The sequence below is a fragment of the Mobula birostris genome, chromosome 8 (assembly GCF_030028105.1).
Source record: "Mobula birostris isolate sMobBir1 chromosome 8, sMobBir1.hap1, whole genome shotgun sequence".
Taxonomy (NCBI): Eukaryota; Metazoa; Chordata; class Chondrichthyes; order Myliobatiformes; family Myliobatidae; genus Mobula; species Mobula birostris.
The window spans coordinates 153533152-153605240 of NC_092377.1; the positions used below are offsets into that span (position 1 = coordinate 153533152).

Here is a 72089-nt window from a genome sequence, read left to right on the forward strand (position 1 = left end):
CGCCCCCACCCCCAGGGTCAGACAGCATCTATGAAAAGGAGTGAAGACCCTTCATCGGGACCGGAAAGGAAGGGGGAAGAAGCCAGAATAAGAAGGTGTGGGGGATGGGAAGGAGGACAAGCTGGAAGGTGACAGGTGAGCATGCACAGGGTAAACAGCTGACGCTTCAGGCCGAAGGTCTTTGGCCTGAAACGTCGACTTAACTCTTTGCTTAGATGCTGCCTGGCCTGCTGAGTTCCTCCAGCATTTTCTGTGCGTGCTGCTCGGATTTCCAGCAGATTTTCTCCCGTAGGTGACAGATGAGGCCAGGTGAGGGTGGGGGCAGGCGAGGATGAAGTGAGAAGCTGGGAGGCGATAGGTGGAAAGGGTGAAGGGCTGAAGAAGAAGGAATCTGATAGGAGAGGAGAGTGGAGCAGAAGATGCTGGATGTGCTCAGCGAATCAGGCAGTATGCGTGCACAGAAGGAAACTTTCAGTAGATGACCTCTCATCGGATATATCTCATCAGTGAGTTAGAATAAACTGCTATTCTGTGCACTAAGACATGTGGTTATTTGGCAGGCTGAAGTTTTGACGGATCAGTTTCAAAATGATTAAAGCTATTTCTTGCTGTTAGTTTTTATGAATTGTTTGTACAATAGACAGGCATGATTTGAACAGTAAATGATGCACAGGGTGCCTTATCCTTTGGGATGTGGTGTCACAGCCATTATTAGTTATGAAACAGCGGAGAGCCATGACAAGTGACTTTGTTCTCCCTCACTATTCACTGTGGGGGAGTTAGCAAGCAGAGCAGAAGCAGAGGCACGAGGTCCATTTCCACTGTCTTTAATTAGCCTCCAGGATGCCTGAGACAGAGCGCTCATTAGGGGAATAGAGGCTGCTGCATTCCTACGCTCGCTTTTTAAGTAAAATCCAGCATCAGCTTTACAATGAGCACAATTTTCTTGTCACTGCGACTTCTGTCACGGTGCCTATTAAGGATGCTGGAGTCACTCCTAATATCCGGGAAATATTTACAGGGTAATGCATAAACAGAGAGGCAGAGTACTTTTCAATAATAATTGCAATGATTAAATGTGCGCTTTTGACAGAGTGGCAAAGTTTTACTGTGAGATTTGGAGAAACATTCTTGTGAAAATAGCAATGCAGCTGACCACATTTTCAAACTTTTCTTTTTCTTGGCTTATTTGCACTTTCAATTCAAAGGTTTAGAGTTGAGTCTTTGTTTTTAAATATCAAGTTCTCCCTGCAGCCATCCACCACTGAATATTTCCCTTCTTTTGAAATATGCTGAGTTTTAGCTCAGTTTCAGCCAGCACTAAGTCGAGGGTCATTGTGTCCTTCCTTTGTGTGAGGCAAAATAGATCATTTGACCTTGTCTGACCACATGTTGGATTATTTGCATCACATCCCACACCTGTGCTGTATTGCACTTGTTCAAGGTTCGAAGTAAATTTATTATCGAAGTATCTATACTTTACACATTGAGATTCGTCTCCTTATGGACAGCCACAAGACAAAGAAACCCAAATGAACCCAAAAGGAAAAGACCATCAAACACCGCAATGTGCACAGAAGAAGAACACATCATCCAACAGCACAGAAACAGGCTATTTGGCCCATCATATCTATACCAGCCTTTGTACCCATCTACACTAATCCCACTTACTTGAAGATAAGGTTGAGTTTATTCTCATATTCTTATATTCTCTTACTCTCATTTGTTGGGCACATGGCCAAGTGGTTAAGGCGTTCGTCTAGTGATCTGAAGGTCGTTAGTTCGAGCCTCAGCGGTGGCAGCGTGTTTGTGTCCTTGAGCAAGGCACTTAACCACACATTGCTCTAGTGTCTGTGTGAGGAGTGGCGCCCACACAGACTTCCAATCTGCGCCTTGTAAGGCATGAAAATGCCCGATGCAGGCCTCTCATGGTCTGAGTCGATGTTCCCTCCCTCCTTATTCTCATATGCTTCAGTACAAGTGCACATTAGGTGGCGGGGTGATGGTACATCTCTACCAAAGGAGGTATATGGTGTTCCTTCCTTTTGTGAGCCTGCAGGTCACTCTTGGGCAAGATGTAATACCTGCTTAGCTCCCCCACACCAATCAGGGTCGCGTGAAGCCATGGGGGCAGGTGGTGATGGTTGTATGAGCAGCTGGTACATATTACAAGTCCTGGTTATGTGGCCACTGTCACCAGGCAGACAATCTCTGAAGAGTATTGATAATGGCTGGGGTCACCCATTTTGTAAAGACACTGCCCAGAAGAACATAATGGCAAACCACTTCTGTAAATTTGTCGAGAACATTCACAGTCATGGGACCATGATTGCCCACGTCATACGACACGGCACACAATGAGAATGATGATAATAAATGTTTTGGAGTTACAAAACATAACAGAAAGCTTATCCAAGCTTAGGGAATGGAAGCAATGGAATGAGGACAAAAGTGTAGGGAGTAGGACAGAGAAACTAGTCAACCATGGTGGATGCACAGGTGCTTGAGGGGAAGCCCTTTTGTGTAAGGTGGCATTGTCAGAATGGGTGTGTCACCTATGGGAGAATGGAAACAGAGTGGGAGGAGATGTGTGTCGGAGTCTGTGCACATGGATTGGACACCTTCGTGTCTGTGCTGGCCTTTGACCCCAAGGACAAAGTGTGGACATAAGCCACTACTACATCTTGTGCAAGGGTGACCTGCAGGCTAGCAGAGGGAAGGATTGTCTTACACCTCCTTTGGTAGAGACGCAACTGCAACCCGCCGCCCAGTGCGTACGAAAATAAACTGAACTTCAACTTCATCTTAATGCAGGTAAATGGGATGAGTGTAGATGGGGGGAAAAGGCTGGCATGGACATCATCTGAAAAGGAGGCAGAGAAAGGGAAGGAGTCAGGATTAATGTCTCCCTCTGTTGCAGCTTCCAATCACCTTCCCAGTAACTTCAGTGTCAGACTCCAGCTTCCTGGCAGAGAATGAAAGAAGTTCCAATCAAAGTGTAAAAACTCCAACGTGTTGAGGCATTTTATTCAATCTAAGTAACAGCTGAAAGGATTCTTTTATATCAAAATAAAATACAGAATACACCTCCAATTCTCTTCATGTGGCTCTCGTAGGTTCTTAATTGTACTTCCGCCTCTTCTAAATGTACTGGCTAAAAAATAGTTGGAGTGTGAGTCACATCTTATACCACACAAGAATAAAGCCTTTCAGCCCATCTTCTATGTTCTAGCTCTGAGATAAAATGGTTCCAAACAAATCTTTGCATGATGGACCTGGCATTTCCCCCTTCTCACCAGCCTCCCCCAACACGCTTGACTGATACCATGAACTATCCTGCCATCATTCTAGGCCATGCCAGAAAAAAAGTGACTTGGACTTCTATAGCACCTTTCACATCCTTTTTGAAGCATCTCAAAGGGCCTTATAGACAAACCATGACTTTTATTTATTGTGGTATAGTATGGAATAGGCCCTTCTGGCCCTTTGAACCACGCTGCCCAGCAGTCCCTCTGATTTAAACCTAGCCTAATCACGGGACAATTTACAATGACCAATTAATCTGACAACCAGTATTTCTTTGGACTATGGGAAGAAAGCAGAGCACCCGAAGAAAACCCACGCGGTGACAGCCAGAACGTACAAAATCTTTACAGACAGTGGCGGGAATTGAGTCCCAGTCGCTGATACTGTGAAGTTCCCTGGGGTGCTCGGGATTCATCTGACACGTTGCAGGTTAATTTCACCTAGTTGGGTGATTGGTAAGAGAATGAGGCATGGCGGATGGGTTTAGGTGCGCAGTGTGAGATAGAACAGGTTGTGTGGAGGTAGTGGAAGAGAGGAGCTGATGACATTTCTCTGTTAGCCAGCATAGATCTTTGGCCGGATATCCTCCTAATTTACTCATGGAGCCATGCAGCTCAGAAAAAGGCCCTTCAGCCCACTGAGTATAGGCCAACCAATCATCAACAGCGATGACCCTACAAATATTAAGCTCTTGAACCGGTGTGGATAACTTCAGTCCCCCTGCCTCAGCACCGATTCTATGACCTACAGACTCACTTACCAGGACTCCTTACAACTCACGTTCTCTGTATTATTTTTTATTAGCACAGTTTGTCTTCTCTTGCACTCTGCTTGACAGTTTTTGTAAATTGTAGTTTTTCAGTAGATGGCTTCAAGAAAATGAATCCCAAGGGAGTATAAAGTAACGTGTATGTACTTCGATAATAAATTTACTTTGAACTTTAAACTTAAGCCCCCTTTCACGCTAATCCTATTCTCCCCCACAGATCCATCAACTCCGATTCAATCACTCACCTTCTCTCCAGGGACAACTTCCAGTGGCCAGCGAACCCCCAAGCTCTCATGAATCAGACCTCCCAGAGAAAACCCAGCGATGTTAAGGAGAACCAGTGAACTCCACGTTGACAGCAGCGGAGGTCGCAATTGAACCCAGGTCACAGGACCAGGGAGGAAGTGAAACCGCTGACCGTAAACACAAGAGATTCTGCAGGTGCTGGAAATCTTGAGAAGCACACACAAAATGCTCGAGGAACTCAGCAAGTCGGGCAGCAGCTACAGAGGGAAATACACAGTTGATGTTTCAGGCCGAGCCCCTTCATCAGGATTGGAAAGGAAGGGGTCAAAAGCCAGACTAAGAAGAGGAAGGAGTACAAACAGGCAGGTAATAGGTAAACCCAGGTGTGGGGGGAAGTGGACGGGTGGAAATGAGGTAAGAAGCTGGGAGTGACTAGGTGGAAGAGGTAAAGAACTGAAAGAGAAACACAAGAAAGTCTGTAAAATGTTAGAACTGCAAAGCAACACGCAAAGAACACTGGAGGAAATCAGCAGGCCAGGCGGGATCAATGGAAACGAGTAAACAGTCCATGCTTGGGGCCCAGACCCTTCCTCAGGACTGGCCTGCTGAGTTCCTCCAGCATTTTGTGCGTGTTAGCTGACGAAGAAGGAATCTGATCGGAGAGGACAGTGGACCATGGAAGAAAGTGCATAACTATGCTACCAGATTGTACAAGAAAAATTCTGTGGTTTAAGAAAACACAAAATCTGAAGATGTCATATGCCTCCTTCATCACCGTTGTAGCATTAATTCAGATTTCTCTACGCTGGGGAAAGCATTCATCTCCAAATCCACGACACTAGAGAGGGTTTTTTTTAATATACTTTTGGAATGCTGATGACTTGCTGCTGCATTATGAAGTGGAGAAGATCAGGCTGGCTTCCTGTGTTCCAACAGTATCCAGTGACTCATGCCAGGAAGCACATATGTGTGACTGTCAGATGAATGTTCCGCCATCAAGCAACCTGCTCACATTGACTGCTGACAGTCAGACAGGAAACACTGCCATTTTAACAGATGGCTATCCATGAAACCCGTAACCCTGGCAACAGACTAAAAGAATAATCGTGCCTTCAGGGGCAGAAGATGTAAGTGCACTGAGCAAAGTTTGGGGAAAGAAAAACAAAGATGTATTGGTAAAAGTACAAAATATAGCAGGGAGTTTTCTTTATAAGAAACAGAAAATCCCACATACATGCTACAAGAATCAGTAAGAAACATGGCTGATCTTTCACTTCACTGACACTAACTGCTTATCCCTGATTCCCTTAATAATCTAAAATCTATTGCTCTTTGCCTCAAATGTACTCAGTTTAGAGAATTCTAAAGATTCAGCATTCTCTGAGTGAAAACACTTCTTCTCATTTGTGCCCTGAATGTCTGACCTTTGTTCTTGAGATTATGACTCCAGGTCAAGGGAAACATCATCCCTGGATCTAACGTGACAGGCCCCTGTAAGAATCTTATATGTTTCAATAAACTCAAGAGTATAGGCAAAAATTCTTTAACTTATCCTCATATGTACTCTGGAGAGCATTCTGACTGGCTGCATCATCGTCTGGTATGGGGAGTTGGTGGGGGGTGATCTACTGCTGTAATTAAGCTGTAAAGGGTTGTAAAGTTGGTCAGCTCCATCATTGGCACTAACCTCCGTAGTATCAAAGACATCTTCAAGGAGGGTGCCTTAAAAAAGCAGCATCCATCATTAAGGACCCACTACTACCCAGGTCATGCCTCCTTCCCATTGTTGCCATTGGGAAGGAGGTACAGGAGCCTGAAGGCACACACTCAGTGATTCAGGAACAGCTTCTTCCCCTCTGCCACCCAATTTCTGAATGGACATTGAACCCTTGGACACTGCCTTACTACCTTTTTATATTTCTGTTTTTTGCATTACTTATTTAATTTAACTATTATATATGCACACATACTGTATCCACAGGATTTTTTCGATATTATCATGTATTGCATCGTACTGCTGGTGAAAAGCTAACAAATTTCACAACATATGCTGATGATATTAAACTTGATTCTGGTTCTGATAACAAGCCAACTGTTCCAGCATTCAGTCTGGTAAATGTTTGTTACACTGCCACTTAGGTAGGGGGAACCAGATCTGTGCATGATATTCCAGATGTGCTCTCACCAGGGCTCTGTACAATTGAAACAAGATGTCTCTAGTCTGGTGCTCAAATCTTCTTGTGATAAAGACCAGCATACTTCTGTATGCTGTACCCTTGTGTTAGCGCTCAGTGATACTCGTACAAAGACATTCCGGTCTCTCTGAACCCCCTTCTACCCCTCGCTATTTAAAAGTTACTCTGCCGTTTAATATTTTTTCTAACGAAGTGCATGACCTCACATTTTCCACATTTAGACTCCATCTACTCTGTCCATTCACTTAACCTGAAAGTTTCTCTACACCCTTCTTGCCCGTGAGTGTTTATCAGACTCACTTCAGGGATTCAGTGAGAAATATTGACCAAGGACCAGTGCTGTTCTTCAAAATAATGCTTTTGAATTTTTTGTGCCTGCCTTATCTATAAAAATACATTAGTTCATTGCTTTATCCATCTGAAGCAGTACTTTATTCCTTAGTTATTTGTGCTCTCATTCTTTATTAAGTCAAGTGAAGTTTATTGTCATTTAACTACATACATTTATATAACGTATATAACATAACATATATAGAAATGAGACAACATTTCTCTGAACCAGGGTGAAAAGCGCAATAACACACATTACTCATGATAAATTATGAAGGTACGGATAAAATCTACAGATGAATCACACATAAATAATGAACTAAAGTGCATTAATATTAAATATTGTAAGATGCAGAACAGAGTAACCAGTGACTCTTCAAATACGATGCGGATCGGAGTTCAGAAGCCAAATGGCCTGGGGGAAGAAACTGTTTCTCATTGACTATTCTTGTTTTTATGCATCGCAGTCTCCTGCCTGATGGTAGGAAGTCAAGAGGGTGCTGGATGGATGGGTGAGATCCTTAATGATACTGAGGGACCTCCTGATAAGTGTCTCTAATGGATGGTAGGGAGACCACTATGATCCTCTCGGCCATTCTCACAGTCCTTTGTAGGGACTTGAGATTCTGCTTGAGATTCTGGTTGTCCAATAACAGGAAGGATAGGGAGACTTTGGAAAAGGTACAGAAGGGGTTTGCCAGCATGCTGCCTGGATTAGAGGCCAATAGGCCATAAGAAAAGATTGGACAAACTTGGGTTGTTTTCCCTGGAGTTTTAGAGGCTAAGGGAAGACCTGATGAAAGTTTATAAAATTTTGCAAGGCACAGATAGGGTAAACAGTCAGAATCATTTTTCCAAGGTAGAAATGCCAAATACTAGAGGGCATGCATTTCAGGTGAGAACGAGGAATTTTAAAGCAGAAACTGTTTTTTTTTAATGCAGAAAGGTGGGTGTCTGGACCAGACTTTCTGGGATAATGGTGGAAGCAGATACAATGGTGGTGTTTATGAAGTTGCAAGTTAACACATGTCTTGCTCTGTATTGCTGCCACAAATTTTTATGATACACAGTACTGTGCAAAAATCTTAGGCACATATGTATAGCTAGGGTGGAAGTGTGCCAGGGCCGTGGGTCATGGTGGGGGGTGGGTCATGAATTTTTTTTGTGTTGCAGCAGTACAAGGCAATATATAAAATTACTACAGTACTATGCAAAAGTCTCAGGCACCCTAGCTATATATAAAATCTTCCCGCACTCCAGGGAATAAAGTACAAACCTATTCAACCTATCTCTGTGACTCAGCCCTTCAAGTCCCAGCAATATGCCGTGCTGGAGGGTTTCAGCCCGAAACATCAACTGTTTACTCTTTTCCATAGATGCTGCCTGGCCTGCTGAGATCCTCCAGCATTTTGTGTGTGTTGCTTGGATTTCCAGCATCTGCAGATTTCCTCTTGTTTGTGATTGAAAATCCTTATAAATTTCCCTTGTCCTCTTTTAATCTTACTGCTGTCTTTCCTGTAGGTGGGTGACCAGAAATGCACACAATACTCCAAACTTGGCTTCGCCAACGTCCTGTACAATTTCAACATAACATCTGGACTCCTGATTTATGAAGGCCAATATGTCAAAAGCTCTCATTACAGCCCTGTCTACCTGTAATGCCACTTTCAAGGAATGATTGATTCATATTCTGAGGTTCCTTTATCCCACCACACACCTCAGATGAATTTGTGCATCTGTACGTATTTTGCGAAGGGTTAAAGGTCATTTACGGTGTAGCTGTGCCATTACTTCAAGTTCATTGTCATTCAGCCATACATAAATACCAATGTTTAGAGCAAAATGAAACAGCATTTCTCCAGGGCCAATGCGCAAAACACAATCCCTACAGTCACACACAGCACGGGGCACATGTAGCACACATAATTACGACAGCAGTAAGCATACAGTGGTGGGCACGTGGCCAGGTGGTTAAGGTATTGGACTAGTGACCTGAAGGTCGTGAGTTTGAGCCCCAGCCGAGGCAGCGTGTTGTGTCCTTGAACAAGGCACTTAACCACACATTGCTCTGCAACGATACTTGTGCCAAGCTGTATCAGCCCTTGCTCTTCCCTTGGACAACATCGGTGTCGTGGAGAGGGGAGACTTGCAACATGGGCAACTGCCGGTTTTCCATACAACTTTGTCCAGGCCTGCGCCCTGGAGAGTGAAGACTTTCCAGGTGCAGATCCATGGTCTCGCAAGACTAAAGGATGCCAATAATCTATAACACACATACGGTCATAAAATATATGTATATAGTCCAAGTTCCTGAACGTCATGTCCTGTAGATTGATTGTGCATGGGATGTTATCCTGAAGCCATGTTTCTGCCGAACAAGCACACAACAGTCTGATCATCACATGCTAATGTAGCAATCTAGCAATCTAGCTTGTCTTTCACTGAGCAAACACAGGAGGACGGGACCGAAGAGAGGGGCCAGAACCCAATACCCGCTGTGCCTCACTGCCTCCGATGTCTCCTTCGCTGGCGACAGGCGACCCTGCGGCATGAGGGCCAGGCTTGTGCAATAACGGAGGCCACGCAGCTCCGCCGCCAGCTGCCTCTCCGATGAACCAGTGAACCGGACTTGCGGTACTCTGCATACCAATATCCATCAGGGTCTTGTGATCATTTTTTTAAAAAAGCATGCAAGACATTTACTTGCGCTGTTTCTTGGATCGCATACCGCCTCTGCATCGATCCCGCATGTCAGGTTGGAGGCCAGCCCTGCCTCAGTTATTGGAGAGTTCAGATGTTTCTGAACGTGTGTTTCAGCAGAGCCTCTCTTTGTGATTACACAAAGCCAAAAGCTGAAGGGCTCTCTCCATGGCCGAGCACAGTGTTGAAAAATCCCCCGAATTTCAGCAATCCTAACTTCAAGTGGGAAAGAGCAGCTTAGCTCATCTCATTCCAGTGCGTACTTGAAAGAATTATTTTTATTCCCAAAGTTTACAACATACAGCAATGAAATCAAAGAGGAACTTATAGCTTAGTCACTTCTGTAGTCGATGAAACCATGCAAACAAATCTAAAGTTGTATACGGAAAGGTGATAAGGACTCTCTTAATGCTCTGGATTTCTGCGTGCCTCCATCACATCCTTAGGTTGTGTTGGTTGTGAATACAAATTACACACTTCACCATGTTTCTATGTGCAGTACTGTGCAAAAGTCCTGGGAAAGGTATATATAGCCAGGGCATCTCAGACCTTTGCGCAGTACTGTCGTAATTTTATGTATTGCATTGTACCGCTGCCACAAAAGAAAATCATGGCATATGTGAGTGATGATAAAACTGATCCTGACATGAGTCTCTCTTGTGGGCTGAGAGTGGGAAGGGGGCAGGGAGAGGGGAATCATGGTTGGGAAAAGAGGCAGGGAGAGGGGAACCATAGTTGGCAAAAGGGGCAAGGAGAGGGGAGGGAGCAGAAAATACCAGAGAGACATTCTGTAATGGTCAATAAACCGATAGTTTGGAATCAGGTTACCTTGCCTGGTGTCTCAGGGCTGGGAGTGTCTCCCCCGACACCCCCCAGCTCTGGCACTTCCTTCTCTGTCACCTATCCCACACCCCTCCTGTGACACTCCACCCTCACCATTCCCAAAATCTTGCTCCCGTCAGATTAACAAACTCTCTCTCCGCTCCACATTGACAAATGCACTGTGCAAAGGTCTTAGGCCTAAGACTTTTCACGGTACTGTACATATGATAAGCAAATCTGAATCTGAACTACCACGAGGACACCAGTCATAATTTGTTTCCCAGGTTCTTTTACATCTACCCCAGAGAGTAGGCAGGGCCCCGTTTGAACTCATCCTAAAGTTGGAAATTCTGAAATGACAGCAGGCCTGAAGTTCTGCACAGGAGGAACAGCAGGAAGCTCATAGTCCAATATCCAGAGTGGTGGCACTTGAATCTCCACTCACATGAGTGGGAGGCAAAGGTACAGGCCCCTAAGTGACAGTGGGATCTTGAGTACATAATAGTTGCTGTGCAAAAGTCAGTGCCTCCGAGGAAGTTCTGTGCAGAGTGACTGGAAGGAGATGTGCCCTGTATTTCCTTTCTTCAGAAGCAGACATTCCAGTGACAGAGCAGATAGCTGAGGGTACTGTATGCTAAGTGTCGATCGTCATGGATCAACATACAAAGCCAAAGATGGATATTTCTGATTTCCCATACTTTAAATGATCCTGGAGCAAACATTTCTGGTAGCTGTGCAGACTAAGCCATCCACCATTCCCACAGCCCTTACACAATTCAAAGGAAATACTGAGACAGACTCATTGGGGCGCTTGATATAGCCTGTTCAAGAGAACTGCTCGATGTCACGGGGGAGAGAGCAAGCAACACATTCAGGATGCATAAAGGCTTCTTGTTGAACTTGCTTCTGCACACTGGGGCTAACCTTTTGTTTCCCCTTGAAAATACCCAGTTTTCATCCTTCCCTCTCACTGGGGAGTCGAATGGGGATGTAGGAAGGTTAGGTTTCAATTCAGAGGGCAATTATAAAGCTACATCTGGGGCACCTTGCATGGCATTGGTCTCTGTATTTGAGGCAGAGGATTAGTGGTTTGGAAACCATTCAGAAGTCTGCTGTGTTAACATCTGGAATTGGCGGGTCACCAAGGGGAAAATCTGTGCAGCCTCAGCCTGTATCCACTGGAGTTTAGCAGATCCGGAGGAGACCTATTTGAAACATGTAAGGTCCTTATATTGACAGGGTGGAATTGGAGAGGGTATTTCCTTTTGTGAGTGGTCACTGTTTAAAAACAAGGTGTCACGCATTAAAGGCAGAAATGAAGCTGTATCTTTTCGATGTTGGAGTCTCTGGAATTCTCTTCCTCAAGGGCAGTGGAAACAAAATCTGTGAATATTTTACAGGCTGATCGAGGCAGATGCTTTTTAACCCAAAGGTTCAACGTTTGATGATACACTATCATGGTTACACTGAAATGTCGCAGATTCAGATCAAGATTCATTTAAACATACAGTGAAATCTATAATTTGTATTAACAACCAATACAACCCAACGATGTGCTGGGGACAGTCCACAAGAATCACCACACCTTCCAGTGTCAACATAGCATACCCACAATGCTCGGCAGAACAACACAGAGCACAAGACAGAACAAAACATGCAGCAAAACAGCAACCACAAAACAAGCCCCGTTCCTTCCTCCCACACACCTCTACCAATAGTCCTCCATCTTGTGGACAGGCTGTCTCCAGTGGGCTTGTGTATTCACAAACAATGGCCCTTTGACTTCCCCAGCGGACCTGCAGAGAGTCATAGACTCAGACTTCCGGACTTCCAATCAATCTTTGGTATTGGCCCCATGACCTGCTGATGAAAACAAATGAGGAGCCCAAACACCAGGCCTTGAGCTCGGGACTCGACGACGACGACTGGGACCATAAAGACTAGGCCTTGAGCTCCAACCAGCACCCTAGGTCTTGAACCCCTGACTCAATGGTAACCGGGTCCCCAAACACGAGGAAATGTGGAGCTGAGGTTATAATCAGATCAATGTTCCAATCAATAAGTGAAGCATCTCATGTTGATCTCCTGTGGTTGCTGCTCAGAGTGATGAGTGCTCAGATCCTGGGGGGAGTCTGAGAGATCTGGAGCTGTACTTTCGAGATTCTGCCAGGTTGTAACCCGTTAAAGGGAAAGGTCTATTGGTGGTTCAAGAGCAGAGAAAATATTCTGAGAGACAGTCCAGCAGGTACAAATACCTCCATTACCTTTGTTTGAATCTTTGGTTCTAATAGTTCCAAATGGAGTCAAAGTGAACCAGGTTCTTTCCCCACTGACTCCACAGGCAACCATTTACACTAATCACACTTTATTCTCCACACATCGCCCTCATCCCCACACTCATATTCCACCACTTTCCTACACAACAGGGTGCAATTTACGGTGGCCAATGAACCTATCAAACTGCAGACAAAAAGCAGCATCTGCCGTCAATGATCCCCATGACCTGGGTCGTGCCTGCTTCTCCCTGTTATTGTTAAGCAGAGGCTAGAGAAGCCTGAAGTCTTAAAGGAACTTGCACAGCTCTGATCCTCCTCAGCAACGCAACACGATGGCCATCTCTTACTCTGCCGTGGTCTCCTCTCCCTATTCTGGTGGTCTTCCCACCCTCTTCCCCTCTCCTGGGCCTTCATGACTTGTCCATCAGCACCCTCCAGTTCCCCACATTCCCCCCTTTTGTCCCACTGTCCTCTCCTATTAGATTCCTTCTTCTTCAAACTATTGAAGAAGAGATTTGAAGAGATACCATTTATCTCTCCGAACTATTATCTCCCGGCTTCTCGCATCATCCCCCCTTCTCTCTCCCACCTACCTACTTTTCCCCTCATCTGGTTTCGCTATCACCCACCAACATGTATTCCTTTCCTTCCCCCACCTCCACCTTCTTACTCTGGCTTCAGCCCCTTTCCTTTCCTGTCCCGATGAAGGGTCTCAGCCTGAAACGTCAACTGTTTATTCCCCTCCATAGATGCTGTCTGACCTGCTGAGTTCCTCCTGCATTTTGTGTGTTTCACTCAAGGTTTCCAGCATCTTCAGAATCACTCATGTCTTACCGTTGATTTTTTTTTACACTGGTGCCTTGTTTTGCACGGTCAATTTTTCCTCACTGTCTTGGATCATTTGTGTATAACATTAGATTAGATTATGAGGACACTCAGTCCTCGTTTATTCTCATTTAGAAATGCATGCATGCATTAAGAAATGATACAATGTTCCTCCAGAGTGCTATTACAAAAAAAAAGACAAACCAAGACTAACACTGACAAGACCACATAATTATAACATATAGTTACAGCAGTGCAAAGCAATACCATAATTTGATAAAGAACAGATCATGGGAACGGTGAAAAAAGTCTCAAAGTTCCGATCGATTCCCGATAGTTCCCGATAGCAGGCGGCAGAAGGGAGAAACTCTCTCTGCCATAAACCTCTGGCACCGACAACTGCCGATGCATTGGAAGCACCCAACCCCAGCCGACTCTGAGTCCGTCCGAAAACTTCGAGCCTCCGACCAGCCCTTCGACACCGAGCACCGAGCACCAAGCACCATCTCTGCGAGCGCTTCGACCTCGGCCCCGGCCGCCAAGCGACAAGCAAAGCCGAGGATTCGGGACCCTCCCCTCCGGAGATTCAGGATCGCACAGTAACAACAGCAGCGAAAAATGTACCTCAGAGGTTTCTCCAGATGTTCCTCCGTTCTCTCACATCTGTCTCCATCAAATCAGGATTGTGCACGGCACCCTACTTGACAGATTACGGACATCATTCACCGGAGTGGCCGCGCAAGCTGCGTCGTGCCGCCATCTTCTCCTCCTCCACTACAACATCCGTAGGTTCTGTGTGTTGCTGTCTTTGCCAACATACATGCAATAGTCAGCAAGTGTGCTCATTATTGTGCTGTATCTTACTATTCTTGTGCATGTGACCATAAGACCCAGGAGCAGAATTAGGCCATTTGGCCCATTGAGTCAGTTCCACCATGGCTGATTTATTATTCCCCTCAATCTTATTCTCTTGCCCTCTCAGAAAAATCTCTGACAGCCTTACTAGTCAAGAGAAGCTAGAGAGCCCAGGGGATAGCAACATGGCTGGAGGATGTCCTAGCTCCAAACAGAAAGCACCAACTCAAAGCACACTTCATTTTCACCTCATCAACCTGGCTGTATCTGTCTCTTGTGTGGCTGCACCGTTCTCAGTGTTGTGCCTGCTACAGTGTAACTTCCAGTACACAGTAACAGAGTCAGAGCTGGGACCATATTCACACACAAACACACACCACAACTACCCTTCGCCTCAGCGCGGAACGGACCTCTGGCTCCTCACTCTGATCTGGACTCACTTAAGTCACCCAGTTCAGTCCTCCCCTTCCCCGAACACACCAGATGCCACAGAAATAACTTTTGAAGAGCGGATGTATGTTCCATAAATATTAGGAACTGTTGTCTTTAGGAAATGTTTGTTTAAAGTGTGTGGCAATGGCGGCAGACTGTGCTTAGCTCACCGTCTTTAGCTCTGCAGTACCCAAATCAATATATTTCAGCACTTCAATCACTTTGCACTAAAATAGACTTTTGTTTTTAATTGTCCTTTCTGGTAAAAATTGTGTACAATTTCTGTTTAATAATATTCTGTCTGGGTACCCTCCAACCTGATGGCATGAGTATCAATTTCTCCTTCCAGTAAAACAGCCTCCTCTACTGTAAAGATGAATCCACGGTCAGGTTGGAGGAACAACACCTTATATTCCGTCTGGGTAGCCTCCAACCTGATGGCATGAACATTGACTTCTCTAACTTCCGCTAATGCCCCACCTCCCCCTCGTACCCCATCCGTTATTTATTTATATACACACATTCTTTCTCTCTCTCTCCTTTTTCTCCCTCTGCCCCTCTCACTATACCCCTTGCCCATCCTCTGGTTTTCCCCCCCTCCCCCTTTTCCTTCTCCCTGGGCCTCCTGTCCTATGATCCTCTCATATCCCTTTTGCCAATCACCTGTCCAGCTCTTGGCTCCATCCCTCCCCCTCCTGTCTTCTCCTATCATTTTGGATCTCCCTCTCTCCCTCCAACTTTCAAATCCCTTACTCACTCTTCCTTCAGTTAGTCCTGACGAAGGGTCTCGGCCCGAAATGTCAACTGTACCTCTTCCTAGAGATGCTGCCTGGCCTGCTGCGTTCACCAGCAACTTTGATGTGTGTTGCCCTTCCTCTTTACCCCTCTCTGAAATTTCACTCCTTCTCACCTACCTATTACTTCCCCCGGGTCCCCTCCTCCTTCTCTTTCTCCCATTGTCCACTCTCCTCTCCTGTCAGATTCTTCCTTCTCCAGCCTTTGACCTTCCCCATCCACCTGGCTTCACCTCTCACCTTCCAGCTAGCCTTCTTCCCCTCCCCGCATGTTTTTATCTAGGCAGCTTCCCCCTTCCTTCTCAGTCCTGAAGAGGAGTCTCAGCCTGAAGTGCCGACTGTTTACTCTTTGCCATAGATGCTGCCTGACCTGCTGAGTTCCTCCAGCATCCTGAGGGTGTAGATTCTGTTTAATAATGTTTTTTCCTCGTGAATACTCCTTATATGATACAATGTGCCCATGACACTGCTGTAAGCTTTTCATTGGACCTGTGCACACATGGACTAGATCGTATGACAATAAACGCCTCTTGATTTTGACAACGGTGCCTTTCAGAAGTGAACCAGCTTCCAGTTACCCCGAGAGAACGCTGAATTCAATGTGCTTTGGAAACCAGTACCATAAATAAATGTGATGAGCAGCTACTAGCAGTGGCTAAAGATTAGAGATTAGCTTTATTTGTCACATGTACATTGAAGTTAGTTTGTTACGCCGCTGGTGTTTAAGGCAGCAATGAAGAACCTCCATCTCTATCTGCCCATACTGTCATACACAGATATGGAAGAATTGGGTCTATGCCCAAAGCGTTGACTGTACGCTTTTCATAGAACATAGAACATAGAACAGTACAGCACATTACAGGCTGTTCGGCCCACATCGATAGATGCTGCCTGGCCTGCTGAGTTCCTCCAGCTTGCGTGTTGCTTGGATTTCCAGAATCTGCAGATTTTCTCTCGTTTGTGGAACGATTCCTCATTCCTCATTCCGTAATGGGTTTTTTTTTGACTACTCAGTGTTGTTAGCCCCCGAGCCTGGAGGACCGATGGACCACACTTAGTCTGGCCTCTACCCTTTGACCTGTTTGGCATGGGTGACCCTACCAAGGGCCAAAGCATAAAGCCCTGACTCCAGCCAATGTAGCTCTCTGGGTCATTGAGGCACGCAAGCCTCCAAACCATGACAAGATTGTGGTCCTCTTAGAGAATGTACATCGAAACAGACAGTGAACTGTGTTGTTTCTGCGTCAATGGCCAGCACAGTTGAGAATGCTCATAGCTCCTGTTCAACCAAATCACTCTGTAGTTCAGAATAGTCCATGAACCCATGAACACCATCTCACTATACCTCGTTTGCAATGTGTTTTTTATAGTACCTTACTCAGTGGCCACTTTATTAGGTACACCTGTATGCCTGCTCATTAATGCAAATATCTAATCAGCCAATCATGTGGCAGCAACTCAATGCATAGAAGCATGCAGTCATGGTCAAGAGGTTCAGTTGTTGTTCTGACCAAACATCGGAACGGGGGGGAAGAAATGTGATGGAAGTGATTTTGACCATGGAATGATTGCTGGTGTCAGATGAGGGGGCGTGAGCATCTCAGAAACTGCATGTCGCCTCGGATTTTCACGCGCAACACTCTCCAGAGTTCACAGAGATTGGTGCGAAAAGCAGAAAAAAACATCCAGTGAACAGCAGTTTTGTGGGTGAAAGTGCTTTGGGGTTGAGGGAGGTCAGAGGAGGATGGGCAGACTGCTTCAAACTGACGGGAAGGTGACAGTAACTCAGGTAACCATGTGTTACAACGGCGTTGCTCAGAAGAGCACCTCTGAATGTACAACACGTCGACCTTGAAGTGGGCGGGCTACAGCAGCAGAAGACCATGAACATACTCTCAGTGACCACTTTGTTAGGTGCAGGAGGTACCTCATAAAGGTGCGACTGAGCGTATAGTGAGTTCTTATGTCTGCACAGTACAGCTGCCACAAAACAACAAACTTCATGTCTTACTGTAAGTCAGTCACAAAAGCCTGATTCTGGTTCTACAGGGAGGGCTGACAGAACCGGTGTCCTCTGCAGAGAATCTTGGTTGCTTCCCCTTCTGCCGATGATGAACTCCTGCTGCACAGAGCTGATTCAGCAGGTGGAGAGAACAAGTCCTTACTGCAGCACTCATAAGAAAAAAAATCATCGGCTTCTGGGGAGCGATGTTACCCAGCAAATAATTGAGCCAGAAAAGGAGTGTTCAGGCTGATGACCCGAAGCGAGGTTAACGGAGTGAGGTTTCAAGGAGTCGGTCGAATGCAGGAAGGGAGGTGATGGTGGAAGGAAGGAAGGAATTGCAGAGGTTGTGGCTCCTGCTGTTGAAGGTTTCCAGCACCACGGCAATTGGAGTCAGGTCATGCAAAAAGCTAAGAGTTAAAAAGTAAACTGTTGGAGGGACACTGTAGGTCAAACAGCATTTGCGGGGGAGGCTACCCAGACGGAAGACGGAATAAAGACAAAGCCACACTCAGGTTGGAGGAACAACACCTTATATTCCGTCTGAGTAGCCTCCAACCTGATGGCATGAACATTGACTTCTCTAACCTCCGCTAATGCCCCACCTCCCCCTCGTACCCCACCTGTTATTTATTTATATACACACATTCTTTTTCTCTCTTCCCTTTTTCTCCCTCTGTCCCTCTGACTATACCCCTTGCCCATCCTCTGGGTTTTTCCCCCCCTCCCCCTTTTCTTTCTCCCTGGGCCTCCTGTCCCATGATCCTCTCATATCCCTTTTGCCAATCACCTGTCCAGCTCTTGGCTCCATCCCTCCCCCTCCTGTCTTCCCCTATCATTTTGGATCTCCCCCTCCCCCTCCCACTTTCAAATCTCTTACTAGCTCTTCTTTCAGTTAGTCCTGACGAAGGGTCTCGGCCCGAAAAGTCGACTGTACCTCTTCCTAGAGATGCTGTCTGGCCTGCAGCGTTCACCAGCAACTTTGATGTCTGTTGCTCTTCCCTTCAAGGTTAATTTCATTAATGTGCCTATCTAATAGTCTCTTAAATGTTCCTACTGTATCTATCTCTACCACCACCCCGGCAGAATGTTCCACACACTCGCCACTCTCTGTAAAAAAAAAACTTACTTCTGACATCCCCTCCTGTACTTTCCTCCAATCACCATAAAATTATGTCATTTTGGATATTTTAATTCTCCCTAATTACCACAACGAATTTCTGCCCTCAGCCTCCCCCGCTGATAGAGGAGGCTAAATGCAAATACTGAAACAGCACTTCATCTTTGTATCCCAACTGGGCAGTCTCCAACTGAGCAGCGTGAACATCAGATTCTCCAAATTCCAGTAACTACTGTTCCTTCTGTCTTCTTTCCTCTCTCCTCCTGTTCCACCTGCCTTCCCCCCACCCCCACACCCTCTCTTTCTGCCCATCACGCACACGTTCCTCCCACTGGTTCCCTTCCCTTCTACTCTCCTCTGCCTTCCATACCTCCTTGCTTTCCATCTATGCTCCACCTTCCTCTCCTATCATATTCCATCACCTCCCCTACTTTAATCTTCTCTCATTAGCCTATCACTCCCCTCACCCGGGTCCACCTATCCACTTGCCTGATTTTGGTCCATCCCTTCACCTTTTTATACCGACCATCTCCTCTTCCATTTTCAGTCCAAATGAAGAGCCTCAATCTGAAACGTTGACTATTTCCCACCGCAGGTGCTGCCCGACCACTGTGTTCTTCCAGCATTTTGTGTGTTCCTCCAGCAGTTTGATTCCATCATCTGCAGTCTTGAGTCTCTCCATGCTGGAGGTTAGAGCAGATTAAAAAGACCACAAAATGGGAGCATGAACAGTACAATACAAAGGCAGCATGGTTGTCATGAGCCCTTTGGGTCTCTGTGGCTTGCCTTAGGGCATTGGGCCTCAAGGTTTCTCTAGCTCCTATATTTACTAATTCTTATCTTAACTAGAGCTGTTAAGCCCTTGTGCTTGCGGTTGAATCTTGTCAAGTAAATTGTGACTGGCACGGGTGTTATTTAAGGGGGTCTCTCCTTTAGCATAGGAACAGGGTCCTAGTTGTGTGTGGAGAATGATTTGTCGGGTGCTGTTGCTTAGTCGTTCCTCTGATGCTCTGTTGGTATTCCAATGTATAACCTTTTGTTTCCCTCTCTTCATGGGGAGCCTGCCTTTCCGTCGCTCCTGGGTTCAGTTGTTGCCAGCGCTCACCGTGGCAGAGTCTGCTGTGAGATTGGGGTTCGATTCCCGCTGCCGTCTGTCAGGAGATTGTCTGTTCTTCCCATGATCATGCGGGTTTATTCTGGATGCTCCGGTTTCTCCCGCGTTCCAAAGACGTACAGTTAGGTTTAGTGAGTTGTGGGCATACTATGTTGGCATCCAAAGCATGGCAGTGCTTGAGGGCTGCCCAGTGCAATCCTCGCTGATTTAACCTGACATAAAAAGACACATTTCACTGTATGTTTCAATGTACACGTGACAAATAAAGCTCACATTCATCTTTACCTTATATTCCACCTGGGTAGCCTCCAACTTAATGGCATGAATATAGATTTCTCCTTCTGATAAAAAAAATTCCCATCCCTCCCCTCCTTTTCTATTCCCCACTCTGGCTTCTAATCTCTTCTCACCTGCCGAGCACTTTTCCCGGGTCCCCTCCTCCTTCCCTTTTTCCTACGGTCCACTCTCCTCTCCTATCAGATTCCTTTCTCTCCAGCCCTTCGCTGTTCCCACCCACCTGGCTTCGCCTATCACCCTCTAGCTACCCTCCTTCCGCACCCCCCCCCTCCCAGCTTTTTGTTTTGGCATCTTCCCCTTCCTTTCCAGTTCTGAAGAAGGGTCTCGGCCTGAAATGTCGACAGTTTATTCATTTCAAGCTGCCTGACCTGCTGCGTTCCTCCAATGTTTAGTGTATGCTGCTCTGGATTTCCAGCATTTACTGGCTTTCTTCTGCTTATGATTTTCTCCCCCCACCCCGCTCTCCCCACCCTCCCTGCCTTTCTTCCATGCTCCACCTTCCTCTCCTAGCATATTTTATCAGCTCCCAGCTTCTAATGTGCTGACCAGATGAAAGTTCTCGACCCGCCACAGATGTTGCCTGGTTCATTAAGTTCCTCCAACAGTTTGTTTTTATTACACTCCAGATTCCAGAATCTACAGTTGTTGGATCGGCTGTTGCTCCAGTGTTCCAGCATCTGCAGAATCCCTTGTGCTGATGATCTGCAGTCTTGTGTGTCTCCAGGCTAGAAGAGCAAGGCAAAAAGACCAAGAAGTGCGAATCAGAATGTGGTTTAATATTACTGGCATTCGTCATGAATTTGTTGTTCTGGGACAGAGTATAATGCAATACATAATAATTAAAAACTGTAAATTACAGTAAGCACATGTGTAGAATGCCTATAAAAAGTATTCACTCCCATTGGAAGTTTTCATGTTTTGTTGCCTTACAATATTGAATCTCATTGGATTTAATTTGGCTTTTTTTGACACTGATCAACAGAAAAAAACTCTTTTGTGTCAAAGTGAAAACAGACCTTTATAAAGTGATCTAAATTAATTACAAATATAAAACACAAAATAATTGGTTGCATATGTATTCACCCACTTCAAGTCAATATTCAGTAGATGCACCTTTGGCAGCAATTACAGTCTTGAGTCTGTGTGGATAGGTCTCTATCTGGACTCTGCAATTTTTCCCCATTTTTCTTTGCAAAACTGCTCAAGCTCTGTCAGATTGCATTGGGATCATGAGTGAACAGCCCTTTTCAAGTCCGGCCACAAATTCTCAATTTGATTGAGGTCTGGACTCTGACTTAGCCACTCCAGGACATTAACTCTGTTGTTTTAGGCCATTCCTCTGCAACTTTGGTATTATGCTTGGAGTCATAGTCTTGGTGGAAAACAAATCCTTTCCCAAGTTGCAGTTGTCTTGCAGCCTGCATCAGGATTTCCTCCAGGATTTCCCTGTAATTTACTGCATTCATTTTACCCTCTAACTTCACAAGTCTTGCAGGGCCTGCTGCAGTGAAGCATCCCCTTAGCATGGTGTAGCCACCAGAATGCTTCACAGTAGAGGTGATGTGTTTTTGATGATGTGCGGTGTTTGGCTTACACCAAATATAATGTTTAGTCTGATGGCTAAAAAGCTCAATTTTGGTTTCATCAGAACATAGAAGCTTCTTCCAGTTCCAGCTGACTTTAATGTTTCCCACATGCCTCCTGGCAAACTCTAGCCAAGATTTCATGTAAATTACTTTTTCTACAGTGGCTTTCTCTTTGCCAATCTCCCAAACAGCAGCGACTGGTGAAGCACCTGGGCAATAGTTGTATGTGCAGTTTCTCCCATCTCAGCCACTAAAGCTTGTAACTCCTCCAGAGTTGTCATAGGTCTCTTGGTGGCCTCCCTCACTAGTCCCCTTCTTGCACAGTCACTCAGTTTTTGAGGATGGGCTGTTCTAGACAGACTTATAGCTGTGTAATATTCTTTCCATTTCTTGATGATCGGCTTAACTGTACCCCAAGGGATATTCAATGACTTGAAATTTTTTTTGTATTCATCTCCTGACTTATGCTTTTCAATAACCTTTTCATGGAGTTGTGTTCTTTCGTCTTCGTGGTCCAGTTTTTGCCAGGATACTGACTCACCAGTAGTTCGGCCTTCCAGATACAGGTGTAGTTTTACTACAATCAGTTGAGGTACCATGACTGCATACAAGTCTCCAAAACAGATCTCCATTTAACTCATTACGTCACTTTTAAAACTGGCTGCGCCAGTGATGATTTGGTGTGTGATATTAAATATTTAGTGTCATATTTGGTGGGTGGAATACTTATGATGGAGATGTGGGTGTGCGATGGTTCCTCCCTGTTCTTGTGGTCAAAGCAAGCATAGAAGGCATTGAGCTCACCTGGAAGTGAAGCTCTGCTGTCTGCTATGTCACAAGATTTAGCTTTGAAGGAGGTTATGGCATCCAAACCCTGCCACAGATGTCGAGCATCCCTCATTTGATTCCAGTCTAGTCCAGAATCTCCACTTCGCCAGAGATAGTCATAGTCATACTTTACTGATCCCGGGGGAAATTGGTTTTTGTTACAGTTGCACCATAAATAATAAATAGTAATAAAACCATAAATAGTTAAATGGTAATATGTAAATTATGTTAGGAAATAAGTCCAGGACCAGCCTATTGGCTCAGGGTGTCTGACCCTCCAAGGGAGGAGTTGTAAAGTTTGATGGCCACAGGCAGGAATGACTTCCTATGACGCTCTGTGTTGCATCTTGGTGGAATGAGTCTCTGGCTGAATGTACTCCTGTGCCCAACCAGTACATTATGTAGTGGATGGGAGACATTGTCCAAGATGGCATGCAGCTTGGACAGCATCCTCTTTTCAGACACCACCGTCAGAGAGTCCAGTTCCATCCTCACAACATCACTGGCCTTACGAATGAGTTTGTTGATTCTGTTGGTGTCTGCTACCCTCAGCCTGCTGCCCCAGCACACAACAGCAAACATGATAGCACTGGCCACCACAGACTTGTAGAACATCCTCAGCGTCGTCCGGCAGATGTTAAAGGACCTCAGTCTCCTCAGGAAATAGAGACAGCTCTGACCCTTCTTGTAGACAGCCTCAGTGTTCTTTGACCAGTCCAGTTTATTGTCAATTCGTATCCCCAGGTATTTGTAATCCTCCACCATGTCCACACTGATCCCCTGGCTGGAAACAGGGGTCACCGGTACCTTAGCTCTCCTCAGGTCTACCACTAGCTCCTTAGTCTTTTTCACATTAAGCCGCAGATAATTCTGCTCACACCATGTGACAAAGTTGCCTACCGTAGCCCTGTACTCAGCCTCATCTCCCTTGTTGATGCATCCAACTATGGCAGAGTCATCCGAAAACTTCTGAAGCTGACAAGACTCTGTGCAGTAGTTGAAGTCCGAGGTGTAAATGGTGAAGAGAAAGGGAGACAAGACAGTCCCCTGTGGAGCCCCAGTGCTGCTGATCACTCTGTCGGACACACAGTGTTGCAAGCACACATACTATGGTCTGCCAGTCAGGTAATCAAGAATCCATGACACCAGGGAAGCATCCACCTTCATCGCTGTCAGCTTCTCCCCCAGCAGAGCAGGGCGGATGGTGTTGAGTGCACTGGAGAAGTCAAAAAACATGACCCTCACAGTGCTCGCTGGCTTGTCCAGGTAGACGTAGACACGGTCAGCAGGTAGATGATGGCATCCTCAACTCCTAGTCGGGGCTGGTAGGTGAACTGGAGGGGACCTAAGTGTGGCCTGACCATACCTGCACCTCTTGTAGCGTTCTTGATCTCCAGACTTGAATAATTCAGACTGTCATTATGACAGTTCAGCATGCTCTTTACAGGTTTCTGTCACACTCTCGGTGTCTTCTACCTTCCTTTTTGCTGTGGGTGTCTTTCCATCAACTGTGGTCACGTGGCCGACTGGTGTTCATCTCTTAGGTTCTCGGTAATTACACGGTTACTGGGTACACTTCATCCCCCGCTCTGTCTGTGGGAGCAACAAGGTCAGTCATGTGGTTTCCACCACTAATCCCACAATGAGAATGGGTGTCTATTCCCTCCGTTTACCCTTTCTGAAGTCCATAATCAATTCTTCAATTTTACTGACGTTGAATGAAAGGTTGTTGCTGCGACAACCTGAACAATGAGGAACATTAAAAAAAAATGGGAAAACATCCTCACAAAAGAAGACTGTATTTCTCAGATTTCAAGTTTTTCTGGTTCTCTTCCATTGTTGGTGACCTACAGTCTGGGCTATGTAACTTGATGCTCCATCATGTAGATCTCCTATCTTCGTCACTTCAGGTATAGCCTGGAGCATACGCAGGTGCTTTACCAAAGGAGAAAGAAGCATTTTTATTGTTTAGTTACACGCAAACATAGCTGCTACTTTCGATTCTGCAAGGACCCAAACATAGCAATGAGATTATTAGCCAATGAAATGGTTTAAAGTTCAAAGTTCGAAGTAAAATTTAACATACAACATAGAACAGTACAGGCCCTTCAGCCCACAATGTTTTGCTGACCTGCCGACCTACATTATTTCTTTATTGAGCTACAGCACAGAATAGGCCCTTCTGGCCCTCTGAGCCAAGCTGCTCAACACTCCCCTGATATAATCCATTCCTAATAACAGGACAATTTACAATGACCAATTAGCCTACTAATCGGTGCATCTTTGGACTGCAGGAGGAAACCAGAGGCACTCATAAATTTCTACATATATACCATGGAGAGCATTCTAACTGGCTGTAACACCATCTGGTATTGGGGGAGCACTGTACAGGAGCAAAATAAGCTGCAGAACGTTGTAAACTCAGTCAGATCCATTATGGGCACAAGCCTCCCTAGCATCCAGGACAACTTTAAGGAGTGATGCCTCAAAAAGGTGGCATCCAACATTAAGGACCCCCATCACCCAGGGCATGCTCTTTTCTCATCAGAGAGGAGGTAAAAGGGCCTGAAGGCACACACTCAATGATTCAGGAAAATCTTCTTGTCCTCTGCACCAGGCTTTTGAACGGACATTGAATGCACGAACACTACCTCACTTTTCTTTTCTCATTTTTGCACTACTTATTTAAATTAACATTTTTAATATATATATACTTCTTACAGTAATTTACAGTTTTTTTTTGTTACAACAACAAACGTCATGATATATGTGAGTGTTACTAAACCCGGTTCTGTTTCTGAGCAATTCGAGTTTTGGTCTGGTAGGCAGATGTCTGAAGTAAACACATAGAACATGTACTCACACGTATGTCTGGGTAAAAATAAATAATCTGCTGGAATTCATAAAGAAACATGCACGTACATGGAGAGAAGAAAACGAAGGTAATCAGAGTCACTGAGAGTATATGATTGATGTTGTGTAAGGTACCTTAAAATACTTCAGAGGTTATAAAATTAGCCTTTGCTGTAATGCAGGGGGTGAGATAGACAATTTATGCATAAATAGCAACCACAGAATTAAACGTGATTTGAACTTGTCTTTCCAGCACTTTCTGTTACTATTTCAAATTTCTGGCATAACTAGTTTCTTACTTTTATCAAGAATCTCTTCTTGTTTTCGAGACTCACCCTTCCTATCTCTGTAATCTCCTGACAACCCTCTGGGACATCTATAATCTAATTCTAAACAGAAGAGGTTCTGCAGACGCTGGAAATCTTGAGCAACACACACAAAATGCTGGCGGAACTCAGCAATGCAGGCAGCGTCTATGGAGGAGAATAAACAGTCGGCCTTCTGGGCTGAGATCCTTCATCAGGGTTGGAAAGGAAGGGGCTGAAGCCAGAATAAGAATATGGGCGAGGGGGAGGAGGACTAGCTGGTAAGTGATAGGTGAAACCATGTGAGGGGGAGGACGAATGAAGTGAGGAGCTGGGAGGGGATAGGTGGAGAAGGTAAAGGGCTGGATTATGATAGCAGAGGACCATGGACCATGGAAGCAAGATGAAGGAGGACTGGAACTAGGGGGAAGTGGTGGGCAGGTGAGGAGAAGAGAAGGGAAGAGAGGATAACCAGAATGGGGAATGGAAAAAGAGAGAAGGGGGAGTTAGAGAAATCAATGTTCTTGCCATCAGGTTTGAGGCTACCCAGATGGAATATGAGACGTTGCTCCTCCAACCTGAGTTTGGCCTCATTGCGGCAGTAGAGGAAGCTCTAGACAGATATATCAAAATGGGAATGGGAAGTTAAACTGAAATGGGTAGCCACTGGGAGATTTTGCCTTTCACAACAGACAGGGCGAAGGTGTGTGACAATTCTGTTCAAGTGTGCATCTAAATATGTAATCTCTCCATCACTGGCATCTTGGCCTACTACTGTTAGTTTCACCACTAAATCTCTTTATCACCTTTCATCCATTAACTCTACTCAAATCTTTATGTCTGATTAAGTTACAGTTGCTCTAAAGTACAACAGCAGTGGTTTCGGTTGAATGGCATTCCTCTGAAAAACAATGAGACAGTTTTGGGAATGGCATATTGAAAATGGGAGAGAATAGCGGGAATTCAAGGCTGTGCTTGTGGGGGTGTTTAGCAAAGTAGAGATTCACTCTAAAGTTAGTCCACCAACTGTGGATTTGGTCAATTACAGAGCAGCAATTTTTGACGATCCAGAAAGCAAGATTGAGGTTCCAGTTAGGAGGATATGAATGTGCAGCTGATGTATTGCCTGCACTTGGAAAGGCCTCAAGAAGGTGGCATAAATCACTTAGGACCCTCAGCGTCCAGGACATGCCCCTTCACATTACCTACCATCAGGGAGGAGGTACAGGAGCCTTAAGATGCGCACTCAAACAGCTTCTTTCCCTCCGTCATCAGATTTCTAAACGGTTCATGCACCCTTGAACACTCCCTCTCATTTGTACTATTTATTTATTTGAGTTTTGTTATTTATAGTATAGTTTTTTTTTACATTTTACACTGTACTGCTAGAAAACAACAAATTTCACACCATATGCCAGTAACAGTAAACCTGATTCTGATTCTAATCCCGGAAGGAGGTGCACGGGAGTACCTGTGCAGGTGACAAGGGATGCAGAAGGGACCTAATTTGCTTTTGAGTGACATCCTTTTGCACAGTGATAAGACAGGGGGACTGAGTGGCTGGGCAACTCAACTCTTGCAGACTCTTATGGAACTGGAGCCAGTCTGACAATTAATCACTGGGAGATTTCGTTAAACTTGACAACCAGTTTTTAAACATGACAAACACAAAATACTGGAGGAACTCAGCAGGACAGGCAGCGACGACGGGAAGGAATAAAGAGTCGATGTTTTGGGCCAAGTCCTGATGAAGGGTCTCAGCCCGAAACGTTGACTCTTTACTCCTTTCCATGGATGCTGCTTTGCTCCAGCATTCTGTGTGTGTTGCTCTGGATTTCCAGCATCTGCAGAAACTCTTGTCTTTAAACATGACAAGTGCAGTGCATGCCCACTTAACCTCCAAACCTCCTTTATCTCATTGTTTTTTGCATTTGAAATCTGTAAGAGTTCCAGAATTTTCTGTTTCTATTTCAAATTCCCAGCACAATTCATCATGATGAAGAGTCTCAGCTCGAGACGTTGACTGTTTATCTCCCTCTATAGATGCCGCCTGGCTTGCCAAGTTCCTCCAGAATTTTTTAAGATTTCCAGCAACTGCAGAATCTCGTGTTTATGATTTGTATCTCACTTCAGCAACTCTGTGAGGAAGCACTCTATTTTTAATGTCCTTGTTCCATATATACAGGATGCTTTGATGATGTTAATTCTGTCTCCTGTCAGGGAACACGAACAGGACTTTCCTCAGATAGGCTGCAGATGTACAGGAACTCAGTTTGGTGTATGTTCCAACAAGTGAACCACAACTTCTTATTCTACAGTATGCCAACTGCAGAAAATGATATCACATTCCATCTGGTGGAAGTGTGCAATATTCTGAAAATAAAGCTATTAGAATGGCACAGGGAGGCAGTTTCCTCAAAAGTCATTTGTTCGTTATGTGCCATGTTGTATGACATAGACAATCATGGTCTTTCCATGATCATGAATGTCCTTGGCAGATTTTTCCACAGAAGTAGTTTGTCATTGCCTTCCTCTGGGCAGTGTCTTTACAAGATGGTTGACCCCAGGCATTATGAATACTCTCCAGAGATTGTCTGCCTGGTATCAGTGGTCACATAACCAGGACTTGTGATGTGCACCAGCTGCTCATACGACCATCCACCACCTGATCACATGGCTTCACATGACCCTGGTCAAGGCACTAAGCAGGTGCTACACCTTGCCCAAGGGTGACCTGCATGCTAGTGGAAGGAAGTGGTGCCTTACACCTCCTTTGGTAGAGACATGTCTCCACTCTGACACACACTCCGCAAAACTAGTCATGGCATAAGTCATGGTCAGAATCAGTGATATTGTTCCACAGAAATGGTCATCTACTGAGTTCATTGCACTGATCTACACTAATATGGTTTATTTTCATAGTCCTATCAACACCCCCAAATCCTACCATTCACCTGATGTATGGGTTGCTAGGATGATTGGCCAATGTAGGGGAGGGAATGTCGACTCAGACCATGCGAGCATTTTCATGCCTTACAAGGCGCAAATTGGAAGTCTGTGTGGGGCGCCACTCCTCGCACAGACTAGAGCAATGTGTGGTTAAGCGCCTTGCTCAAGGGCACAAACACGCTGCCACAGATGAGGCTCAAACTAGCAACCTTGAGGTAACTAGACAAACGCCTTAACCACTTGGCCATGTGCCCAACACAATGTAAGTTACCCTTAACAACACATGCATCTCTGGGATGTGGAGGGAACTGCGGACTCCACACAGATAGCACCAGGAGGTTGGGATCTGCCTGCACCACCATCCCTAGCAGTGCATTCCAGGCACCCAGCACCCTGAGTAGACAGTACCTGCACCACACAACTCCTTTGAAGATCCCTCCTTTCACCTTAAGATGCATTCCCTCTGCTATTAGCTATTTCAGTCCTAGGGGGGAAAAGAAGAATACCAGTCTTTGTGGGCCTCCTTCTGTCTCGAGAAATGGTGGGTGGCACACGAGAACAATCAGCTCGTGGTGGCGCACTTCCTAGAGTGGCTAAGGAGACCCACTCTTGAAGCGGCAGTCTCTTCCACACCGGCTGCAGGTGAAGGAAGATGGGCTACTATTTGGAGTGGCCCTCTCCTTCTGTTAACCTCTCTTGTCAGACAGCACATTGACACAGGTACTTTCTGCTCTTTGCATGTCTTTTGGAACTGCCAGACTCCAGGTGGCCCGGTCTACTCTATCTCTGCCTCTCATAACTTCTCACTGCCTTGATAAAGCTGCAGTCAACATAATTAAAGACCATTGTTCACCCCAGACATTTTCTCTTCTCCCCAGTCCCACTGGGGACCTGAAAGAAGCTACCACTGGCTCAAGGACAGCTGCTACCCCACTGCTGTGAGACTATTGAATGGTTCCCTTGCATGATAAGGACTCTTGACATCACAGCGTGCCTCATCATGGTCTTGTATCTTAATGTCTGCAGGCACTGCTCTTTCTTTGTAAATGTAACACGTTATTCTGCATTCTGTTATTGTTCTCCCTTGCACTACTTCAGTTCACTGAAGTGATCTGTATGGATGGCATCCTTTTAGAGTCGGAGAGTGGTGAATCTGTGGAATTTGTTGCCACAGGCAGCTGTGGAGTCATTGGGAATATTTAAGGCAGAGGTTGATTGGTCAGGCAGGGCATGAAGGGATACGGGGAGAAGGCAGGAGATTGGGGCTGAGAGGGAAATGGATCAGCCATGATGAAATGGCAGAGCAGACTTGATGGGCCAAATGGCCTCTTTTCCTATATCACAGAATCAGTATCAGGTTTAATATCACCAGCATATGTCACGAAATTTTCCTGTGGTGGGAGAGTCTAAGACCAGAGGCCACAGTCTTTTTCTGTTCATCAGTGACAAAAAAGCCAAATTAAATCCACTGTGATTCACTGTTGTAAAACAATAAAACATGAAAATTTCCAAACATGTGAATACCTTTTGTAGGCACTGTATATATACCTACTGTAATAGATTTTCTTTTTCTCTATATTATCATGTATTGCATTATACTGCTGCTGCTAAGTTAACAAAGTGAAAACAGATCTCTATAAAGTGTACAAAGTTAATTACAAATATAAAACACAAAATAATTGATTGCATAAGTATTCACCCCCTTTACTATAACGCACCAATTCATCGCTGGTACAACCAATTGGTTTTATAAGTCACTTAATTAGTAAAATAGAGATCACCTGTGTGCAGTCAAGATATTTCGCTTGACTGTAGTAAAAATATACCTGTATCTGGAAGGTCCAACTACTGGTCAGTCAGTAAAAACTACACCATGAAGACAAAAGAACTCTCCAACCAACTCCATGAAAAAGATGGTTATGATTATGAAGACACGCAGTCCTCTTTTATTGTCATTTAGTAATGCATGCATTAAGGGATGATACATTATTTCCTCCGGTGTGATATCACAAAACAAAGGACAAACCAAGACTGAAAAAACTGGCAAAACCACATAATTATAACATATAGTTACCAGCAGTGTACAATACCATAAATTGATGAAGAAGTCCGTGAGCAGAGTAACGTTCAAAGTTTCTGAAATGTCCCACCACTCACACAGACGGGAGAAGGAAGAAGAACTCTCCCTGCCATGCTGACCACAGTCCGACTCTGGGTCATCCGAAAACTTCGAGCTCTGATCAGCTCTCCGACACTGAGTACTGAGTGCCATCTCTGTCCGAACGATTCGACCTCCTTCTTGGTGGCCAAAAGCAGGCAAGGCCGGGGATTTTGAGGCCTACCCTCTGAAAGATTCCCGACCGCGCAGTAACGACAGCAGTGAACGGGCATTTCAGAAATTTCTCCAGGTGTTCTTCTGTGCTTTCACGTCCATTCTCCATCAAATCAGAATTGTCCACGGCCCCTATTTAACAGATATGATATCATTTTTCACTGGAGGGCTGCGCACGTGTGGCGTGCCACCATCTCCTCCTCCCACGAAAAGCATAAGTCAGGAGGTGAATACAAAAAAAGAATTCAAGTCACTGAATATCCCTTAGAGGACAGTTAAATCATTCAAGAAATGGGAAGAATATGGAACAATGTTAATCTGACTAGAGCAGGCCGTCCTCAAAAACTGAGTGATCTTCCAAGAAGGGGGCGAATGAAGGAGGCTACCAACAGACTATGACAAATCTGGAGGAGTTACAAGCTTCAGCGGCTGAGATGGGAGAGACTGCGCATACAACAACAGTTGCCTGGGTGTTACACCAGTCGCAGCTTATGGAAGAGTGGCAAAGAGAAAGTCACTGTTGGAAAAAAAAAACATGAAATCTTGGCTAGAGTTTGCCAGAAGATATGTGGGAGACTCTAAAGTCAGCTGGAAGAAGATTCTATGGAGTTGAGCTTTTTGGCTATTGGACTAAATGCTATGTTTGGCGTAAGCCAAACACCACACTTCATTGAAAACACACCATCCCTACCATAAAACATGGTGGTGGCTGCATCATGCTGTGGGGATGCTTCACTGCAGCAGGCCCTGGAAGGCTTGTGAAGGTAGAGGGTAAATAAATGCAGCAAATTACTGGGGAATCCTGGAGAAAAACTTGATGTAGTCTGCAAGAGAACTGTGACTTGGGAGATTTGGTTTCCAACAAGATAATGACCCCAAGCATAAAGCCAAAGCTACATAGGAATGGCTTAAAAACAACAAAGTCAATGTCCTGGAGTGGCCAAGTCAGAGTCCAGACCTCAATCCAATTTTAAATTTGTGGCTGGACTTGAAAAGGGCTGTTCACTCACAATCCCCATGCAATTTAACAGAGCTTGAGCAGTTTTGTAAGGAAGAATGGGGAAAAATTGCAGTGTCCAGATGTGCAAAGTCGTTAGACACCTATTCACATAGACTCAAGGCTTTAATTGTTGCCAGAGTTGCATCCACTAAATACTGACTTGAAGAGGTTGAGTAATTATGCAATCAATTATTTTGAGTCTAATAATTATAATAATTTTAGCCCAATTTGTAGAACATTGTTTTCACTTTGACACGAAAGATGATTTCCTGTTGATCAGTTTCAAAAAAGCCAAATTAAATCCAATGTGATTCAGTGTTGTAAAACAATAAAACATGAAAACTTCCAAAGGTGGGGGGGGGGGGGTGAATACTTTTTATAGGCACTGTATGTATATTAAATAGTTAAATTAAAAATAGTGCAAGATCAGAATCTTTAAAAAAGTGAGGTAGTGTTCATGTGCTCAATGTCCATTTAGGAATCGGATGGCAGAGGGGAGGAAGCTGTACCTGAAATGTTGAGTGTGTGCCTTCAGGCTTCTGTACCTCCTTTCTGATGGTGACAATGAGAAGAGGACATGTCCTGGGTGTGGGCGTCCTCAATAACGGACGCCGCCTTACTGAGCCACCAGTTCTCAAACATAAGAAATAGGAGCAGGAGTCGGCCATCTGGCCCGTCGAGCCTGCTCCACCATTCAATAAGATCATGGCTGATCTGGCCATGGACTCATCTCCACCTACCTACCTTTTCCCCACGACCCTTAATTGCCCTACTACGCAAACATCTATCTTGGATACCACAAAGACTAGTGCCCATAACGGAGCTGACTAATTTTACAAACTTTTTTTAGCTTCTTTCAATCCCGTGCAGTGCCCCCCCCCCCCCCCATACTAGACAGTGCTGCAGCCTGTCAGAATGCTGTCCATGGTACATTTGTGGTCTAATGTTGAGGCTGGAATGCTTTTAAGGAAGGAGAATGTTCCCCACACTTGAGCTGCTCTCCATCCTGCCACCAAAGGAAGCCATTGATCTGGACACCTAAACACAAACCCGATCATTGTCTCTACTAATCTGATGCCTCATCCAGTGGGTATGATTGAATTACACCTGAATCAGCCTCTGTATCTTTGATGTTTCTGAAGGTGATTTCTTAGTTCTTTCTTCCTGCTTGTTCCCACCCAGTAATATGAGCCCTTTTCCTTGTGTTCGTTGAAGCAAATCTGCATCAAACCAAGTTAATTATCAGCGCTGCACAATGTTGGATCAAACCTGAGAATAGAAAGGCCTTTCTTCTGCAGGAACTTTCGGTGTAAGAGGTAATTGGATCTGCAATTGCCTTATTCACTTTAAATTACACATAATCAGACCATAATCTTAATGTCACTAGGTTCAAAACTAAGGCATAATTAACACCCTTTGAAGTACCTTTATTTTTAGGAAATGATCGCTTTTAAATAGAAAACTTCTAAAACGGGAGGGACTGGCACCACGGTAACGTAGCGTTTAGCCTGACTCTATTACAGCTGGCAGTGTTCTGGACTTTGGAGATCAATTCCAGCGCCGTCCTATAAGGAATCTCTGTACGTCCTCCCCGTGGAATGTATGAGTTTTCTCCAATTTTCTCCTGCAGTCCAAAGATTTACCCGGTAATTTAATTGGTCATTGTAAATAGTCCCGTGATTAGGTTAGGGTTATGTGTTGGCACGTGGCCAAGTGGTTAAGGCGTTGGTCTAGTGATCTGAAGGTCGCTAGTTCAAGCCTCAGCTGAGGCAGCGTGTTGTGTCCTTGAGCAAGGCACTTAACCACACATTGCTCTGTGATGACACCGGTGCCAAGCTGTATCGGCCCTAGTGCCCTTCCCTTGGACGACATTGGTGGCATGGAGAGGGGAGACTTGCAAATGCCGGTCTTCCATACAACCTTGCCCAGGCCTGAGCCCTGGAAACCTTCCAAGGGGCAAATCCATGGCCTCACGAGACTAACGAATGCCTAAAAAAAAAGGTTATGGTTACAAACTCGGAAAGATCTGCAGATGCTAGAAATCCAAGGCAAAACGCACAAAATGCAAGAGGAACTCAGCAGGTCAGGTAGCATTTGCGGGAGTGAATAAACAGTCGACGCTTTGGACTCGGGATTGTTAAGGGTTACAGGGGCAGCATGGCTCAAAGGGTCAAAGGGCCTACCCCTCACTGTGTCACTAAATAAATGAATAAGTACTTTAAGCGTAAATTCCCAATAATGAAAGGGTTATCATACGAGGAATATTTGATGCCTCTGGGTCTGTACTTGCTGGAATTCAGAAAAATGAGGGGGATCTCATTGAAACCTTTCGAATGTTGAAAGGCCTAGACACAGTAGATGTGGAAAGAATGTTTTCCATAGTGGAAGAGCCTAGGACATGAGGGCACAGCCTCAGGATAGAGGGGCACCCTTTCAAAACAGAGATATAGAAAAATTTCTTTAGCCAGAGGGTGGTGAATTTGTGGAATTTGCTGCCATGTGCAGCTGTGGAGGCCAGGTCGTTGGGTGTATTTAAGGCAGAGGTTGATAGGTTCTTGATTGGACACAGCATCAAAGGTTACGGGGAGAAGGCCGGGAACTGGTGTTAAGGTGGAGGATAAAAGGATCAGCAATGATTGAATGGTGGAGCAGACTCGATGGACCAGATGGCCTAAATCTGCTCCTATATCTTATGGTCCTATGGTCTAAATTCAAAACTATCTCAGGCCTGAACCTCAGTCTAAGTTTCACTTTAACAACTCCAGGGTTTCAGCTGGTTCCTTTTATGTACCTCCAGTAGCAAAAAGACATCCTAAAGCCCTGCAGAGGAACATTCCTTACCAAAACAAAATTGATGCCAGCCACATTAAATCTAATGATTAAAAGTTTGGGCAATCTACAGGGCATCTTTAAGAAGAAAATGGGGGTAAAGGGGGCTGAGTTAGAGAGGGAGCTTGGGCCCTTGACAACTGAAGTTAGAGACACCAGTGGATTACTGATTAATGTTGGTGTCAATCGGCACAAGAACAACAGGAAGGTGGGAAATCATGAGTGCAAGAGATCACCTACCAAGCAGGCGGTGTGCAGGATGATAGGAGGCGTAGATGAAGTGAATAACCCGAGACTTTTCCCCAGGGTGGAAATAGCTAAATCGATGTAGCAGAATTTCAATGTGATTGAAGGAAATTATAGGGTCAATGTCAGAGGTAAGTTTTTTTTAACAGGGAGTGTGGTGGGTGCGTGGAATGGCCTGGTGTTCCATAAGTTGATGGTAGAAGCAGCCACATTAGGGAAACCTAAGAAACTCTTAGATAGGTAGTTGGGTGATAGAAAAATGGAAGGGAAATGTGGGAGGGAAGGGTTAGATTAATCTTGCAGTAGGTTATAAGGTTGGCACAACATTGTGGGCCGAAGGGCCTGTACTGAGCAGTGGTGTTCTATGTTCTCCTCCACCCACTCACCTGGTCTCACCTATAACCTAACAACTTGCACTTCTTCCCTTCCCTTCCCTTCCCTCTCCATCTGACTTGCTGAGTTCCTCTGGCATTTTTGTGTGTTTCTCAGGAAGGTGGGAGGGGAAGATGGTTCAGCTGGAGGAGATTTCAGAGATAGGGAAATTGCTGCGGGTTAGGGCAAGGAGTGGAGGAGTTGAGGAGATCTCAGATTTATGGAGAGATTTCTATAGCAGATCAACTGAGCAAGTTCAAAACTGCTTATCCAGCGTAATGGAGAAAATTAGACAGCGTTTCTGCTCCTGATTGTCATCTTGTGACCTCTCCCATGTGATGAATGTCAGTCTCCAACAATGAGAAACAAAGGCAAATTGAGAGAGAAAAGTAGGTCAGCTGTACCCAAAGAAGTCAAAAAAATGTCAAAAGCAAATTTATTATCAACATGCCGTATACTTCCTTGAGATTCATTTCCTTGCATGCGTTTACAGGAAAATAAAGAAATAGAATGGAATTGTAAACAAAGACTGATAAACAAACAATGTGCCCAAAGAAGACAAATTGAACAAATAAATAAGTAACTAAATATTACTGAGAACATGCATTGTAGAGTCCTTGTAGAATCTGTACGTTATGGAATCAGTTCAATTTCAGAGTTGAGGAGAATGAAGTTATCTACACTGATTCAGGAGGCTGATGGTTGTAGGGTAATAACTGTAATGTGGTGAGGAAGCTTGATGATGGACGTTGCTTTCCAGTGGCAGTGCTCCTTATAGATGTGCTCAATGGTGGTGAGAGCTTTGCCTGTGATGGACTGGGCTATATCCTCCACTTTCTGTAGACTTTTCTGTTCCTGTGCATTCCTGTGTAACGCCCTGATAAAGTTTTATTGCTAATGTTGTAGGGTAGGGCACTTCATGCAATGGCTGTTTTTTTCTGTTGAATTAGTGTGTTCTGTTCTCAGTGTCTGGGTAACCATGAAAGATAAGGGATGCTTAGGAACGTTGTGTCATCCAATCAGGTGGGTGAAACTGGGGAAGGTGGAGGAGAGTTTTTGTGATGGACACTGAGGTAGGTCAAGGTCTTTTTCAGTGGAAGATGGAGAGAGAAAAAGGTCAAGAGAACCAGACGTAGGATTCGATCCGGCGGGAATGCGTCATTTGATGGGGGGGGGGGGTGGAATTCTGCCGGGGATTGGTGAATATGAGGTGATACCGTGAGTACGTTGGGCACAAAAGCTTTTGGAAGGTTTGAGCTCCAACCTGTGGTCATCTGACTGTTTAGTTATAATGGACCCTTTTTGTTTATTTTTCTTTCTTTTCTTTAATAACTCTTTGGTTAAGTTAATATTCATAAATATACCTTCTTTATAATTGTATGCAGTGTACAACCTGTTACTTCTTGCCAACAGGTGATTGCATGGAGCAGTAAATCACACAATATTCACACAAATCAGAATTTGAGTGGGCAACACATCCCAACGCCACAGGTTTGGTTGGACCGAAGTGGTACCTACCCTAGACATAAGTGAGTTTGAGAAAGGTGGTTTTCTCAACACTGAGTTAGCAAGGGGCTAACAAGCTGCATCTCTAGAGACACCCGGTAAAAAGGGGTTTTACGTGTTTCCATACCAAACCTTGATGTTACCAGGCTTTCTTCCTCCCCTGCCCCAACCTTCTTACTCTGACATCTTTTTTTCCAGTCCTGATGAAGGGTCTCAGCCCAAAACATCAACTGCTAACTCTTTTCCATAGATGCTGCTTGGCCTGCTGAATTCTTCCAACATTTTGATTGCATTGCCTTGATGTCACCAGTCAGTATACTCTCCGTTGTGCATCTACTGAAGTTTTTTGAAGTTTAAGATGACTTGTCAAATCTGTGCAAACTTCTAAGAAAGTAGAGGCACTGTTGTTCCTTGTGATGGCACTTGTGTGCTAGTCCCAGGACAGATCCTCTGATATGATAATGTCAAGGAATTGATGATTACTGACCCTCTCTACCTCCAGTCCTCTATTAAGGACTGGTTCATGGACCTGCAGTTTCATCCTCCTGTGACTAATAATCAGCTCCTTGTTTCTAAGAAGGCAGAAGTTCTATTTATAGAGTACCTTCTGCAGTGTCCCAATGATCCAAAACACTTTACAACGAATGAGGATAATGGAATTGCATTAGTCTGAGAAGTCAAGTATACAAGGACACTTTGGCTGACTAAGGAACAGGTGATGAAAGACCAGGATTTCAAATCTGACTCCAGATAATCCCTGGGCCTTGGGCACTGACCTGATGAAGCGAATGAGTGTTTAGTCACTCTGTGATGGGAGGCAGAGCTGAAACAGTAGAAGGGGCACACAACATCCCAACCAATTAACTGCACCTCTGCCAACCAACATTTAAGCCATCTCCCAGGTTGGTAGGTCAATTGGCTGCTAAAATTTGCCTCTGGTATGTAGGTGAGTGGTAGAATCAATGGAGAATTGAACAGAATCAGCTTCAAGTTCATTGTCACTGACATACAGTGCAAAAACATTAAAAATATATATGTAATTTCTGAAATGAAGTCGTACAGAAAAGTGTATGAGGTAGTGTTCGTCGGCTCATGGCTGTTCAGAAATCAGACGTGGAGGGAAGAAACTGTTCCTAAATTATTGAGGCAAACACGAGGAAATCTGCAGATGCTGGAATTTCAAGCAATACACATCAAATTTGCTGGTGAACGCAGCAGGCCAGGCAGCATCTCTAGGAAGAGATACAGTCGACGTTTCGGGCTGAGACCCTTCGTCAGGACTAACTGAAAGAAGAGCTAGTAAGAGATATGAAAGTGGGAGGGGGAGGGGGAGATCCGAAATGATAGGAGAAGACAGGAGGGGGAGGGATGGAGCCAAGAGCTGCACAGGTGATTGGCAAAAGGGATATGAGAGGATCATGGGACAGGAGGCCTAGGGAGAAAGAAGGGGGGGGGAACCTAGAGGATGGGCAAGGGGTATAGTGAGAGGTGAGAGGGAGAAAAAGGAGAGAGAGAGAAAGAATGTGTGTATATATATCAATAAATAAATAACGGATGGGGTACAAGGGGGAGGTGGGACATTAGCGGAGGTTTGAGAAGCCACACTCAGGTTGGAGGAACAACACCTCATATCCCGTCTGGGTAGCCTCCAACCTGATGGCATGAACATTGACCTCAAACTTCCGCTAATGCCCCACCTCCCCCTCGTACCCCATCTGTTATTTATTTATTCATATACACACATTATTTCTCTCTCTCCTTTTTCTCCTTCTGTCCCTCTGACTATACCCCTTGCCCATCCTCTGGGTTTTTCCCCCCCTCCCCCTTTTCTTTCTCCCTAGGCCTCCTGTCCCATGATCCTCTCATATCCCTTTTGCCAATCACCTGTCCAGCTCTTGGCTCCATCTCTCCCCCTCCTGTCTTCTCCTATCATTTTGGATCTCCCCCTCCCCCTCCTACTTTCAAATCTCTTACTAGCTCTTCTTTCAGTTAGTCCTGACGAAGGGTCTCGGCCCAAAACGTCGACTGTACCTCTTCCTAGAGATGCTGCCTGGCCTGCTAAATTATTGAGTGTGGCTTTTCAGGCTCCTGTACCTTCCCCCAATGGTAATAACAAGAGGAGGATGTGTCCTGGATGGTTCAAAATTCAACACACATTTATTATCTAATTATGTATACAGTATAGAACCTTGAGATTCGTTGTTTTGCAGGCAGCCACAAGGGGATTCTTACTAATGGATGCTACTTTCTTAAGGCCCCAGCCCTTGAATATGTCCTTGATGGTGGGGAGAGTTGTACCAATGATGGATCTTGCAATCCTGTGCGTTGGAGGCTCCATGCCAGGAGGTGATGTCAGAATTCCTCTCCACCGTGCATCAATAGGAATTAGCAAGTCTTTGGTGATATGCCAAATCTCCTCAAAAACTCGGAGCACCCGGAGTCACAGGTAAGTGTGTGCAAACTCCACACAGTCAACCCCTGAGGCTGGGATTGATCCTGGGACACTTGCCCTGTGCCACAGTGTCTCTACCAACTATACCACTGTGATGCCTTTTTAGGGTAGCACTGGAGCCCCACCACCAAAGAGAAAGAGTTTTCATCCAGCTACAGATCCATTCCTTTCAAAATCCTCAGGGGTTTCAACAGGAAATGGTGGCTTCCTGCTTCAGGGAAGTGCATTCATAGTGTGGCTGTTAGCACAAAAGAGGTGTGAATGCTGCCGTTTACCAGTCAATTGAAAGCACAACTATCTGCAGGAGCCATTTCCTGAAGCTTTTGCTAGTGTGAAGCAGGCATTGTGGTGGGGTGTCAATGTAAATCAATGTAAAACACGCCCACCTCAAACTGGTTCTCCCAGGTCAGTGAAGTGATTATTGCACAGAAAAATCTTTTCTTGTTTCAGAACTCCACATTATTTATTTAATATGCAGCAGAAAGCCAATGGTGCATGATCTTTTCTGGGTTCATTTCCCGTTAATCCAATACTTTATCTTACATTAACTCATAGAGTCATTGAAAGCTACAGCTCAGAAACCGGCCCTTCGACCCATCTACTCCATGCTGAACCATGCCTAATCCTATCAATCTGCACCTGGACCATAGTTCTCCATGCTCCTCCCATCCACGTACCTAATGGAAATCAGAATTGGGCTTAATATTGAATTGACTTCATTACTTACATTCTTCACATACATGAGGAGTAAAAATCTTTACGTTATGTCTCCGTCTAAATGTGCAATGTGCAATCACAGTAATTTGTAATAATTTATAATAAAAAGAGCAGCCAACGTAACATAGAAATACACTCAAATCAGCGAGAGTTAATCAGTCTGATGGCCTGCTGGAAGAAGCTGTCCCGGAGCCTGTTGGTCCTGACTTTTATGCTGTGGTACCGTTTCCCGGATGGTAGCAGCTGGAACAGTTTGTGGTTGGGGTGACTCGGGTCCCAATGATCCTACGGGCCCTTTTTACCCACCTGTCTTTGTAAATGTCCTGAATCAAGGGAAGTTCACAACTACAGATGCTCTGGGCTGTCCACAACACTCTCTGCAGAATCCTGCGATTAAAGGCTGATTTATACTTGTGCGTACGGGCTACCGTAGCCTACGTTGTAGGCTTGATTTATACTTTTGCATAGCCTATGCCATAGCGAGCATGCGTAGTTGTGTCTGTGTCGCTCTGCAATTCACCACCAAAATGCTAGTTGGCGGTGGGGTTTCTAGATTCAAGATTCAAGATTCAAAAAACTTTATTGTCATTCTAACTGTACATCAGCTCTGCAGGGCAGAATGAGACAGCGTTTCCCAGGAGCAGTGCAATCATAACATAACAAATGCAACACTAAATAATAAACATAACAATAAATGGTAAAACACAACTGCCACATGTCAGTTAAAATCAAGTTATAAGTGTCCAGTGCAAGTTAAAAGTGTCCAAGGCAGAGTCAGGTAGAGCAGCTATTTAGCAGTCTGACTGTCTGTGGGAGGAAGCCACTATGCCACTGTGTTGAGTTTCTTCATGAGAGTCATGGACAAGGAAATACATTTCAAATATTTTCGGATGTCGGCAGGTAGATTTGACGATTTGGTTCATCGTCTCCAACCACTTATTTCGCATCAGTGTACGGACATGGCGGAGAAAAGCAACCAGAAATGCGTAGGAGGAAATGCGATGCGACCAAGCGGACCAATCACAGTTGTTGCGTTCTGTGCCGCTGTGACGCATGGGTTACATTTTTGGGGAGGTGCACGTCACCCTACGGCGTAGGGTATACGGTACCTATGGAGTACATTTGACACACAAGTATAGATCAGCCTTGAGGGAGGTACAGTTCCCATACCAGGCAGTGGTATAACTAGCATATTTCATTAAATTTGTTAGCTTCATGGCAGCAGTACAATGAAATACATGATAATAAAGAGAAAAAGGGAATGTGAATTACAGTATGCATATTACATAGTTAAATTGAATAAGTAGTGCAAAAATTAGGATTAAAAAAAGTAGTGAGGTCGTGTCCAAGGGTTCAATGTCCATTCAGACAGAAATCAGATGGCAGAGGGGAAGAATCTGTTCCTGATTAACTGAGTGTGTGCCGTTAGTCTTCCGTGCCTCCATCTTCATGATGGTAGCAATGGGAAGAGGGCATGTCCTGGGTGGTGGAGGTGCTGAATGATGGACGCCACCTTTACCTATACAAGTTTCTCTTAAATATTGAAATTGAACCCATATTCTGCTCATTTCACACTTGTACCAATCTCTGAGTGAAGAAGCTTCGCCTCATGTTCCCCTTATTCATTTCACCTTTCATCCTTAACCCATGACCTCTAGTTTTAGTGTCACCCAACCTCAATGAAAACCTCATGTTTCCACTTTATACAGTGATGTGAGCATTTGAGAGAATATGACACAGAGCCCAGTTTCATTGTGTCCTGTGGCAGCAGGTGTATCTATTGAGTGCAACGTTAAACATCAAAGCACATTTATTATCAAAGAATGTATGAATTATACTGCCTTGAGATTTGCTTGCTTACGGGCAGCCGCAAAGCAAGGAACCCAAAAGAACCCAATTTAAAAAAAATAAAGACCAACTTCCAATGCGCAGAGAAAGAGGGGAAAAAAAACACAAATCATGCAAAGAATAGAAGCGAGCAACAACAGCTTTTCGAACCGAAATGAGTCCTTAGATCCAAATCCCCCAAGCCGCAGAATTCAGTTCATCATATTAGCAGGGCAAATTGTTTGGATTCACAAAGAATAGCAGCCGGCAGCAGTCTCACAGACTCAGCAGCGCAAAGAGAGGAGCCCCCAGTCTATCTGAGAAAGCGTTTAAGTTGTCCGAACAGCAGATTGTACCTTGTATTAAGACCCGTGTTCTTCTGCGGTGAATCGCTCCAGGCCTAGAACACTTCACCCAGCGGTTCACTTTGGGCCTAGATTTCACTACCAAAGAAGCCATTCTCACCCACTCCAAAGCAGCTTCGTGCCTAGAGCGATCCGCTATCGCACTCGGGTTAGTTGGACAGGCATTGACACAGGTTCGTTGACTATTCACAATCATGATGGCAGAGGGGAAGAAGCTGTACCTGAATCACTGAGTGATAATAAAATTTACCTTGAACTTTGAAGCTTTTTTGTGTCGTGGATCCTCATCATTAACCGAGGGGGTCTGTGGAGCCCAGGATGGGAAGCCCTGCTCTATTCTGGTCCTGGCCGACGGCTCGGCACTTCACAGCCATCAAACAATTATTGCGATTTCACTGTCACACGGCTGAGAGTGGGGTGAACCACAGAGACTGTGCAGAGCTGGGATGAGCTTTGCAGTCATTCACTACTGAAATGTCAAGTCAAGTTTATTGACATTATGTCTAGGGTATTGTTATATACACAAAAATGTGTACACACAGGTGCAAAGAAAAACTTACTCGGAGCAGCATTGGTTTGACAGAACTTTAGAGACCAAATGTTCAAAAGAAGAGAATAAATGTAGCCTGGGGAAAAGTACACGCTCAGGACAACAAAGACTTTTCAGGTTTTAATTCCTTTGTCGGTTTTCGATGTTTAAGTGCCAGAAGAGGGTCGTGAAGCAAAACGAACGAACTTACAACCAGTTCTTTCCGTTACAATCTCAGTTTAACTTCCGATCCACACCCTCGTGTATGGACAGAATTGTGTATGCAGTATAAAAACACCAGAACTACTACAGTACAAATACGGTAGTGGCAATCCTACTTGGATGGTGAGGAACTTGGTATAAGCCTCACTACCCAGCGTTGATTTCTTCACTCATGGAAATCTTTCCTCACCATGCCCAGCACACTCTGGGAGAGGCCAGATTCCAACGCCCCACCAGCGTCTTCAGCAGAAAGCAAAATGGTCTCCCCAATATCCCGCGTGTGTGTAATGACATCACCATCTCCCTTAAAGGCACAGACAACTATTCTAGCATTACCCGGATGGATGCCTAAGTACACTTTTAACGATACTGAATAAGTTCCGATGGTCACCCGGTTACATAAATGATACAAAATCACACAAAGTACTTACTGCCTGTGATGCCATTACTGTTTAGGACAGCAATGAACGTCCTCCATCTCTGGCAGTGTTCAGGGCTTCCTTCATCATGTCAGGAGCTTCCTCTCGGTTTTCGCTACTATCAGTCTTGCAAGTCCTGGGTGGAGACTCAGGAATACCGTCACACTCAGATGCAGGATTCGTCATTGCTGTTTCCATTTTACCAGCCAGGGTTTTAATCCTGAGCTGAACTTCCAAACCTGGAGGATCAGTAGGCCACTATTAGTCCAGCCTCTACTCTTTGACTGTCTTGGCATGAGTGACCCTACCAAACACCAAAGTATAAGGCCCTGACTCCAGCCAACATAGCTCTCCAGGTCATTGAGGCACGCAAGCCTCCAAACCCTACAACAAGGTTGTGGTCCTCTTGGAGGAAAAATTGCACAAGAAAGAACTCAATTTGAACAAAAAAAAAGCCCGTTGTATTGCAAAGTGGTCAAAGTGTTGCTCTTCTGAGGTAGTGATTAGGGTTGTTCAGAAAGCGAATGGTTGTAGGAAAATAGCTGTTCTTGAACCTGGTGGTGTGGAACTCCTACTCGATAGTAGCTGGGAGAAGTTTGCGTGGCTCAAATGGTGAGGATCTTTAACGGACTTGGCCAGAACAATGAGTGTGGGCTTTGCTGCGCTGACACACTTCCCAGGTCTATCTATTTATTTATTTATTGATTAATTGATACACAGTGCGGAGTAGAACGCTCACTTCAACCCTAGCCTAATCATGGGAGAGCTTACAGTGATCAATTAATCTACCAATCAGTACGTCTTTGGACTGTGGGAGGAAACCAGAGCACCCGAAGGAAACCCACACGGTCACGGGGAGAACGTACAAACTCCTTACAGACAGGGCTTACTGGCTCCCTCATCACCAACCATTAAGGTGTGATGGAAGTTTCTGCCTACACTTCTGTTTGTTTGGACTTAGAACCATAGTGTCTACACAGCATAGAAACAGGACCGAACAATTTGCAAGTCAGAAATGCAGCCGGAAACTGAGCTTCCACGTAGCAGAAGGTACGGCAGCTGGCAAATCCTTCCCACCAGTCTCCCAAACAAACTCGCTTGTTCGTACCATTGTACATGAATCCGGCAATTTTTTTTTGCATTCAGTGAGCACAATTAGGCCATTCAGCCCATCGAGTCTGCTGATCCATTTTCCTCTCAGCCCCAATCTCCTGCCTTCTCCCAGTTGCCTTTCACACCCTGGCAAATCAAGAACCTAGAAACTGCCACCTTAAACACACCCAATGACCTGGCTTCAGATTTGTAAGCTGGGGAGGACTTGTAGTGCCTTTCCTAAACTCAGGATATCCCAAAGTACCTAACAGTAAACAAGGTCCTTCGGAAGTGCAGCCAGCACTGTAAAGGAAGATCTTCATCATCCAACTTGCACATAAGAAGTGTAATATTGTAATGGATAGATAATCTGTTTGTAATGTTGAGTGAGCAGTAATTATTGGCCACAAGGGTCAACTCAGGAATCCCTCCCCTGATGTTGAGAGTGACGGACTTCTGATAAGTGGACAAAGGATATCTGAAGTTTATGCCTCCACTCCACACTTGAAGGCCACCGATGCGGATGTAGAATGAAGGACATCTGTAATCTAGGCCTCTGCTCAATGCTCAGTGATGTGGATGTGTGACAATGTATGTCTGTGGATATCAGGCTGTAGCAGGACAGTGGGTCCTGGAATTGGATGTCCATACAACCCTGAGGTATAAGGGCCTGTGAGTCAACGAGCCCAGAGTTCCGAGTCCAATCGTCAGCTAGTCCGGGAGTCGATACCGAAGATCGAAGCCTGAAGACCAATCAGAAGTCTGGAAGCTGAAGGCCAATGGCCAAAGGCTTGGGAATAGAGACAGGAGAATGGAGGCCCAGAAGCCTGTCCTGGGGCTGGTACACTGTCCATGTGTGGTCTGCCCTCAGCGCACTCTTAGGTTGTGTTGGTTGTTAACATAAACAACACAGTTCACTGCATGTTTCGATGTTCATGTGATAAATAAATAAATCTGAATCAGAAGATATTAGGGGATATGGGGGAAAGGAAAAGGGAGTTAAGTTGAAGATCAGTTGTGATCTCAGTATAGTATAGGCTAAGGGACTGAGTGACCTCCGTTCAGCAACATAGGCGTTTTGCTCCCATTTCTGGAGTGAGAAATGAAACCCCACAACTTCTGTGTTCTGTGTCATTCATCAGGCTCCAACATGGAATGCCCACAACTCACTAACCCTAACAGTAGCATGGCGTAGTGCTTACAGCTATACAGCTATACAGTGCTATACAGCTCTGGGTGTTCCAGTGCTTAGAGTCCAATTCCAGTGCTGCCTGGCCAGGAGCTTGTATGTTTTCCCCAAGAATGTGTGGGCTGCCTCTGAGTGCTCTCGTTTCCTCCCACATCCAAAGACATACCGGTTGGTAGTTTAATTGGTCATTGTAAATTGTCCTGTGATGAGGCTAGGAATAAATTGGGGGGGTTGCCGGGCAACGTGGCCCAAAGGGCCGGAAGGGCCTATTCCACACTGAGTCTCAATAAATGAAAAATAAATAAATAAACCCCAGCCCCCAGGACTTGGTTCCCAGCCATCACTAGGCCTGTTCCACTTAGAGAGGCGCGGAACCGTTTGCTTTCTTGATCCTCCAACCTGATGGTATGAACATCAATTTCTCAAACTTCTGGTAACTGCTGCCCCCTCCAACTCCTTCACCATTCCCCATTCCCATTTCCCTCTTTCACATAATCTCCTCACCTGCCCGTCATCTCCGTCCGGTGCTCCTCCCTCTTCCCTTTCTTCCATGTCCTTCTGTCCTCTCCTATCAGATTTCCCTTACTCCAGCCCTGTATCTGTTTCACCAATTGTCTTCCCAGCTCCTCACTTCACCCCTCTCCCTCACCTGGTTTCACCTATCACCTACTACCTTGTATTTCTTCCTCCCCTCCCCTCCACCTTCTTACTCTGGCCTCTCATCTCTTTCTCCAGTCCTGATGAAGGGTCTCGGACCGAAATGTCGACTGTTCACTCTTTCTTGTAGACGCTGCCCGGCCTGCTGAGTTCCTCTGAGTGTGTTGCCCTGCGATGTGCTTTAAGCCTGGCTGTGGGAGTATGCTCTGCAACACAGATCTTTTCAAACCACATTGAGAAGGAAGAGGATCAGCGGCAGTTAGTGCTCAGACAGCAGCCTCGGTAAAGCCACAGTCTCCACTGTCGAACTATACAAACCGCCTCGTCTAAAGGCGAGAGAAACAGCGTAGCGTCTCTTTGAAACATTAATAGGCGAGCTCTATTACACTTATCAATGAATGGCTCTCTGTCACACAATGGCTCGGATCACAGCTGAGGCAGTCCACAGTGCACAGTGTACAGGATATGTTGCTCTATCATTACTAATTGCTGAAGTGCTTGCAGCAAGTCCTGAAGGAGGATTGGGGGATGGGAGATCATGCTGTTCCCAACTCAGGTTTTCAGCTGTTGTTAGGGATGCTCAAAAATCCATTAAAAAAAGCACTTTAAAAATTTTAGACATAAGAGGTACTGCAGATGCTGGAAATCTAGAGCAACATACACACATGCACACACACGCGCACACACACACGCGCACACACACACACGCGCACACACACACACGCACACACACACACACACACACGCACGCACACACACACACACACACACACACACACACAATGGCTGGAGGAGCTCGGCAGGTCAGGCTGCATCTGTGGATGGGAGTAAACAGTCGACGTTTCATCAGGGTCTCGGCCCGAAACGTTGACTGTTTATTCCCATCCATAGTTGCAACCTGATCTGCCGGGCTCCTCCAACACGTTATGTGTGTTGCTCTTTTTAAAAATTATTGCTGACGCCAGTCGGCCTGGTTGCCTGGGTTGTGGCAAGCTCCTGTGTACCTTGGGGAGTCGGACAGCATCTGTGAAGGGAAATAGACAGCTGATATTTAGGGTTGAGGCCCTTATCGGTCTACTTCTGCTTCTGTGCACCCAACAGGCCTCTAACATATCATTAGAAATTAATCTAAAGTAGAAGATTCTATTTGCTTCTGACCGAGTTGTGCAGCAGGAAAGCAGGCCTTTCAGGCCATCAAGTTCCTGTTGACTATCCCCACCTCTTTCCCTTTACTCTGTTGATCAACTGTCCTCTCCTATCAGATTCCTTCTTCTTCAGCCCTTTACCTCTTCCACCTATCACCTTCCAACTTCTCACATCTCATTCCCTCACCCCCCTCCCTCACCTTTCAACTATCAGCTGTGCTCCACTCCACTCCCCCCTTCCTATTTTTTATGGCTTCTGCTCACTTCCTTTCCAGTCCAGATGAAGGGTCGCCACCTGAAACATTGGCCGTTCATTTCCTTCCGTAGCTGCTGCCTATCCTGCTAAGGTCCTTCAGCACTCCGTGTGCGTGTTGTCTACTGGTACTAGTTCCATTTTATTTTCTCTACTTTCCCATAAACTTTCCTCAGAGTCAACCACTTCCGCACACACGCAAAAAACAATCCCCAGTGGCCGGTGAATGTGCACAACCAGGGGACGTGGGAGGAGACCAGAGCACTCGGAGGACACCCACATGGCCATAGAGAGAAACCCAAAGGTCACATGATTAATGCCTGCGGTCAGGTCACCAGATCAGACCCAGATTCCAATCACTGTATCACCAGGCATCATCTACTATAGGAAGTAGATCACCTCACTATAGGAAGGATGTGGAAGCATTGGAAAGGGTACAGAGGAGATTTACCAGGATGCTGCCTGGTTTAGAGAGTATGCATTATGATCAGAGATTAAGGGAACTAGGGCTTTACTCTTTGGAGAGAAGGAGGATGAGAGGAGACATGATAGAGGTATACAAGATATTAAGAGGAACAGATAGAGTGGATAGCCAGCGCCTCTTCCCCAGGGCACCACTGCTGAATACAAGGGGACATGGCTTTTGGGTAAGGGGTGGGAAGTTCAAGGGGGATATTAGAGGAAGGTTTTTTACTCAGAGAGTGGTTGGTGCGTGGAATGTACTGCCTGAGTCAGTGGTGGAGGCAGATACACTAGTGAAGTTTAAGAGACTACTAGACAGGTATATGGAGGAATCTAAGGTGGGGGCTTATATGGGAGGCAGGGTTTGAGGGTCGGCACAACATTGTGGGCCGAAGAGCCTGTACTGTGCTGTACTATTCTATGTTCTATCTATGGTTCATGATCCAATTGGGTTTTCAGAATCAGGTTTATTATCACTGACATATGTTGTGAAATTTGTTGACTTGTGGCACATTACAGTGCAATACATAAAATAAAACTTACTATAAGTTACAATAAAAATAAATGGATTGTGCCTAGCTGTATGTCATGAGTGTAGAGAGAGTAGAACAGTGGCTAAGTAAGGATCTTTGAAATGCACCTGTGCTGATTGTCAGCAAAAAAGGTGTTATTTCTGATCTGCACTGACTGTGGCCTCTCAACGAGGAAGTCAAAAATCCAGTTGCAGAGAAAAGTGCAAAGGCTTCAACAAGTTTTGAAGCTCATTGATTAGTACAGAGGGAATGATGGTAGTGAATGTTGAGCTGTCGTCAATAAACAGCAGCCTGAGGTAGGTATTTCTTTTAACGTCCATAAAACACCTACACTCTGTCCGTCAGAGAAAGCAGGATCTCCCAGTGGCCACACATTTTAGTTCCACGTCCCATTCCCATTCTGATATGTGTATCCACGGCCTCCTCTACTGTAAAGATGAAGCCACACTCAGGTTGGAGGAACAACACCTTATATTCCGTCTGGGTAGCCTCCAACCTGATGGCATGAACATCGACTTCTCAAACTTTCACTAATGCCCAACTTCCCCCTTGTACCCCATCCATTATTTATTTAAATACACACATTCTTTTTCTCTCTCTCCTTTTTCTCCGTCTGTCCCTCTCACTATACCCCTTGCCCATCCTCTGGGTTTTTCCCCTCCTCCCCCTTTTCTTTCTCCCTGGGCCTCCTGTCCCATGATCCTCTCATATTCCTTTTGCCAATCAACTGTCCAGCTCTTGGCTCCATCCCTCCACCACCGCCACCACCCCCCGCCCCCCGGTCTTCTCCTATCATTTCGGATCTCCCCACCCTCCCACTTTCAAATCTCTTATTAGCTCTTCCTTCAGTTAGTCCTGACGAATGTTCTCGGCCCGAAACATCGACTGTACCTCTTCCAATAGATGCTGCCTGGCCTGCTGCGTTCACCAGCAACTTTGATGTGTATTGCTTGAAATTCCAGCATCTGCAGATTTCCTCGTGTTTAGGTCCTTCTTTTGTCCAGGGTAGCTCAAGTCTGAGCGGAGAGCCAGTGAGATTGCATCCATGAAGACCTATTGTGGTGGTGGTAGGCCCAATTTTGAGTGTATTCGAGGCTTACTATTACTGGTACAACAGAAGAATTCCTCTTGTATACCAGAAGATGATTAATGCATTTGAAGAACCAGTTCTCGGTAACCAACTGTCAGAGACGGGATGCCATAATCACCGGGTGGAGGAGCAATACCTTATATTCTGTTAGGGTAGCCTCCAACCTGATGGCATGTATATCAATTTCTCTTTCCAGTAATTTTTTTTCCCTCCTCCCACCCTTCTTCCCCTTTTCCCCATTCTGGCCTTTTACCTCTTCTCACCTGCCTATCACTTCCCCTGGTCCCCTCTTCCTTCCTCTTTCTCCTATGGTCCTCTCTTCTCTCTTAACAGATTCCTTCTTCTCCAGCCCTTTACCTATTACTTCCTAGCTATCCTCTTGCCTCCCCCCCCCACCACTCTTTTTATGCTGGCAGCTTCCCCCTTCCTGTCCACTCCTGATGAAGAGTCTCAGCCCGAAACATCGGCTGTTTGTTCACTTGCATAGATGCTGCCTGACCTGCAGACTGTGTCCTAATCGCAACCCATTAAATCCTACTCACATCTCAATTACAGAGCAAGGGTAGATCAAATTGGATAAAAGCAACCACAGATTTCTCTGTGCAGCCATGAGTCAAATAAAACACTTGATTTCTGAAGTAATTTCCACTCGCAAGTCTTAGGAAATGTATGCACATTAGACTTTGACCACTGGAGTTAGTTTTTTGTTTGAGGGAAGGGTTTTTTTTGGGAGAGGGGGGGTCAATGTTCCTTTTCCGTTTTATGTGAGGGGAGGGGTTGATGATTGGGATGCCGTTCTTTTTTGTACAGGGGTGGGGGGGTGGGTTTGACGTATCTCTCAGAATACCTTTCATGTTCTTTCTTTGTTTTGTGGCTATCTGGAGAAGACAGATTTCAGAGTTGTATACAGATACATGCTTTGATAATAATAAATGAACCTTTGGAGTCAGGAAGGAGCAAGGATGAACATCTCAGACTGCTGCAAGGGGACAGACATCCAACACATTCAGAAGATCAGTGGCGCTGGACTGGCAGAATTTTTGAACTAACAGTTAGGCAAAAGTGTGGTAAACTAATAGATCAGCAAGTCTGCAGATAAAACCAAGGTTGGGGCACAGTGGACAGTGAGAAAAGTTATTGGAGCTTGCAGCATGATCTTTACAAGGTGGGAAAATGGGTGGAAGTATGGCAGATGGAATTTAACGCAGAAAAGTGTGAGATGTTGCACTTTGGGAGGACAAACTAAGGTAGGACTTACACAGTAAATGATAGGGCTCTGAGGTGCACTGTAGAACAAAGGGACCTGGGAATACAGATCCATAAGTGCTTGAAAGTGGTAGCTAGAGTCATAAAGAGAGTTGTTGGCACACTGGCCTTCATAATCAAGGTATTGAATACAGGAGTCAGGATGTTGTGTTGGGGTTGTACAAGATGTCAGTGATGCTGATTTGGTGCATTGTGTGCAGTTCTGGGCTGCTCACACGAATGATATGAACCAGCTTGAAAGAGTGCAGGGAAAATTTACAAGGATGTTGCCAGCATTTCAGGACCTGAGTTATAGGGAAAGTTTGAATAAGTAGGACTTTATTCCCTGGAGCGCAAGAGAACGAGGGGAAATATTGTAGAGGTATACAAAACTGTGAGGGATATAAATGGGGTGAATGCATGCAGGCTTTTCTCCCTTCAAGTTGGGTGGGAAGAGAACTTGAGGTCATAAGTTTGGGGTGAAGGGTGAAATATTTCAGGGGAATCTGAGGGAGATCTTCTTCACTCAGAGGGTGGTGTGAGTGTGGAATGAACTGCCAGCGGAAGTGGGAGATGCAAGTTCAATTGTAACATTAAAGAAAGGTTTGGATAGATACATGGATGAGGGGGCAATGGACAGGTAGATGGGACTAGGCAGAGGACCTGCTGAGCACATACTAGACTGCTTGAAGGGTCTGCTTCTGTGCTGGAATGCTCTATGACTCTTTTAGGTGTCATTTCCATTAATATTTCAACATACTGTTAATTAACTGTATTTAGATATTATGATACTTTAATAAAATTTCCAGTGCACCTTGTAAATTGAAATGGCACACAGGAACTGGGGCTCTAGTATGTTAAAGGGAGGAAGACAAATGTCACCTCATCAACCAGATCCCGAACCATCAGGAATTTCAAATAGCAACTTAAAAAGACACTGGAGGAACTCAATGGATCAGACAGCATCTACGGGACGGAAATAACAGAGGATCTCAACCTGAAACGTTGACCATGAACTTCCCTCCACAGATGCTGCCTGACCCACTATGTTCCTCCAACACCATGCACATTGCTCCAGGTTCCTGCACCTACAGACTCTACTGCCAGGATTTTCGAACAGTTGCATAGCAGATTGATGGTATACTGCAAGGCAAGGAGAGTGCGTGGAAAGAGAAAAAGAGTTAATGGTTTAGGCCTGTAGCTCAGCTTTTCTCGCTCCACAGATTATACCTGGCCTGTTGACCATCTTCACCATTTTATGCTTTTATTTTGGTTCCAGTTTTTAAAAAAATTAATATATTTTCATAAATTAATATGTTTTCATAAAACCAAGATTTCAAAGGTTTAAGAGAAGTTTGGACAGATACATGGATGGCAGGGGTATGGAGGTCTATGGCCCCAGTGCAGGTTGAAGGGAGTAGACAGTTTAAATGGTTCAGCATGGACTAGATGGGCCGAAGGGCCTGTTTCTGTGCTGTACTTTTCTATGACTCTAAGAGACTACAGGCGTTGGAATCCAGAGCATAACATAAACTGCTGGGAAAACTTCTACATCTTATGGTCTTATAAACTCAGAGGGTCAAGCAACACTTGTGGAAGTACTCTCGGTAATATTAACTTTGGTATAAATATATTGATCAGGTCTCTAGGGGTAATTTCCCTGTTTGAGTAGTATATTGCATCTAACAGAGAGACTGAAGGAATAGAAATTGGTATTGGAACTGGTTTATTATTGGTACTTGTACTGAGACACAGTGAAAAGTTTGTCTTACTTACTGTTCATACAGATCAAATCATTATACCGGATCCTGAACCATCAGGGACCTGGAAGAAGATGGCGTCAGCGAGCAACACAGTTGAGGGCAACATCCTTCAGACGATTCACGAAACTACTTCTTTTGCTTTCAAGTGTGGTTCTGCTGCTGGGGGAGCCTGTGATCTACATTTCGGTGACGTGTTTTCAGGCTGATAGAGCGATCTGGTGCTGTGCCGGACCCAAGGGAGGTCAGGGAGGGTTCAGGCGAAGTGTGCGGCCTCGAGGCCAAGCACCTGGGGATGGGACGTGAGCCCATGAGATTCTTGGCTGTCTGTGGGAGGATGAGTCTGGCATGTTTTGTGAAATTTGTTGTTATGTGGCAGAAGTACATTACAATATGTAATAATAAAAGCTGTAAATTAGAGTAAAAAGTGTTTAAATATACTTAAATTAGTAAGTAGTGTGAGGAAAAAGTAGTGAGGTAGTGTTCATGGGTTCAGTGTTCATTCAGAAATCTGATAACAGAGGGGAAGAAACTGTTCCTGAATTGCTTTCCCCGGCGCATTTATAAAGGGGACTTAATTAAGCATCCATATAAAAAGCAGCATTTCGAGAAATTTAACAATCTTTCACTCCCGTCATAAATTGAGGAGGGACCACTTTGTCAAGCACCTCTGCTCCATTCTCCAAAAGCTGAACTTCCAGGTGGCCGAACATTTTAATTCCCGTTCCCATTCCTGTTCCCACATGTCGGTCCATGGCCTCCTCTTGTGCCAAGATGAGGCCACCCTCGGGTGGGGGGAGGTGTGCGGGGAGGAGCAACACCTTGTATTCACTCTCCTGGCTTGCTGAGGAGCTGTGGCTCCATACTCTGCACATCTTTGGCCTTGGCAGCTCACTCAGCCATAAGCTGACAGGCCTGGCATCCATTCAGATAGGAAACGTTCTGCAGCCAGCCACAGCAACAGCTGGATCCGATCCCAATCCCGGTGGAGGACTTCCAGTTCTTGGGAGGCAGGAGCTGTTCCAGTGTATGACTGAGCCCTATCTCCAGGGTGACTGGTTATGTGGAAACTGTGATGGAGAGAGGTGGAGTGTGGGCTAGGAATCTAATCCCAGACCGCTGAGGTCTTTGGACTCATAGAGACATAGTGCAATACAGATATAACAGCTTAGAAACAGACCATTTGGCATACTGCTTCGCCGAGCACCTTCACTTCCTCCTGCACGAAAAGCAGGACCTCCTGGTGGCCACCCACTTCAATACTACATCCCATTCCCACTCTGACATGTCAGTCCATGGCCTCCTCTATTGCCGCGATGAGGCCACACTCAGGTTGGAGGAGCAACACCTTATATTCCATCTGAATAGCCTCCAAACTGATAGCATGAACATTGATTTCTCTAACTTCCAGTAATTGCCTTCTTCCGCTTCACAATTCCCCGTTCCTGTTTCCCACTCTCAACTTATCTCGTCATCTGTCCATCACCTCCCTTTGGTGCTCCTCCCCATCCCTTTCTTCCGTGGTCTTCTGTCCTCTCCTATCAGATTCCCCCTTTTCCAGCCCTTTACCACTTTCACCAAATCAACTTCCCAGCTCTTCACTTCAGTCCCGCCCCTCTCCCGGTTTCACCTATCACCTACCACCTTGTACTTCTTCCTCCCCTCCTCCCCACCTTCTTGCTTTGACTTCTCCTTCCTACTTAGTCCTAATGAAAGGTCTTGGCCTGAAACTTTGACTCTTTACTCTTTTCCATAGATGCTACCTGGTCTGCTGAGTTCCTCCAGCATTTTGTGCGTGTCGCTTTGGATTTCCAGCATCTGGAGACTTTCTCAGATTTGACCCATCACACGTTTGCTAACCATCATGTTTGATACCTATGGTGCTTCTAAAAAGTATTTCCTCCCATGGAAGTTTCGTGTCTTTTTTTAACAACATTGAATCACAGTGGATTTAATTTGGCTTTTTTGACACTGATCAACAGAAAAGACTATTTCATGTCAAAATGAAAACAAATTTCTACAAATTGGTGTAAATTAATTATGATTATTAATCACGAAATACTGTATTTGATTGCATAATTACTCAACCCCCTTCAAGTCAGTATTGAATAGATGCACCTTTGGCAGCAATTACAGCCTTGAGTCTGTGTGGATAGGTCTCTATCAGCTTTGCACATCTGGACACTGCAATTTATCCCCTTTCTTCTTTACAAAACCGCTCAAGCTCTGTCAGATTGCATGGGAATCATGAGTGAACAGGCCTTTTCAAGTCCAGCCACAAATTCTCAATGGATTGAGGTATGGATTCTGACTTGGCCACTCCAGGACTGTGTTGTTTTTAAGCCACTCCTGTGTAGCTTTGGCTTTATGCTTGGGGTCGTTGTCTTGTTGGAAAACAAATCTTCTCCCAAGTCACAGTTCTCTTACAGACCGCATCAGGTTTTCCTCCAGGATTTCCCTGTACTTTGCTGCATTCACTTTACCCTCTATCTTCACTAGCCTCTCAGGGCCTGCTGCAGTGAAGCATCCCCACAGCATGATGAAGACACCACCGTCATTCACAGTAGGGATGGTGTGGTTTTGATGATGTGCGGTGTTTGGCTTAAGCCAAACATAGCCTTTAGTCTGATGGCTAAAAAGCTCAATTTTGGTTTCATCAGACCATAGAACCTTCTTCCAGCTGACTTCAGAGTTTCCCACATGCCTTCTGGCAAACTCCAGCTGAGATTTCATGAGAGTTTTTTTCTCAAAAGTGGCTTTCTCTTTGCCACTCTCCCTTAAAGCTGCAACTGGTGGAGAACCCGGGCAACAGTTGTTGTATGCATAGTATCTCCCATCTCAGCCACTGAAGCTTGTAACTCCTCCAGAATTGTCACAGGTCTCTTGGTGGCCTACCTCCCTTCTTGCATAGTCACCCAGTTTTTGAGGATGGCCTGCTCCAGGGAGACTTACAGTTGTGCCATATTTTTTCCATTTCTTGATGAATGACTTAACTGTACTCCAAGAGATATTCAGTGTCTTGTATCCATCTCCTGACTTGTGCCTTTCAATAACCTTTTCCTGGAGTTGCATGGAGTGTTCTTCATGGTGTAGTTTTTGCCAGGATACTGACTCACCAGCAGCTGGACCTTCCAGATGCAGATGTATTTTTACTACAATCAACTGAAACACCTTCACTGCACACGGTGATCTCCATTTAACTAATTATGTGACTGCTCAAACCTATCGGCTGCACCAGTGATGATTTGGTGTGTCATATTAAAGGGAGTGAATACTTATGCTATCAATTATTTTGTGTTTTATAATTTAGATCACTTTGTAGAGATCTTCTTTCACTTTGACACGAGTCCTTTTTTTCTGTTGATCAGTGTCCAAAAAAAAGCCAAATTAAATCCATTGTGATTTAATGTTATAAAATAATATAACATGAAACCTTCCAGGTGGCGGGGGGGGTGATTCTTTTTATAGGCATTGCATATAATCCCAGTCACCTGTGTTAATTCCAATTCCCTCTTTGCCTTCCTCATTTAACCCATTATTTAGATTAAATTGGTATTAACCTAATAGAACATAGAAAACCTATAACACAATTCGGGCCCTTCAACCCACAAAGCTGTGTTGAACATGTCCCTACCTTAGAAATTACCTAGGGATACCCATAGCCCTCTATTTTTCTGAGCTCCATGTACCTGTCCAGGAGTCTCTTAAAAGACCCTATTGTATCCGCCTCCACTAACGTCGCTGGCAGCCCATTCCACACACTCACCAATCTCTCCGTAAAAAACTTACCCCTAACATCTCCTCTCTACCTACTTCCAAGCACCTTAAAACTGTGCCCACTTGTGCTAGCCATTTCAGCCCTGTGAAAAAGCCTCCGACTATCCACGCGATCAATGCCTCTCATCCAATACCTCTTATATGTTCTTGTTTGTTCCTGCCTCCACCACCTCATTGTCATCTTCATCCAGACACTAACTCCACTTGGTGTGACAAATTTACCCCTCAGATCTCCTTCACATCTCCTCCTCTCTCTCACCTTAAACCATTGCCCTCAAGTCTAGACATGCTGCTCATGGGAAACCAACACCTACTATCTTAAAAAATTTTTTTTAAAGATCGGAAAGATTAGTTTTGTTGTTGCGTGTACAAGGAAACATCCAGTGAAGAATGTCACTTGCATCGGGGATATGCTGGGGGCAAACTGCAACCGTTGACACACTTCCAGCGCCAAAATAGTATGCCCACAACTTACCTAACCTTCAGACTTTGAAATGTGGGAGGAAACAAGAGAGCGCGGAGGAAACCTGTGCGGTCACAGGGAGAATGTTCAAATGCCCAAGTGACTTTGACCAGGGAATGATCGTTGGCGCCAGAAAGAAAGGAACCGGGATTTTCACACACACGACATACGCTAGAGTTTACAGAAAATGGTGCGACAAACAAAAAAAAATCCGGTGTGCGGCAGTTCTGTGGGTGAAAGTGCCTTGTTGACAAGGGAGGTCAGAGAATGGCCCGACTGGCTCAAGCTGTCAGGAAGGCGACAGTAACTCAAATAACCACACGTTGCAACAGTGGTGTGCTGAAGAGTGTCTCTAAATGCACAACACTTTGAACTTTGAAATGGATAGGCTGCAACAGCAGAAGACCATGAACATACGCTCAGTGGCCAGTCAGTTTGGTGTACAAGGGACCTAATGAAGTGGCCACTGAGAATATTTGGTAATGTACTTTGGGGTGCATTCCATAAACTAGCATTGAATTGTAAAATGCTGATGTGCTGGATCTGGGAGCATGTTTAAGAAAACCCTAAGGGAATTAAAGATAGATCAAGGTAATAGGCCTATCCTTCTGACCCAATGAGACAGCGGTGCCCAATTACACCCATGTGACTAATTAACCTATTAACCTACATATCTCTGGAATGCATGAGGAAACCAGAGCACCCAAGCAGCCACGGGGAGAACTCATTACAGACAGTGGCAGGAATTGAACTACTGGTGCTAAAATAGTGTAATGCTAACCATTATGCTACTGTGCTGCCCTCTAATATTTGAGTCTACTCCTGGCAGGATTACAAACCACGGGTTGTTTATACATATTTCTGTGGGCATCTGTCAGAGAAACAGTTTTAACGTCCCATTGAACTAAAGTCTGAATTTGTGGTAGGAGGGGATGAAGTTCTAGGAGATTTGATGGTGGGTTAATAAGTGGATGGACACCTATAAGTGGGTAGGGGAAGGAATCCTCCCATTATGGAGAAAAAGACATCCCTCTCTGACCCTAATCTGTGCACCCTCTGTGCTACAGGCTCCCGACCCTTTATGACATGAACGGAGATCCTCTGGAGGCAAGATAGCCAACAACATAGTTATCTGTGCAAGAGCATGCAGTCTACACCCGTGTAGCGAATGCGCAGATACCCAATGCAATGCACGAGGAAGATACCCTCCACAGCGATTCTCTAAAACTGAGCGGGATACTCAATTTTTGATGTTTTAGAAAGCATTTGAGCTTTAGAAAGTAAAAATGTTCAGAATACTTTAAGAAGCATTGGTGCCAACCATTTGACTGTGATGAGCTCTTTCTTCAGGCTGTCTCCTCTTTCTTAACTCCTACCTTGCTCCTTTTATTTATTTATTTATTTATTTATTGGGATACAGCACGGAATAGGCCCTTCGAGCTGCGCCCCCCAGCAATACCCCAATTTAATCCTAGCCTAATTACAGGACAATTTTCAATGATGAATTAACCTACCAACCGGTACGCCTTTGGGCTGTGGTAGGAAACCAGAGCACCCGGAGGAAATCTCTGCGGTCATCGGGAGAATGGGGAGAACGTACAAACGACTTACAAACAGCGGCGGGAACCTGAGTCGCTGGTACTGTGAAAGATTTGTGCTAACACCTAATCTACTGTGCTGTCCCATTGTACTGTAATAGTGGATTTGCCATTTTGCTGACTTTAATGTTCTGTCTCAATGCTGCCAAACTTGTAATTTTACCTGCCAGCCATCAGACAAGCACTCCTGTCCTCTCAAGCAGCAACTAAATGTGATTTATTCCCAAGCCAGATGTCTGCTTCTCCTCTGCTGACACTTAATGTTTTGGGACTGACCTAAATCACTTACTGCATAAAGGCCTAAAGCAGTTTTGACAGGAATGAGACAACTCAGAAGGTGCAGCAAAAAGAGAGTGCATCATTACCGTAGAGGAAAACTGTGCAGGTTAATGAGAACGATGGCGGGGGAAGGAGGACTTGGATTTAGGATCGTAAGACATAGGAACAGAATTGGGCCATTCTGCCCATCGAGTCTTCGCCATTCATAGAAACATCGAAATCTACAGCGCATTACAGGCCCTTTGGCCCATAACGTTGTGCTGACCATGTAACCTACTCTAGAAACTACATATCCCTCCATTTTTCTAAGCCGCTAATGATCCTTCTGCAGGTTCACCTATGGAAAACGTGTTACGACTTTTTCTTCCTCTAGATAGTCAAGTTTGATCATCATCTCGGCGCTCCGCCAGAGCTGCTGCTGACCCTGGTGGGGTCAATCTGAGGACCTCACTAAACCATCCGATTAATAGTAGCGATAGGCAGTGTGTACAAAGGGCATTCTATCATGGCTGATTTATGATCTCTCTCAACTGTATTCCCCTTCCTTTCTCTTCAACCTTTGATGCCCTACTAATCACGAACCTCTCAACCTCCACTTTAGATATAACAATGATGTTGAGACCAAGGGCTGAATAAATAAGATATACTAATAACCAGCTACGTGCCAACACCACAATGCCCCAGCAAGCACCATGATTTTGTCCGGCTGCCAGTGAGAAGGGCCCTCCTGGTCAGATCCTTTCTGCATGCTCGGAGCATCACACCCACCTCGCACTGCACGCAAGGTGACTGTAGTGAGGACGAAATGGCCGCTCACCTCGTTGCAGACTGTGGGATAGTGGAGAAGGTTTGGAGAGAGACACAAGGGCCGGCGTCACAGTTCCGGCTGTGATTCTTCCTTGCGCGTAGCCACTGGATATGTTGGGTGATCACACTCTTGCAAGGACATCTCCATGTTGCACCGACACCCATTCTGCACTGTGTCGATGGGCTGAGTAGCCTAATTCTGCTCCTATGTCTTATGGTCTATGGTCTTGGGAGAACTTTTGTCTGCATTAATAATGAGCAGTGCTCTTGAAGTTCTTCCATTGATCAGACTAGAGGTGAAGGTCTGACCAAACCCTTCAATCTGGGCTTCAGGAAAGTTTTGATCTCATGTACTGCCTGGTACCTCATGTGGCACTCTACAGCAATGGACCCATGGGAGTTGCTACAGGATAAGTTTTAGATAGATAGATAGATAGATATACTTTATTGATCCCGAGGGAAACGGGGTTTCGTTACAGCCGCACCAACCAAGAATAGAGCATAAATATAGCAATACAAAAACCACAAACAATCAAACAACAAAATGCAAACTATGCCAGATGAAAAAAAGTCCAGGACCAGTCTATTGGCTCAGGGTGTCTGACCCTCCACGGGAGGAGCTGCAAGTCGATGGCCACAGGCAGGAATGACTTCCCATGCTGCCCAGTGTTGTATCTCGGTGGAATATGGCTGAAGTCCAACAGTAAGAAGTTCAATATCCGGTCTACAAACATGTTCCTTGATTGTAATATGACCTGGATTGCACCATCCGTTGTGAACCAGAACAGCAAGCCCCCAACTCCTTTATGTTTACCGCTCTCAGTGCACTTCCGGTCAGCCCGAACAGTCTGGAAGCCGTCCATGGAGAAGTTTTGATCGGGTATGTCCTCATGCAGCCCTGTTCCAGTGAAACACATAACACTGCACTCCCGAAATGTTCTCTGACGCCTGGCTAGCGCCGTGAAATCGTCCATTTTATTACCCACCGAACTCCTCTTCTCCATAAGTCTCTGTTGTCTCGACCCAGTCCTCTTTCCTCGACTTTGTGATCCCCTCTGCATCCTCTGTGTGTTTTCCTGCAGATTTCAGCAGGGGCGTCCGCTGCTTTGCTCGCTAAACTGGCCGGCATAAGCACAAGCAGCTGGTCCCGGGAATAAACAATGCAACCATGCTTCTGTCCCGCTAATGAGACGTGTCGGAATGTAACTATTTCCAGCGCTAAAAACCCAAATAAAACTCTCTCTACCAGCATGTTAGAGACCCACATTTCGGACTCCCGCATCTTCCTTTGAATTAGTTTATCTGCTCTATTGTTCGTATGGATCACCCACACCAACATTTTTATGAAGAATTTAGAACACGTTTGCACTGGTATTGAGAGCAATTTTGGGTCCCATAGCCAAGGAAGTATGTTCTGGCCTTGGAGAGGGTCCAGAGGAGGATTACGACAGGAATGAAAGGCTTACTGGATGAGGAGCACTTGATGCCTCTTGCCTTGTACTCGGTGGAGTTCAGAAGGATGAGGTGGGATCTCAATGAACCCCCCACCCCTCAGAAAAAGATAAAGATTAGGTTTTTTTCTCACATATACATCGAAGCATACAGTAAAATGTGTTGATTTGCATCAACAGCCAACACAGTCCCAGGATTGCTCTCAGGACCTCCTGCAAGTGTCAATATGCTTCCAGCGCCAACATAGCATGCCCACGATTTGCTAACTCTTACCGGTGCAGTATAGCTTTGGAACGTGGGAGAAAACCAGAGCACCTGGGGGAAATCCCTGCGGTCATGAGTTCAGCATACAAACTCCTTACAAACAGTTGCAGGAATTTAACTCTAATCATGATCACTGGCCCTGTAAAGCATTATGGCGTTCGCCTCTGACTAGGTGGGCAGAAGGGCCTGTTTCTGTGCTGTAGTTTTCTATGACTCTATGACCCTATTAGTTGATTGAGCTTTCCAATTCACTTAAATAACTTATTGTGGGTTATATGTATAAATACGTGAATTGCATACATTGTCACGCTACCACACGATATGTGCACACCTCGCTTAAAGTAAACTCGAAGTTAGACTCACATTTCGGACTCTCGTGTCTTCCTTTGAATTAGTTTAATGATTTGAAGTTGCAAAATGTAACACTAATCACTGTGTTACCATGCTGCCCCAGTCACTACTGTGGATACTGAAAGGCCTGGATCGAGTGGACATGGAGAAGATGTTTCCAGTATAGCAGAGGCTAGAATCCAAAGGCACTACCTCAGGATAAAGGGAAGACCCTGAACTGAGACAAGGATGAATTTCTTCAGCCAGAGGGTGGTGAATCTGTAGAATTTGTTGTTATGAAGGCCAAGACACTGAGTGGACTTAAGGCAGAGGTTTAGTTATTGAGTGGTTAGGGATTTAAGGGTTATGGGAAGAAGGCGGGAGAACAGGGGTGAAATAAACCAGCCATGATTGAATAGCAGAGTACCTCCTTAGGACAAATGGCCTCAGTCTGTGTCAATATCTTGTGGTCTGATATCAATTTTCCTTGTGTTCTTGGAGTAAGGTGGCAGTGCTTTGAATCTCCTGTCCTGTTAAAATAGACAGCATTTCTTGAAACACCTCATGAATCTCTCTAATGCTTCATGTTGTACTTGAAGGCAGCACTGATGCTAAGTGACAGGAATTGTTAACCTAGAGCACAGCTTTGAAGGTCACTGTCATCATTTGTCATGACGTCCGGACGTGTGAGCTGCTCGTAATGAGGGAACCGTGACTCAACCTGCCTTTATCTTCCAGAGCGGTTCATGTACATCACTGTCAGGTCCAAGCCAACAGAGGAAGAAGTTGTCTCAGAGCCGTAAACCACGGGCGCTGGCAACATGAAATAAAAGCAGGAGCTGTTGAAAGTGCTCAGAGGGCTGTCAGCATTGGCAAGGTCAAAGTCAAAGACAAGTTTATTATCATATACACAAGTACTACAACTATGTGAGGATCTTGTTTGTGGATTTTAGCTTTGCCTTCAACACAATTGTTCTGGAGTTACCCCGGAGCACGTTGACCCAGCTATCTGTACCCTATGGTATCTGTCAGCGGATTCCAGACTTCCAGACAGGAAGGAAGCAGGTTTGAAGGCTGTGCTCCTACTTGCCCGATCCAGCGTCTATAAGCACAGGCTTTCCCCAGGGCTGTGTTTTTTCACTTCCTCCTTTTCTCACTTTATACAGATGATTGTAGTCCCACAGACAAATCCATTCAAATCCTAAAGTTCACGGATGACACGACTGTAGTTGGTGTCGTCGCTAATAATGATGTGAACTGCTGTCAAAGGGGGGTAGACTGTCTTGCAACATGATGTGCTGGTGACAGCTTGGAGCTTAATGCCATCCAGACAGTCGAAATGTGGGTTGATTTACGCCGACAACAATTACCTACCCCTCCCTACTTTCGAAATTAATGGTCGGGCCGTGTCTGTGGTTGAGTCAATCAAATTCCTGGGGATTACCATTACCAATACATTGAAGTGGGATAAACACGTTACGCTCATCACTAGGAAAGCCCAGCAGAGATTGTTCTTCCTACGTCAGCTCAGGAAATATCTCAGGGGTGTATCCTGATGAATTTTTACTCAGCCGTCACTGAGAGTGGTGTGACCACCTCTATCGCCGTTTCCTGCGTCCTCCGCCCCCCCCCCTCAAGTCCTGATTGTAGCGAGGGGTCTACTCAGCCGAGAAGATCAACGGCTGTCAGCTACTGACTAAAAGACCTGTTCATCGCCAGAGCGAAGAAGAGAGCTGGAAAAATTACTGCTCATTCCACCTACCCTATTCATCAAATTGCCATCAGGGAGACACTACAAGTCCATCACCACCAGGACCACACGTCATCTCCGAAGCTACTTTCCTGTAGCTATCTAGCTTCTCAACAAAGCTCACTCAGGTGTAATACCCTGTCACTGCACAACATCTATTAAATGGTCTTTCCTATTCTTCCTTTTTTGTTGATAATTATTGAGTCTGTTCATATGTTCACGTTTATATAAGTTTGATTACTTAATATTTCGACTTGTGAACATTCTGCTAATTGTTCATTGCTCATGGCTGTTTGCACTATCTGTCTTGTAAATTGTTGGTTGCTATTGTGTTGTCTGTTATGGCCTTGTCCTGTGTTTTATGCTTGGCACCAATCATGATGAGTTCTGATACGTTCATATACTGGCAAAAAAATTGTGATTTTAATACAAGTACAACTCCGCCATGGATGACTCCAAGCCCCGCTGTGAAAGGAGGAGGGTTGGGCTTGGAGTTAGCAAGCCCATCCTAAAACATAACCCAGAGCTACAGAAACACCAACAGAAGCTTCAAAGACCTCATCCCTGGGAAAGAAATGAATTTTGAAGATAGGCTACACTTGGGAACGATTTGAAAGATTAGCCCACGACAGAAGACCGGTGAGCTGCTGTCAGCAGTCTACACCCAACAGGGGTGATGGGTTTCAGAAGAAGAAGAACCAGTACATGTATACACAGTTTATGAGTAACAGCATCATATAAACGTTTGTACATGGAGGACTGTCCTTGTGTGGTAGCATGGGAAAGGAGGGTGTGTGGGAGGAAAGGGGCTTTGTTGTTTTGCTGCTTGTTCTGTGTTCTGCGTTGTTCTACCGAGCATGATGGGCAGGCAATGCTGGTGCCAGAGTGCATAGCGACACTTGTGGGTTGGGCCAGCACATCTTTAAATTGTGTTGGTTGTTAACCCAAACAATGCACTTCACTGTATGTTCAATGTTTCAAAGTACATTTATTATCAAAGTATATATGCAGTATATCTCTGAGGTTCATCTTCCCCACAGACAGCCATGAAACAAAGAAACACCATGGAATCCATTGACAGAAAACATCAAACACCCAGTTTTCCAAAGAAAGGAACACAAGCCGCAAAAAACAAGTTAATTTAAAACAAAAATGTAAACCATCGAACCACAGAGTCCTTGAAACAGTCTAGGAATGTTTAGTTTTGTTCAGTTCAGCTCAGTTTCAATGTATGTGTGTTAAGTAAATCTGGATCAAAATCAGAGGCACATAGCATCATGCTAGTATGATTCACAAGAAAAACGTAAATTGATTCTACATAAATTTTACAAGAAAGCACACTATCAGAATAAAGAAGTCCACATTAGTGCAATGTGACCAAAGTGGTCATAGTATTGCTAAATAGCAATGATCACATTGTGATGTTTGGTTCAAGAACCGAACGGTTGAAGGGAAGTTGGTGGTCTGGGACTTCAAGCTTCTGTACCTCCAGCCCAATGGCAGTTGTGAGAAAATGGCATGGCCTGGATGGCAGGGATTTCTGATGATGGACGTTGCCTTCTTGAGACAGCGCCACCCATAGATACCACCGATGATGGGGAGGGATATTTTTGTGATGTGTTTGGCAGAGTCAACGAATGATCTCACTTTAAGGACTCTCATGTTCTCATTATTTATTGCTATTTACTTATATTTGCATTCGCAGAGTTTGTTGTCTTCTGCACTTCGGTTGATCTTTCATTGATCCTGTTATAGATACTATTCTATAGATGCTCGTAGGAACATGATTCCCAGGATTGTATATGATGACCTATATATACCTTGATAATCAAATTTACTTTGAACTTTAAATTTTGAGTGCACTACTCTGCAGCTTCTTACGTTCCTAGGTGTAACTTACTTACTTAGTTGCCCATTACACCACTGGTGTTTAGGGCAGCAATGAAGATCCTCCATCCCTGTCCTTGGCCATCTTCTCTATTGTGCCCCAGGTGTGGTTCAGGGTCCTCATTTATGCCTCTGCTGTATGGCACCAAGTTGTCTTTGGCATCCAGAGTTTCCTCCGTCTTTCAAGGGTCCAGTGAAGTGCTGTCTTGATGATGAAGTTGGTTTCCTTTCTCATCATGTGCCCAACATTTTCTTGTGACGATTGTGGCCATGTCCTTTTGATGACGCTGAAGGAGTACGGCGTGGCTCGAGATCTTCCTTGACCAGAATATATGGAGGATCATCAGGAGAATGACAACAGCTTGGCAACGTTGCTCTCTGTCAAGCACCAGCATTTCTGACCCGTACAAAAGAGTGGGGACAGAACATAGCTCTGGTACAGCTTCACCTTGGTGTGAACCCTATGGAGTAACAAGGCAAGATAATTCACAATGAATAAAGAGCATTGACTGGTGTGGAAGAACAGAGCAAATGGCTGTCCGCAAATCCCTCAAAGTAGCATGGCAAATAAATGGTTAAATATGCTTTTCCACATTAGCCAAGGCGTTAAATATAAGGGTGGGATGGTTATGCTAGAGTTGTATACAATGCTTGTCAGGCCGCACCTTGAGCATTGTACACATTTCTGGTCACATTACAGGAAAGATGTGGAAGAGTAGAGCTGAGATTTATGAGCACACGGCAGGGAATGGAAAATTTTAGATCTCATGAGAGGTTGGATAGTGCTGCGGTCATTTCCTTTGGAATGGATGAGGCTGAGGAATGACTTAATTAAAGCACAGGCTTGCTGGTAGCTTATAATAAGAGTATAAAATTATAACAAACCTATATTAAATTAATAGAAAGGACAAATTTCCTTGAGCAAAGCAGGCAAAAGACAGGGTACTGTTTAAAAGACCTGTGGGAAGATTAAAAAATGATTTCATCCAGAGAGTCAGAACTCATTACCTGAAAGGGTGGTAAAGGGAGAAACCATATGTGTGAACCTTCAGGCAATCCATCAAGTTCTGGAAAGCAGTTAGGAGTGGGCAACTATGTTCATAGTGAGCTATCTGTCCTCTCCCTTTTAGTCCAAATAAAGGGCCTTGGCCAAAATGCCGACTGTCCATTCCCCTCCATTCATGCTACTTGGCCTGTTGAGTTCCTCCAGTGCTTTGTCCATTGCTAGGATGAGTACCTTTCTTTATAACTAGCACAGACACGATGGGCTGAATGGTCTCCTATGTGGTAAGTATTTCCAGACTCTGTGACATTATTTAAATATTTCTTTGGTAATGCCTCAAACATCCCAATTTTGTTGCTGTTTTCACAATTGTTATTCATACTATTCACCCACTCTCTCTTTCGGGGTGGGTTCTTTTTACAAAGTAATATGCTAAAAAAAAAGCTCTGTGGGTCAGGTAGCATCTGTGGAGATAAATGGCAATCGACACTTTGGGTCAAAATATTTCATCTGGGCTGGAAGATGTGGACTGCAGAGTTCAAAAGCTCTACAACTCATGTCCTCAGTACTAGTTATTTATTTATCTGTTTATCCATTAATTTAATTGATTGATTGATCATTTGTTTATTTGTTTGTTTGTTTGTTCATTCATTCCTTTATTTATCCCTGTTACAGTTTGCCCTGTTTTTCACTCTGGTTGTTTGTCAGTATTTGTGTGGGTGTAGCTTTTCATTGATTTTATTGTGTTTCTTTGTCCTGCTGTCAATGTCTGCAAGAAGATGAATCTCAAGGCAATATACGGTGATACGCTTTGATAATGAATTTACTTTGACCTTTGAAAGAGTAGAAGAGGATAGCCAGTATAAAGAGGAGAAGGAAAGGCGTGCCGGAAGAACTGGCAAGTGATAGGTGGATCCTGGTGAGAGTGGTGATAGGCAGATGTTCCCATTAATATGCACGGGCGTGCGGCCGCACAGTGCCTGAAGTGCTTCCACGCACATAGCCTTTGTTGCCACGCAGCTGGAGTTTTCTTTTATATAATGTTATTACATTTTTGAAATTATGCAAATATAATTTTGATATCTATGTTTATATATTTGCGAAGTACCCGTTGTTAATTATGTTAATGAGTATAACCATAAATATTCTAAATAATGAACGTACCACAACTTTGAAACATTTTTGAGCTTTAAATTATTTACATTATCAGTGTTTCAAATTGCAACAATAAACACAGAATGGAAGTCGATAGCTCATTGTTAATTCTGTCATTACTGTTTTAATGAGAAATTATGAAGTTTTGACCCAGTATTGCAAAAACCAAGTTAATGAATGTAACGATCCAATCAGCAGCTACTGCCTGAAGATTTAACTAATCCACAATTTTGAGTAGCATTAACTGTCCTTAACGATGTTTTAAAAGATCTGGCACCTTTTTGTAAATTCCTTTCAGAAAACCTGTTTGAATACATTTGAAACACTGCAGTATGCAAAAGCAAAAATTAACAAGTTACGGTCACTGTATCTTGGCAATACTGTTCATTGGAGTGACTTAGAGTGAAAGAGCTGTTTGCATCTCTAGTTCTGACGTCAGGACTGTGCCTATTATTTGAATCATTCAATGTGTGGGTAATCACTTGGATAATAGATTTCCTGACAATGATTTAAGAGAATGGCAAGCTTTTGACCCTGTCGCTATTGCAAACGCAACCAATTTTGAATTTGGAAAAGGGAATGTTGCATGACTGACAAAAAAATGTTCAGCTACTATTACGAACTACAACAAGAGCACTGCTTCAAAAAAAATCGCAGCGATACTGTGATATCAGATTTGTCATTTCTGAGAAAGTTAAGACTGGCTCAATTAAGATGTTCACTGATATGTTGAACTTTGTGCTTAGAAACAAAGGTTTTGAAGAACAGTCAATTCTTTTTGACAAATTTGGAACATTTCAAGTTTCTAATACCGACTGCAATTGTGGATTCAGTGTTATGAATTCAATCAAATATAAAAATACAGAAACAGACTAGAAGTGAAACATTTGTATGATCTAATTAGTGTTTAGACGTATCTTTCATCCGGACGAGAAATTAATCTGGACAGTGCTCATAGACAATGGTTTTGTAATAAAGACAGATGAGAAAAAGTTTACAAAAAGTGAAAGATTTTCTTTGTTGTACTATATTTCATTACACACTTCAATTAATAAATAAAATCATAAGTATGTGATTTTTCAATTTACATTTTAAATATTCATGGTTTGGGTATTACACAAAAAAAATTTAAAGAGCTGCGCAGTTTTCAGGCCATGTAAAAATTTCCTCCTCAGAGCAATGGTTGCTCTGTGTAGTTGTTAGAAAGACAGAGGGAACGCTGGAGAGAAGAATGGAAATAGTGACAGAGGATGGGCAATGGTAAATGGAGGCAATAAAGAGCTGCAGATGGTGGAATCTGATCGGAGAGGAAGGTTGAGCCTGGAATCAAGTGAGAGAAGTGGTGAGAACAGAAGGAATCAGTAGGGAAAGCAGAAGGGAACAGTAGGAAGAAGGGACCCAGTGGAAGGAACGTGTGGGTAATGGGAAGATGAAAGCTTTAGGTTTCTGGTTTTTGGATCAGTTCGGGGATAACTTCTTGATTCAAAACAGCAGATATTTTTGATGATTTAAGAAAAGATTAGTCATGAAATGCATCAACTTTCAGTCTCTGCAAACTACAACTAAGTTGAAATCTGTCCAAATAACTCCTTCTGCAGTCAGTCCATGGCCTTATTCGAGCTTGCTCTCATCTCTTACCACCACATCTCTCAGACCAACAGATTTAGTCAGTGTTCTCCCTCCACCTTTTAACCGTTGCCTTTCTGACGCAAAGTGAATAAAAGTGCAAATGCTGCCTGGCTGACATTTATTATCAGCTTATGGTTTCATCTGTAATTTGGGGCAGCACGGTAGCATAGTGGTTAGAACGTCGCTTCACAGTACCAGTGACACAGGTTCAATTCCCACTGCTGCCTGTAAGGAATTTGTATGTTCTCCCCGTGTCCGCGTGGGTTTCCTCCAGCTGCTCCAGTTTGTTCCCACCATCCAAAGACGTACTGGTTGGTAGGTTAATTGGTCATTGTAAATTGTCACATGGTAAGGTTAGGGTTAAATTGGGGGTTGCTGGGTGGCACAGCTTATCTCAATAAATAATAAATAAATACAAGTAAAAGATAGTTACAAGTTGTCCAGGCCTTTTGTTTCAGTTTTTTAATATACAAGATGAAAAGTAGGGGGAAAATATCTTATTTTTGAAGCACTTACTGACAGTCTATCTTCTCGCACAGAGGCAAAGAAATCTCAGTAAGCTGATGATTTAGTATGGAGGAGCCAATTTTCCATTTAAGTGCAATGTTTTCCTTGTAATCTGGACTGTTGGCAGCCTGTGTCGGGCAGAATAGGTGGTAAATTAAAATGTTAATTCTGTTCCTCTGGAAAGACGGAATCAGAGGCTCAGACTGGGTTTTGCAGTAGGAATGTATTTTATTTGCCATAGTCTAGTCTCTCATCAGTGTATCCTTTGACTCCAAAAAATACTGTAAAGTAAATCAAGAAACCACAGGAGCTGGAAATTCAAAATAAAAGGGACAGAAATGCTGGGAACATTTAGCAAATCAGGCAGCATCTGTGGAGAGAGAAAGAGTTGACTACGGGCTTCAGGAGGGGACACAATAGTCCTCATTGAGGGGCCAGCAGTGGAAAGGGTGAGTAGCCTCAAGTTCTTGGGCGTCAGCATCTCAGAGGATCTATCCTGGGCCCAACACATCGATACAATCATGATAGATTAGATCATGAGAACACTCAGTCCTCTTTTATTGTCATTTAGAAATGCATACATGCACTAAGAAATGATACAATGTTTCTCTGGAGTGATATCACAGAAAACAGGACAGACCAAAGACTAAAACTGACAGAACCACATAATTATAACATATAGTTACAGCAGTGCAAAGCAATACCATAATTTGATGAAGAACAGACCATGGGCACAGTAAAAAAGTCTCAAAGTCCCAAGTCGATTGACTCCCGAGTCCCTGATAACAGGTCGCAAAAGGGAGAAGCTCCCTGCCATAAACCTCCAGGCACCGTCAACTTGCCGATACCTTGGAAGCAGCCGACCGCAGCCGACACTGAGTCCATCCATCCAAAAACTTCGAGCTTCCGAGCAGCCTCTCTGATACAGCCTCCCGAGCGCCATCCTCTGCCGAGCGCCTTCGACCTCGCCCCGGCCGCTGAAACACGCAAAGCCGAGGATTTCGGGGCCTTCTGCTCCGGAGATTCCGGTTACCACACAGTAGCAGCGGCAGCGAAGTGGGCATTTCAGAAGTTTTCCAGATGTTCCTCCGTGCCCTCACATCTGTCACGTCTGTCTCAAATCAGAATTGTGCATGAAGAAGATACACCAGTGGCTCTACTTCACTCGGAGTTTGAGGAGATTTGGTATGTCACCAAAGACTAGCAAATTTCTGCAAGTATATTGTGGAGAGCATCCTCACTGGCTGCATCGCCAGCTAGACTGAAGGATTCAATCCACAGAATTGAATGAGGCTGCAGAGGGTTGTAGCCTCAGCCAGCTCACCATCAAGGACGTTTTTAAAAAGCAGCATCCATCATAACAGGCCCTCGCCATCCGGGGCATGTCCTCTTCTCTTTACTACCACCAGGGAGGACGTACACACACTCAGTATTTTAGGGACAGCTTCTTCCTCTCCGCCATCAGATTTCTGAATACTCCATGAACCCATGAATACTACCTCACAATTCCACTTTGCACGTATTTATCTGTGGTAATTTATTGTACATTTTTTTTAATGTTTTGCACCGTAATGCTGCCACAAAACACAAATATGACAACGTACAGCAACATACAAATGTCTTCAGCACATGTGAAAAAAAATCCTGTAGACTTAAGGTGCTTTGAAAAATAATGAAATGAAAAGTTTCAAAATCTCAAAAATATCTACTATAAAGAGCAGTAAACAGTAAAAAAAACTAAATCAAATCAAAATTTGGTATAACCACCCTTTACTTTGAAAACTGTATCAATTCTCTTAGATACATAAGTTTTTCTGCAGACTTTACCTTTCTTGCTTGCTTCTGTCTCTCCAGGTAACCCCAGAGAGCCTCGTTGATGTAGAGACTCCTGAATGATCCATGATCACTACCTCCCTATTCCTCTTTAACATTAATTATTAATTTTATTTTTTATTGCAATTGTTTTATGCCTTGCACTATACTGCTGCCACAAAACAACAAATTTCATGACATACTACAAGTCAGTGATAGTAATCCTGATTCTGTTTCTGTTTCAGGTTTTGATGAAGGATCCTGGTCTTGAACCATTAACCATTTCTCTTCCCATAGATGCCGCCTGACCTGCTGGGAGTTTCCTGCATTTTCTATTTTTATTGCAGAAGTAACAGGGTTGTAAAAATCAACATCTCAACGTCTGGTGTCTCTTCTGTCTCCAGGATGCTGGTGGAACTCAGTGGGTCAGGCAGCATCTGTGGAAGGAAATGGACAGTGGATGTTTCAGATCTTGCTTCACACATTCCCTTCACCTTTTCATACTGCTTGTCACTCCTCAATCTTTCAGT

At 44.6% G+C, this 72089-nt stretch overlaps 1 long non-coding RNA gene across 1 annotated transcript; it reads right to left on the reverse strand.

Moving 5' to 3' along the window:
* Positions 1–19103: 19103 nt before the first annotated feature.
* Positions 19104–53024, reverse strand: LOC140201847 (uncharacterized). Its single transcript, XR_011886972.1, has 4 exons — positions 52863–53024; positions 43433–43659; positions 20630–20808; positions 19104–19998 (listed from the first exon to the last, which is right to left on the reverse strand). It is a non-coding gene; the product is annotated as an uncharacterized lncRNA (long non-coding RNA).
* Positions 53025–72089: the final 19065 nt, after the last annotated feature.